Below are 68,046 nucleotides of genomic sequence, written 5' to 3'. Positions count from 1 at the left end.
CAGTGTTGGTGTTTAGATGCAGTGTGTATGTGTGTGCAGTATCGGTGTTTGAATGCAGGGTGTATGTATGTGCAGTGTTGGTGTTTAGATGCAGTGTGTATGTGTGTTCAGTATTGGTGTTTGAATGCAGGGTGTATGTGTGTGCAGTGTTGGTGTTTGAATGCATGGTGTACGTATGTGCAGTGTTGGTGTTTAGATGCAGTGTGTATGTGTGTGCAGTGTTGGTGTTTGAATGCAGGATGTATGTGTGTGCAGTGTTGGTGTTTGAATGCAGGGTGTATGTGTGTGCAGTGTTGGTGTTTGAATGCAAGGTGTATTTGTGTGCAGTGTTGGTGTTTGAATGCAGGATGTATGTGTGGGCAGTGTTGGTATTTGAATGCAGGGTGTATGTATGTGCAGTGTTGGTGTTTAGATGCAGTGTGTATGTGTGTGCAGTATCGGTGTTTGAATGCAGGGTGTATGTATGTGCAGTGTTGGTGTTTAGATGCAGTGTGTATGTGTGTTCAGTATTGGTGTTTGAATGCAGGGTGTATGTGTGTGCAGTGTTGGTGTTTGAATGCATGGTGTACGTATGTGCAGTGTTGGTGTTTAGATGCAGTGTGTATGTGTGTGCAGTGTTGGTGTTTGAATGCAGGATGTATGTGTGTGCAGTGTTGGTGTTTGAATGCAAGGTGTATGTGTGTGCAGTGTTGGTGTTTGAATGCAGGGTGTATGTGTGTGCAGTATCGGTGTTTGAATGCAGGGTGTATGTGTGTGCAGTGTTGGTGTTTGAATGCAGGGTGTATGTATGTGCAGTATCGGTGTTTGAATGCAGGGTGTATGTGTGTGCAGTGTTGGTGTTTGAATGCAGGGTGTATGTGTGTGCAGTGTTGGTGTTTGAATGCAGGGTGTATGTGTGTGCAGTATCGGTGTTTGAATGCAGGGTGTATGTGTGTGCAGTGTTGGTGTTTGAATGCAAGGTGTATGTGTGTGCAGTGTTGGTGTTTGAATGCAGGGTGTATGTGTGTGCAGTGTTGGTGTTTGAATGCAGGGTGTATGTGTGTGCAGTATCGGTGTTTGAATGCAGGGTGTATGTGTGTGCAGTGTTGGTGTTTGAATGCAGGGTGTATGTGTGTGCAGTGTTGGTGTTTGAATGCAGGGTGTATGTGTGTGCAGTGTTGGTGTTTGAATGCAGGGTGTATGTATGTGCAGTATCGGTGTTTGAATGCAGGGTGTATGTGTGTGCAGTGTTGGTGTTTGAATGCAGGGTGTATGTGTGTGCAGTATTGGTGTTTGAATGCAGGGTGTATGTGTGTGCAGTATCGGTGTTTGAATGCAGGGTGTATGTGTGTGCAGTGTTGGTGTTTGAATGCAGGGTGTATGTGTGTGCAGTGTTGGTGTTTGAATGCAGGGTGTATGTGTGTGCAGTGTTGGTGTTTGAATGCAGGGTATATGTGTGTGCAGTGTTGGTGTTTCGATGCAGGGTGTATGTGTGTGCAGTGTTGGTGTTTGAATGCAGGGTGTATGTGTGTGCAGTGTTGGTGTTTGAATGCAGGGTGTATGTATGTGCAGTATTGGTGTTTGAATGCAGGGTGTATGTGTGTGCAGTATCGGTGTTTGAATGCAGGGTGTATGTGTGTGCAGTGTTGGTGTTTGAATGCAAGGTGTATTTGTGTGCAGTATTGGTGTTTGAATGCAGGGTGTATGTGTATGCAGTGTTGGTGTTTGAATGCAGGGTGTATGTGTGTGCAGTGTTGGTGTTTGAATGCAGGGTGTATGTGTGTGCAGTGTTGGTGTTTGAATGCAGGGTGTATTTGTTTGCAGTGTTGGTTAAATGCAGTGTATGAAATAAATGTTGAAAAAAAACATTTTGTAATTCTGATCATGACTAATTATCTTTATTGTAAATTGTAAAACCAAATAGATAAAAAAATATCAAAACCTTTATAAACGGACATGCAGTTCAATAAATGCCATCGAGAGATACAAAGCTTGAGGATTAAATAGAAACAGTTATTATAGAGCAAAGTCCTCCTTGTAAGATTTGAACAAATGATTGCTAGGACTCAACTTACTAAAGCTTTGAAATCATTGTTCAGATATCCATCTGGGGAAACCAGACAGCCAGAGAGGCCATTATGTAATATCAGTGTGATAGAGTCTGGTTGGTGCCTCTCAATTTGTGAAGGCGGAAGGATGTCAAGCAGAGAACAGCCTGGGCCAGGCAGTATGCAGGCAGCACAGCAATGCTCAAAGATATTGGGAAACAGAAAGAGACATATGGGGTGGTGGAGAGACAAATAAGGAGTGTATTGAGAAGGAGCAGGCCCAAGGAGGGCATGAAGAAAGGGCAGATACAGAAGGACATGTAAAGGTGCATGGACAAAGGGGCATAGAGAGTGACACACTTAGGATCATAAACATGTTAGGTGAGTCACAAACTAAAATAATTTATGAAAGTTTTTGTTCTTGGGTAGAACATTGGCTTAAAGATAGAGTACAGAGAGCTGTCAATAATAGTACATTTTAAAGCTGTACAAAAGTGGTGGTGCCTCATGGTTCTGTTAACATATTTGTAAATGATCCTGAAATAGGCATTGAAAGCCATGTTTAAGTGTTTGCAGATAACACAAAAATCTGTAAAGTAATACAATGTGAGCAGGATATTGCTTTGCTGCAGAGGGATTTAGATAGATTAGAGGACTGGGCACTCAAATTGCAGATGAAATTTAATGTAGAAAAATGCAAAGTTATGCACAATCAACTTACAGCCTAGGTCAGTGATGGCGAACCTATGGCACGCGTGCCACAGGTGACACGCCGGGCCCTTTCTGTTGGCACGCGGCCATAGGTCCGCCATTAATGCAGAGTAGGCACCTGCCTGCCCGAAACGGGAGGCAGGGGGAGGGATCTGTGATGCAGCTTCCCTGTCCTCCCGCGCGATGCTGTGTGGAGCGTTGCCGAGCGTTACCATGGCAACGTTCCACACAGCATCGCAAGGGACGACAGGGGAGCTGATTCACAGATCCCTCCCCCTGCAGTGCTTACCACCACCGGACCACCAGGGATGGCTGTGCCGCTCCCCCCCCCCCACTTCATTAAAGGTAAGAAGGAGGGAGGGGGGGATACTGACACACAGCACCCCTACCCCCCAGCAGTATCCCTACCCCCCCCAAGCACCCCTATCCCCCCAGCAGTACTCCTTCCCCCCACAGCAGTACCCCTACACCCCACAACAGTACCCCTATCCCCCCAGCAGTACCCTTACCACCCCCAGCAGTACCCCTTCCCCCCACAGCAGTACCCCTACCCCCTACTCCCCCACAGCAGTATCCCTACCCCCCACAACAGTACCCCTACCCCCCAGCGCCCCTATCCCCCAGCAGTACCCCTACCACCCCCAGCAGTACCCCTACCCCCCCCACAGCAGTACCCCTACCACCCCAGCAGTACCCCTACCCCCCAGCAGTACCCCTACCCCCAACACACAGCACCCCTACCCCTCACACAGTACCCCTACCCCCCACACAGTACCCCTACCCCCCAGCAGTACCCCTACCCCCCAGCAGCACCCCTACCTCCCCACAGCACCCTTACCCCTGCCCAGCACCCCTACCCCCCACACAGCACCCCTACCCCCATACAGCACCCCTCCCACACACACATTACCCCTCATACACACACACATACAGCACCCCTCTCACACACACACAGCACCCCCACACACACAGCACCCCCCACACACTTACAGCACCCCCCCACACACACAGCACCCCCCCACACACACACAGCACCCCCCCCCCACACACACAGCACCCCCCCACACACACAGCACCCCCCCCCACACACACAGCACCCCCCACACACTTACACAGCACCCCTCATACACACACACAGCACCCCTCAAACACACACACACAACACCCCCCCACACACACACAACACCCCCCCCCACACACACAGCACCCCACACACACATGCACCCCCCCCCCACACCCGCACCCCCCCCCACACACACACGCAATTGCCGTGTTGACACTTTAAGGAAAAAAAAGTTGGCATGTATTGCGGTTTGGGCACTCGGGCTCAAAAAGGTTCGCCATCACTGACCTAGGGGGACGGGTGGACACTTACCATAATAACTCAACAAATATCTATAATACCCCATCTTGTGTAGTGTGACTGCAGTATAGATTAAATGTGTAAACTTTTGCCAAACCACAATCCAAACAAAAGTCAAAATGTAACATATAATAGATATACATGTACAGTAGAATGTTATTATAAAACACCTAAAACGGCAATAAAATTATTTATTTTACCAGGAAAGATACATTGAGATTTCTCTCGTTTTCAAGTATGTCCTGGGTCCACACTTACAGAACCCCCCCACACACACAGCACCCCCCCCCCCACACACACAGCACCCCCCACACACACACAGCACCCCCCCACACACACAGCACCCGCCCCCACACACACAGCACCCCCCACACACTTACACAGCACCCCTCATACACACACACAGCACCCCTCAAACACACACACACAACACCCCCCCACACACACACACAACACCCCCCCCCACACACACAACACCCCCCCCCACACACACACAGCACCCCACACACACATGCATCCCCCCCCACACACACGCAATTGCCGTGTTGACACTTTAAGGAAAAAAAAGTTGGCATGTATTGCGGTTTGGGCACTCGGGCTCAAAAAGGTTCGCCATCACTGGCCTAGGTGGTAGTGAATTATCGATAACACATGAGAAGAATTTTGGAATTGTTATAGACAACAAACTAGGCAACAGTGTGTAATTTCAGTCAGCAGTTGCTAAGATCAGTAAGGTATTGCCATGCATAAACAGGGGCATTAATTATCTGGATAAAAATTTTATTTTGCCTCTTTATAAATCACTGGTAAGACCACACCTTAAATATGCAGTGCAATTTTGGGCACCTGTTCTAAAGAAGGATATTATGGCACTAGAAAAAGTGCAGAAGCAGGCTACAAAATTAATAAAACATTTTAGTTATGAAGAAAGGTTTACAAATTTAAATCTCTTTAGTTTGGAAAAATGTCACCTCAGAGGTAATATGATAGCATTATACACATATATCCGGGACCAATACAAACCATTATCAGGAAATCTATTTATAAACAGGACTATACATAGGACACCAGGTCACACATTTAGACTGAAAGAAAGGAGATTTAGTCTAAGGCAAAGGAAAGTTTTTTTTTACAGTACAAACAATAAGCATGTGGAATTCCCAGCCTGAAGAAGTGGTTTTACCAGAGTCTGTACAGATTTTTAAACAGTAATTGGATAAATACTTGCAAAAACACAATATTTAGGAATATAATTTTTAATTAATTAGGTAATTGCTTCTTGATCCAAGGAAAGATCTGACTGCCATTCTTCGGTCAAGGAGGAATTTTGGAAAAAAATCCTTGTTTTTTTTTGCCTTCTTTTGAATCAACAGCAAAAACAAATGTGAGAAACGCTGAACTTGATAGACACGTCTCTTTTCAGTTATGTAACTATGTGGGATAGGGGCATAAATCTTGGCGTGTTGTAGCTTCTGTCAGCTTGCTCAGCAGTTCTGTTCATGTCTTTTAAAGAGACATTCCCTCTGGGCACCAATACAACTTAAATGCATTGGCATAGCGAGTAGGAGCAGATTCATTACGAATACTAAGTAATCTTTACTTAGTATTAGTAAAGTTGGCTGAAAGACGAGTCTTGGTCTTTCAGCCTTTTAGTAGATAGCTCCCTAATACCGTGGGAATTTAGGGAGCTATCTACTAAGCGGCTGCAAGATGCAGTCGTAGCATGGATGATGTCATATTCCGGCTCCCGGCATCACTCTGCGGCGCTGCTGGGCGGGCGGCGCTGGCGAGGGAGTACTGATTAGTGAGCTCTCTGCTCAGCTCCCTCGCCAGCGCTGCCTGCCCGCCCAGCAGCCCCACTGGGCCCCAGGGAAAGGGAGACACCCCCCTTGGCAGATATGGATTGACACCTGTCCTCAGAGACCATGATACACTCTGACACAGAGCAGAATAGAGACTGTTCCCCCTACATAAGGTCACTTGGCAGATATGGATTGACACCTGTCCTAAGGATCCCTGATACACACTGACACAGAGCAGAATAGGGACTGTTCCCCCTACATAGGTTCACTTGGCAGATATGGATTGACACCTATCCTAAGGATCCCTGATACACACTGACACAGAGCAGAAAAGAGACTGTTCCCCCTACATAGGGTCACTTGGCAGATATGGATTGACACCTGTCCTCAGAGACCATGATACACACTGACACAGAGCAGAATAGAGACTGTTCCCCCTACATAGGGTCACTTGGCAGATATTGATTGACTCCTGTCCTCGGAGACCATGATACACACTGACACAGAGCAGAATAGAGACTGTTCCCCCTACATAGGGTCACTTGGCAGATATGGATTGACACCTGTCCTCAGAGACCATGATACACACTGACACAGAGCAGAATAGAGATTGTTCCCCCTACATAGGGTCACTTGGCAGATATGGATTGACACCTGTCCTCAGAGACCATGATACACACTGACACAGAGTAGAATAGAGACTGTTGCCCCTACATAGGGTCACTTGGCAGATATGGATTGACACCTGTCCTCAGAGACCATGATACACTCTGACACAGAGCAGAATAGAGACTGTTCCCCCTACATAAGGTCACTTGGCAGATATGGATTGACACCTGTCCTAAGGATCCCTGATACACACTGACACAGAGCAGAATAGGGACTGTTCCCCCTACATAGGGTCACTTGGCAGATATGGATTGACACCTGTCCTCAGAGACCATGATACACACTGACACAGAGTAGAATAGAGACTGTTGCCCCTACATAGGGTCACTTGGCAGATATGGATTGACACCTGTCCTCAGAGATCATGATACACACTGACACAGAGCAGAATAGAGACTGTTCCCTCTACATAGGGTCACTTGGCAGGTATGGATTGACACCTGTCCTCAGAGACCATGATACACACTGACACAGAGCAGAATAGAGACTGTTCCCCCTACATAGGGTCACTTGGCAGGTATGGATTGACACCTGTCCTCAGAGCCCCTGATACACACTGACACAGAGCAGAATAGGGACTGTTTCCCCTACATAGGGTCACTTGGCAGATATGGATTGACACCTGTCCTCAGAGACCTAATTGTGTAATAATGGTAATACTATTACCTATTATATAATATTGGCAGGGGCAAGGAAATTCCCTCTAAATAGATGGGTATAGGCAAAGAGTATGGAGACCGGAGTGATAAAGTGTCAATAAGGTGATATAAAGTTAAATGTATCACAGACACACAGCCACCCTTTCTCTTAGCTAGTTTCCAGAAATGCTGGATAGGTAGAAGGGCTATAAAGACCCAGAGAGGTCTAAGAAGAATCCTCTAAACTAGCCCTAATCTCCTTAAACACCTTCAAGGGTGTTCTAAGCTAAAGCGCAATCTAAACGTTTAGATGACTGCCTGATTTCCCATCACAGATGCTGGCTAGGAACAACAGTGTGCAAGACAAAGAGTGGGTCTAAGTGCCCATAGTGCAGTAAAGTGTCCCTAGTGAAGTGAAAAAGAGAATAAAGAGCTGGCGCCCTATCAGGGGACGTGTAAATGGCATCGATTTTAGGAACCGGGAGAAGGAAAAAGATGCTTGGTCGGTCCTCCTACTTCAAATTTGGGGCACTGCGCGTGCAATCTAATGTGCCACCAGATAGGAGTGGTGTGTTAAGTAGTACTATTCCTATCAGTTTAATCCCTGTTATGTGCCGTTTTTTGCTTTGGTTTTTGAAGCCACAGTGCAGCACCAGAGGGCCGAAAAATTAGGCATGTACACATGCCTGAAAAATTAGGTATTGTTGCAGCCGCTGCTGTAGCAGCGGCCATAAAAATTGATGTTTGTTTCCCAGGCAGAAAGTGCCCTAAAACATTGGGGCTTGAACCCTAGTTGGTGGCGGATAAGTCACGCAAGTCAACCGGCATTCAGAGCTAAAATACAGCAGCGTGTGGACCATTTTTAGCCCAAGGCAGCTCATCTCATCAGGCCTTTTTTAGTCGAATGTATCGTCCACTGTCAGTCCCTTCGGGATCCATCCCTCATTCATCTTAATAAAGGTGAGGTAATCTAGACTTTTTTGACCTAGGCGACTTCTCTTCTCAGTGACAATACCTCCTGCTGCACTGAAGGTCCTTTCTGACAGGACACTTGAAGCGGGGCAGGCCAGAAGTTCTATCGCAAATTGGGATAGCTCAGGCCACAGGTCAAGCCTGCACACCCAGTAGTCAAGGGGTTAATCGCTCCTCAGAGTGTCGATATCTGCAGTTAAGGCGAGGTAGTCTGCTACCTGTCGGTCGAGTCGTTCTCTGAGGGTGGATCCCGAAGGGCTGTGGCGATGCGTAGGACTTAAAAAGCTCCGCATGTCCTCCATCAACAACACGTCCTTGCCGGCGTGGTCGTGGGAGGAGGAGGATGACTTTCACCTCTTCCCCTGTTAGATTCCCGTTGTGCTGTGACATCAACCTTATACGCTGTGTAAAGCATACTTTTTAATTTATTTTGCAAATGCTGCATCCATTCCCACTTGTTGTAATTCGGTAAAATTTCCGCCACTTTCTGCTTATACCGGGGGTCTAGTAGCGTGGACACCCAGTACAGGTCGTTCTCCTTCAGCCTTTTTATACAAGGGTCCCTCAACATGCACGACAGCATGAAAGACCCCATTTGCACAAGGTTGGATGCCGAGCTACTCATTTCCCGTTCCTCCTCCTCAGTGATCTCAATGAAGGTATGTTCTTCCTCCCAGCCACGTACAACACCACGGGTACCAGATAGGTGACAACGAGCACCCTGGGATGCCTGTTGTGGTTGGTCTTCCACCTCCTCCTCAGAGCCACATTCCTCCTCTGACTCCTCTTCCTCACAATCCTCTTCCAGCATTGCTGCAGGTCCAGCAAGCGATGCAGATAAGGCTGTTTCTGGTGGTGATGGTGACCACAACTCTTCCTCTTCACGCTCATCTACGGCCTGATCCAGCACTCTTCGCAGGGCACGCTCCAGGAAGAAAACAAATGGTATGATGTCGCTGATGGTGCCTTTGGTGCGACTGACTAGGTTGGTCACCTCCTCAAAAGGACACATGAGCCTACAGGCATTGCGCATGAGCGTCCAGTAACGTGGCAAAAAAATTCCCAGCTCCCCAGAGGCTGTCCTAGCACCCCGGTCATACAAATATTCATTAACGGCTTTTTCTTGTTGGAGCAGGCGGTCGAACATTAGGAGTGTTGAATTCCAACGTGTCGGGCTGTCCCAAATCAAGCGCCTCACTGGCATGTTGTTTCACCGCTGGATATCTGCAAAGTGCGCCATGGCCGTGTAGGAATGCCTGAAATGGCCACACACCTTCCTGGCCTGCTTCAGGACGTCCTGTAAGCCTGTGTACTTATGCACAAAGCGTTGTACGATCAGATTACACACATGTGCCATGCACGGCACATGTGTCAACTTGCCCAACTTCAATGCCGCCAACAAATTTGTTCCGTTGTCACAAACCACTTTGCCGATATCCAGTTGCTGCGGAGTCAGCCACTTTTCAGGGCGGACAGGAGTGCTTGTCCGGTGTGACTCTTTCAAGCAAGTCAAACCCAAGACGGCGTGACACTGCCGTATCCGGGATGTGGAATAGTACCTGGGGAGCTGGGGGGTGCCGTTGATGTGGAGCAAGACGCAGCAGCAGAAGAGGACTCAGCCGAGGAGGTTATGGAAGAGGATGGAGTAGGAGGAGTAGAGGAGGTGGCAGCAGGCCTGCCTGCAAGTCGTGGCGGTGTCACCAACTCCTCTGCAGAGCCACGCATTCCATGCTTGGCAGCCGTCAGCAGGTTTACCCAATGCGCAGTGTAGGTGATATACCTTCCCAGAGCATGCTTTGCAGACCAGGTATCAGTGGTCAGATGGACCCTTGCCCCAACACTGTGTGCCAGACATGCCATTACTTCCTTTTGCACAATCGAATACAGGTTGGGGATTGCCTTTTGTGCAAAGAAATTTCGTCCGGGTACCACTGCGGTATCCCAATAGCCACAATTTTTTTGAACGCCTCAGACTGCTATTCAATCTATAACAGTGGAAAAACTTTTTTTCTTTTTAAAGGCATGCTATTGTCACACCTGATATGAGTGGCAAAGTGGACTGGCAGAGGTTGGCAGAGTACATGCTGAAGGCCTGACACTCGCTTGAAGGACACTGACTGCTATTAGCTTACAGTGAAAAACTTTTTTTCTTTTTAAAGGCACGCTATTGTCACACCAGATATGAGTGGCAAAGTGGACTGGCAGAGGTTGGCAGAGTACACGCTGAAGGCCTGACACTCGCTTGAAGGACACTGACTGCTATTAGCTTACAGTGAAAAACGTTTTTCTTTTTAAAGGCACGCTATTGTCACACCAGATATGAGTGGCAAAGTGCACTTGCAGAGGTTGGCAGAGTACACGCTGTAGGCCTGACACCCGCTTGAAGACAACTAACTGCTATTCAATCTATAACAGTGGAAAAATGTTTTTTTCTTTTTAAAGGCACGCTATTGTCACACCAGATATGAGTGGCAAAGTGGACTGGCAGAGGTTGGCAGAGTACACGCTGAAGGCCTGACACCCAGACGCTTGCAGACAACTAACTGCTATTCAATCTATTACAGTGAAATTTTTTTTTTTTTTTAAATGCAAGCTTAAGCTATTGTGACACCAGATATGAATGGTGGCACTGGGCAAGTGGGCACAGTATCCACTGTGAGCCTGACACAGAAGCTGGCAGACAACTAACTGCTATTCAATCTATTACAGTGAAAAACAAATTTTGTTTTTAAATGCAAGCTTAAAGGACCACTCTAGGCACCCAGACCACTTCAGCTTAATGAAGTGGTCTGGGTGCCAGGTCCAGCTAGCTTTTACCCTTTTTTTTTATAAACATAGCAGTTTCAGAGAAACTGCTATGTTTATACTGAGGGTTAAGCCAGCCTCCAGAGCCTCTAGTGGCTGTCTCATTGACAGCCGCTAGAGGCGCTTGCGTGCTTCTCACTGTGAAAATCACAGTGAGAGCACGCAAGCGTCCATAGGAAAGCATTATGAATGCTTCCACGCATGCGCATTCAGCCGATGACGTCGCGAGGAAGAAGAGGAGGAGGAGGAAAGCTCCCCGCCCGGCGCTCGAGAAAGAGGTAAGTTTAACCCCTTCCTCTCCCCAGAGCCCGGCGGGAGTGGGTCCCTGAGGGTGGGGGCACCCTCAGGGCACTCTAGTGCCAGGAAAACGAGTATGTTTTCCTGGCACTAGAGTGGTCCTTTAAGCTATTGTGACACCAGATATGAGTGGTGGCACTGGGCAAGTCGGCACAGTATCCACTGTGAGCCTGACACAGAAGCTGGCAGGCAGGCAACTGCAATTACATTACACAGAAAAAAAAAAAAAGCAGACTGATGTTCTAGCCCTAAAAAGGGCTTTTTGGGGTTCTGTCTTTACAGCAGAGATCAGATGAGTCCTTCAGGACTGTAGTGGACACTGAATATCCTAGCCTAGCTATCAATGTCCCTATCAAATGAGCAGCAGCTACACTTTCCCTCCTCTATCTAAGAATGCAGCTTCAGAATGAATCTAAAATGGGTGCTGTACAGGAGGTGGGAGGGTCTGGAAGGGAGGGTCTGCTGCTAATTTGCTGGAATGTGTCTGCTGACCGTGAGGCACAGGGTCAAAGTTTGCTCAATGATGACGAATAGGGGGCGGATCAAACCGCGCATGTGTTCGCCCGCAGTGGCGAACGCGAACACGCTATGTTCGCCAGGAACTATTCGCCAGCGAACAGTTCAGTACATCACTAATGGTAGAGATTAGCAATAAATATGTCTAATAGTTGCTACTTAAAAAAAAACATGCAAAATGTAGCAAAGGAGATGTACAGTCTGGGATAATGACAGAAACAACAGATTGAATTAGAGTATCAGCAGGAAAAACATATATATATATATATATATATATATATATATATATATTAGTCCATAAGGTATTAACCTGAATGTTATTAACCTGAATGTTAAGACAGGGTAACTCGAGGTGTCACATGGGAATTCTATCGACAGTACTAAACTGTGCCTTCATGGGCACCTAATTTAAAGTCCTGACTGACAAGCCTTAGTATCTGGCTGTCTAAGGGTTAAAGAGATCCTAAGCTGTGCCTTCAAGGGCACCTGTTCGCTGTAATATCCAGTATTATATACTATCTGCTATCTTTAAGTTAGATTTGTCAGCTAAAGATAATTAAGCTCCAGACGTGGATGAGGTAATTCTGATCAGGTAATACTGACTCACAAGCAGGATGGGTGTACTCAAATCTCCTATCAAAGATCATCCACTAAAGCGGTAAAGTGCCGTTGAGGGGGAGATTACTGTTTAGAGCAGTGGTAGTCAACCTTTTTCTACCTACCGCCCACTAATGCATCTTTTTGGTTGAAAAAATTTCCTTACCGCCCACCAGTTTTCGCGCAAATGCAGAATATTTTTAAGAAAGGAGGGTGTTTTAAAAAAAATAAATGTACGTACATTTATCTTTTTATTTTTACTTAATGCAGGTTTATAAGGTTTTTAACTTTATAAAGTTTAATGAGAAAACAATAAAGTAAATTGAAATTACCTTTACTAGTGATTAATGAGATCCTTGAGGTTGATGCTGCGAGACTAAATATTTGATATCTGGTTCGATTTTCGTAAGGAACAAACGAAGGTCTCTTTCAGTGATATTCAGACGACTTCTCTGTTTGCGCATAATATGATTTCTCATTTGTGCGTCAGCTCATCTCCTCTCCCTCCTCAATTCCCCTCCCCACCTTTTTTACCCCTTTTTTCTATTTTTTAACCGTCCTTATAGCAATGCCCAGTAGGAAGGCTGAGCTAGGTAGCCCACTTACTATAGTCCACTATAACAGACAGGCACACATACAGACACACATAAAAGACACACATACAAGACACATACAGACACACACACACACACAAGACACACATACATACACACACATACAGACACACACATACGACACACACACACACACACACAAGACACACACATACAAGACACACACACACAAGACACACGGGACACACATACATACACACACAAAGACACAGACAGGCACACATACATACAAACAGACAGGCACACACACATGCAGACACACACATACGACATACATAGACACACACACATGCAGACACACAAGACACACATACAATGACACATACATACAAAGACAAGACACACATACATACAGACAAAGACAAGACACACATACATACAGACACACACACACACACACATATATACAGACAGACACATACACACACACAAGACATACATACAAAGACACATACAGACACACACACAAGACATACAAAGACACACACACACACAAACACACACACACACATTATATTTAAGTCACCCTCCTGTTTCCTACCTTTAAGGTGCAGGAGGGTGACTTTTCCTGGGGTCCAGTGGTGGCTCAGGTGGATGGGAGTCAGAGTTCCCACTCTGACTCCCTCTGCTTCCTCCCGCGCGGCTCTCAGTTTTAGCTGGGAGGAGTGACCGGGGAATCACTTCCTCCCAGCTCTGATGTCATCACAGGGGGCCCGGTCGCGCTGTTAAAGCGCCCAGCGCTGACCGGGCCCCCTTACAATCCGCATCCATCGGGTGGCCCTGACAGCATGGGCCACCCGATGGACACTTTGGAAGGCGGCCCCGGCGGTTTACCGCGCGGGCCGGAGCCGCAAATGGTCACAGCGGTACTCCGTCGCACGGGTACCGCCGGCTCGCACCCGCCCGCCCGCACTATCAACCTGGAAATCCCTACCGCCCACCTGGACTCCTAAAACGCCCACTAGTGGGCGGTAGGGACCAGGTTGACGACCCATGGTTTAGAGGGAGCCAACGTGGGTGAGCTTCTGACTCTTTTTTTCTCTTTTTCCTTGAGGGTCTATCAATTATATTTAATCTGCAAGATAGAACCTTCTCTTTCTTTTTCACAGTGTGATACTTACAGATATACCTTCTTTTTAAATATAACAATAAAAACATGTTTTATATTTCATTTTTATCTCTCTGGTATATATCTGTAGGCTAAGTTTTGCATTGTAGAACTAAGTGCAAAAGGTACACTGCACTCAGACCACTTCAATTAGCTGAAGTGGTCTGGGTGCCTACAGTGTCCCTTTAATTTCATATCTTAAACTCCTGCTCGCCCTAGATTTATGGGATATTTTCATACGAGTTCTGCCACTGAAATGCCTCCTTAGGCTGGCTAGCTGTACTACTTAAAGGAACACTATAGTCACCTAAATTACTTTAGCTAAATAAAGCAGTTTTAGTGTATAGATCATTCCCCTGCAATTTCACTGCTCAATTCACTGCCATTTAGGAGTTAAATCACTTTGTTTCTGTTTATGCAGCCCTAGCCACACCTCCCCTGGCTATGATTGACAGAGCCTGCATGGAAAAAAAAACTGGTTTCACTTTCAAACAGATGTAATTTACCTTAAATAATTGTATCTCAATCTCTAAATTGAACTTTAATCACATACAGGAGGCTCTTGCCGGGTCTAGCAAGCTATTAACATAGCAGGGGATAAGAAAATCTTAATTAAACAGAACTTGCAATAAAGAAAGCCTAAATAGGGCTCTCTTTACAGGAAGTGTTTATCCCCTTAAGGACAGAGCTTCGGAAGCTTGTCTTTCACTTTGTGACAACGGCATTTTTTGCATTTTTTGCTGTTTGCGTTCAACTGCAATTTGCATTTGACTAATTTATTGCACCGACAAATATTATATACCGTTTTTTAAAGGACAGAAAGGGCTTTCATTTGATGTAACATATATATATATATACATGCTTATTTATTATAAGAAAAATGCAAAAAAAAAGAAAAAATTAGATTTTTTTTTACAGTTTTTGCAATAATAATGTGTGCCTAATTAGTGCAGGTTAAGGAAAGTAATTAAAAATAAATTCATTTAGTTGTTCTGATTTACAGAATATATAATGTGTCTGTGATTTTCAGTTTTTTTTGGTAGTTACAGGTCACAAAGCACAAGGAGTAAAATAAACTTTTAATATGGAGCGATTTTAGAATTTGGTATGTTTGTCTTGTAAGCTTTATAGCCATAAAAGAAAACAAAATTGCCACACAAAAGTATATATTTATATAAAGTAGACACCACAGGCTATTTACCTAAGGTTGTTTTGACACTTTCTACGTAGCCATTTTACTGCCAACCTCTGCTAAATATTGGAGTAAAATTGTGTTTTTTGGGGGTTTTCGCACACAAACTTATAACAAAGAACTTCTCATGTGTATTTTGTAAAGTTGGTGTGTGCTATTCCTGTACAAAGTTTTATTATGTGTTCAGTTACTTCTGCTGAGTACAACGGTACCCCCATTGTATGTCTTTGGCACTATTTCGTGAAGCTACAGTGCCATATAGGAGACCTGTCCTTTTCAGTATTCACAGTAGAATTTTGAGAGACGGATTTAATGAGCCTATGCTTCCATTTGGGGTATTATAACAGTTTGACTGTTCAAAAAAAACCCACAAAGGCCTACCATTTGTAAAAGTAGACACCCCAGGGTATCTCATAAGGTGCATATTGTGCCTTAACATGCCCCCATTTTTTTACCATTACATGCCAAAGAATGTGGTAAAAAATTATTTTGTGCATTTTTTACATACGGATTGCATTTTTGCTGGGCATTTTGTATATTTCATATGTGCCACTAAGTTCAAACCCCCCAAATTATGCTCAGCTAAGTCTTCTGAGTAAAAGGACACCCCCATTGTATGTCTATGGCACTATTTCGTGAAGCTACAGTGCCATACAGGAGACCTGTCCTTTTCAGTATTCACAGTAGAATTTCGAGAGACGGATTTAATGAGCCTATGCTTCCATTTGGGTTATTATAACAGTTTGACTGTTCAAAAAAACCCCACAAAGGCCTACCATTTGTAAAAGTAGACACCCCAGGGTATCTCATAAGGTGCATATTGTGCCTTAACATGCCCCCATTTTTTTACCATTACATGCCAAAGTATGTGGTAAAAAATAATTTTGTGCATTTTTTACATACGGATTGCATTTTTGCTGGGCATTTTGTATATTTCATATGTGCCACTAAGTTCAAACCCCCCAAATTATGCTCAGCTAAGTCTTCTGAGTAAAAGGACACCCCCATTGTATGTCTATGGCACTATTTCGTGAAGCTACAGTGCCATATAGGAGACCAAGCCATATCAGTTTTTACCGAACTTTGAATTTTGACGCCGGGCCTAAGTGCAACTTCCAAGCATCTTCGCAGGTTTTAAATTCAAACTACCCCACAAAGGCCTACCATTTCTTAAAGTAGACACCCCAGGGTATTTCAAAAGGCATATTTTGAACCTTAGCGTGGGATCATTTTTCTGCTAGCTTGTACCAGGTGTAGTGGTAATCGTTTTTTTCTGCCTTTTTGACACACAAAGTGAGTTTGCACAGTATATTTTGCAAACCATATGTGTACTACCACTGTATAATACTTCATATGTTGCTCCGCTATGTCTGCTGAGTACAAAAATACCCCCGTATGTACCTTTGCCAGGTATATGTGGACATCGGAGGGGCACATTTGGGACACAGCCATTCCATTTTTTTTTCCAACTTTCCATTTTTACGCTGTGCCCATGTCCCATTTTAGAGTATTTTACCAGGCTATATAATCCAAATACCCCATAAAGCCATACCATTTCTTAAAGAAGACATCCCAGGGTATTTCAAAAGGCATATTTTGAACCTTAGCGTGGGATCATTTTTCCGCTAGCTTGTACCAGGTGTAGTGGTAATGAGCGTTATTAAATGTATTTTTTTACTTTTTAAAACTTTTTTTACTTTTTAAAACTATTTTTTAAACTTTTGTTTTGCTTATTAATTTTTTTAAAGTTTCCTAAACTTTCGTAAAACTTTTTTTTACAGATTTAACATTTTTCTAAGCTTTTTTTTTACGTTAACCCCTAACTAGCAGTAAGCAGCACTAACAGTAAATTCCCCATTTTTCCCATAACTCCCACCCACCCCAGCTAGCAAAATATTTAATTATACAATATTTAAATTAGTTAATTAAATAAATTTAACCCCTGAGGGTTAAAAAAAAAATAAAAGTTAATCGTCAGGGGTTAAAAAAAATTAGATCACAGTATAAAACTGTGATCTGTATTTTGATCACTGTAGGCAGTGATCGACTGGCAGGGAAGGGGTTAATTTTTATTTGGACTGGGTAAAGGGTTTATTTTTTTACATTTTTTACTTAAACGTTATTAAAACTTTTTTTAACTTAATTTTTTAACTTTTTAAAGCTTATTTTTAAACTTTTTTTTAACGTTAACCCCTAGTTAGCCTAATACTAAATCCCCCAATTCCCCACTAACTTCCACCCTCCCCAGCTAGCTAAATTTATAACTTTAAAAAAATTAAATTAATTAATAAAATAAATTTAACCCCTGAGGGTTAAAAAAATAATAATTAACCCTCAGGGGTTAAAAAAAAAATCAGATCATAGTAAAATGTAATCCCTGCCAATTGATCACTGTAGTCAGTGATCAATTGGCAGGGAAGGGGTTAATTTTATATGAAAATGGGTAAAGGGGGGGTAAAGGGGGGTGGGATTTTAATTTAAACTTTATTTTTTTGTCACCAGGGGGCAGGATCACTGAAGATCCGGCTCCCTGCACTTCACACAGAACCAGGAAGTGCAGGGAGGCGGAGGTGAGTATAGAGAGCACATGTGCCCGCTCTGGCATGCTGTCAGAGCGGGCACATGTACTCTGACAGCCCGATCCGGTGCTCCCGGTCTGCCTCTAATGCAGAGGCAGACCGGAGCACCATTAACCCCACGATCGCCGCGATTGTGGCGATCTGGGGTTAATTTTAACGGGTGACGGACGAGGTCCGTCACTCGTCGTTAAGGCAATCCCCTGAGTGACGGACCTCGTCCGTCACTCGTCGTTAAGGGGTTATGGAAGGCTGTGCAAGTCACATGCAGGGAGGTGTGACTAGGGTTCATAAACAAAGCAATTTAACTCCTAAATGGCAGAGGATTGAGCAGTGAGGCTGCAGGGGCATGTTCTATACACCAAAACTGCTTCATTAAGGTAAAGTTGTTCAGGTGACTATAGTGTCCCTTTAACTATATACTATAACCCCCAATGGTGTAAAGCACTGCACGCGCCAATTCAAACAGACACTGTCTGGGGTGCTGAACAGACCCAACAGATAGAAAATCGAATATAAGGATCTGGGCCTAGGCTTGAGAAAGACTCTACTATTATATAGCCAATACTTAACTGCTGATGATCCTATAAAGTCTGCTTAAGGACCACCCTATGTGTCCCAGGCCCTTATTTGTGTGTCACATATATTTAGGCGTGTGGGAGAGCAGTGCACCCTATTTTTGTTTAGGGGCAATTATGCAAGGCCTCCTAAGTGGAGTCACTGATGTATAGAGAAGGAGCTTACCTACTGTGGTTAAAGCTCTAAAAGACATGAAAGAAACAAAAGTTTTTCCCAGGTGTGGACCTACTGGCAGTGCAGCACCAAGGCCCCAGCAGGTCAGGGCCCCCATCGACACCAGATATAGTCACAGGCACCATGAGGACCTTTTTTGGCCTTGCTGGCAGTTCCTGCCATAAAATACTGGGAAACATGGCTGCAGGGACACTTTTTTGATCTGTGCTTATTGGGGAATTATTTCTGACATTCCCATCGGGGCAACCATGTCGATCGAACCTGGGGCAACAGGATAATCACTCAAAATGAGTCTATCTTATAGAATTTGGGAAAACTGGGACATATATTACAGAATTCCCAGTGTCTCAAAGTAACGTACATTTAAACCTCAATAAATGTGCTTAGAAATCCATCTATGTAAATACAGCAATGTTCATGTTCTAAATGACTAATTTAGTAGCATAAGCTGTCATTAGTAAATCACTTTAATAAGTAAGTCACATTTCTCAGAATAGCCCAGTTCTGGTCCCATCACCAGTCACACCCCAGAATTAAAGGGTCCCTCATTGCCCATTGGGGGGTATCTTGGGAGATGTATCCTTGCAGTTAAGCTGTTTATTTTTTCCCTATTACAAACACTGGAGATGAACAGTTAAATCACAATAAAAGTAGTCCCAACCAGCTGAAATGTCAACGTTTGCAATATCACAGTATAGATATTAGAGTGCAACAACTGTTAGAGGGGCCTACAATGCCAGAGACCAGAATAGCATGGACGTGATTCTACTGCGCGTTCTAAGCGTTTTGGCCATTCCACGCTTCCGTTATTCTGCGCGGCACATGCGCAGTAGGAGTCTCGCTGCGCATGCGCGCTGTGTACTAGCTGGTATACCCGGTGCCCCTCCAGGTCTCGCCGTAGTAGCCCACCAGCCCTCACTCACACCCCGCAGGCTCGGTGCCTGGCAGCGGGTGCTATGGCTGATAACGATGACTTCTACGAGCAGCTGCGGCTGCAACAGCTGTGCCAGGAGCGTGAGGCTGCAGGGGGGCTGGAGCCCTTAACCTACAAGGACCCCAGTGATGGCACTGAGTATGAGTGGGACATGGATAAGAAGGCCTGGTTCCCCAAGGTGAGGGTTCGTGTCTCCTGGGCCACCCACATGTTCACAAGAGCAGTGTTACACCTGGGCGGCCCAGTATAACCAACTCATGGCTTATAAAAGCGGCATTACAAGCCATGGCACCTGGAGCTAGTCACATACTATTGGTATACACCCCCTATAAACCACAGGCACACACCTATGGCTAAGAGTGATCAGAGTTACCGTATGCAGCAATGGCATCCACACATTTTGGGGTTCTCTGTGTGTGTGTGTATATATGTATGTTAGTATACGCCTAGCACTAGTATATTTTTTTCCCAAATTTGGTAGAAATTACATATCTAGGCAGCAGTTGGTATTTGCATTAGCAGTCCTTAAATGGACACTCCAGGCACCCAGACCACGTCTGCCCATTGGAGTGGTCTGGGTGCCAACTCCCACTACTCTTAACCCTGCAAGTGTAATAATTATCTTGCAGGGTTAACTCCATCTCTAGTGGCTGTCTACTAGACAGCCACTAGAGAGCACTTCCTGGATTATAGCACAGAAAACCTGTGCTAGAGCGTCGCTGTGTGAGGACCTCCAGCGTCGCTCAATTCTCCATAGGAAAGCATTGAAAAGCATTTTCAATGCTTTCCTATGGGGAGCTCTAATGCGCATGCGCGGCATTGCCGCGCATGAGCATTAGGTCTCCCCGGCCGGTGGGCAGGATCAGTCTCTCCCACCTGCCAACGTAATGCAGAGGAAGAAGCAGTGACGTGGGACATGTCGCTGACTCTGGTAAGTGACTGAAGGGGTTTTCACCCCTTCAGCAACCAGGGATTGGAAGGTGGGAGGGAGAGGTGACCTACAGTGCCAGGAAAACTGATTGTTTCCCTTTAATTACGCCCTTCTTCCTCAAAGTGGAACTATCGCATCTCTGGAAAGTGCGCCATTAAATACAACATTGAAGTCACCTACCAATTGGCTTTACTTTCTTTTTTTTATTTTCTTTTTTTATGATGCTCTGGTTCAAAGGGACACTCCAGCCACCATAACAACCTAATCGGAGTGAACTTGTTAAGGTACGATGAGGTCCCGGATGCCAGCTTTCCATCATTGCACAAAACAAAGTGAAAAAGATATGTACCTTTTTCAATCCATTTTGTGAATGGGATGCTGACACTCAGTCTTTCAGCGGACTCTGGGGTTAAACTGTTTGTCAGTGGTTTAACTTCTGAAGGTAAGTTGGTGCTGGGGACCTGCTTGCACCACATTGCCCGTGGTGTCCTGCACTAAAAGTTTTGCTTTCCTATAAAATCTTTATGGGGGACCCAACTAGACATTTTATAATTCTTTATTTTTGGTGCACAGCGAATTATACAGAAGCCTGCCTTGTCACGACAACAAGGGCGGGCACAATCGTAATAATACATTGTAACATTCATCATACAGTGGACGAGGCTTGCAAGAGACTGTTACATCATTGAGGACATTACGCACTTTTTTTCAATCTATGTAGTAGGGTTGTAGCCCCGATTTTGGAGTCGTTGCATACTAGCATATTTAGGTTATGTGATGGTAATCCTCTATCAGGTTGATTTGAGGCAGTATGTATGGGCTAGCTAGAGTGGGTGGATGCAGGGTTTTAACATTCTGGATGCTTGTTAGTAACGAGTGAGTGACGTGAGGGTGGTTGTAGAGTGTTGGTTTGTAGCTTCTTAGCTCATGAGGGTTGGGTGTGAGGTAGTCGTTTGGGTAGCCAAAGTGATGGAGTAGGTGGTGTCAGGAGGACTATTTGGTTCCCTAAAGAGGTAAGTGCCCCTAACCAAGAGGGTATCGGGGGGGGGGGGGGGGGGGAGAGGGGGGGTTGGACACCTCTGGTGGGTGTGCCTAATGTGTATGTACATTCGAGACAGGGCTTCAACTGCTCCCAGTAAGGCCTGGCCATGTAAAGAATGAGTACCAAAAGGGTAACGTGTTAGTATTTTGGCAACAGAGAGAACTAAAGTGAAAAGTACAAATACAGGACATAGATGAACTGTTGCAGGTTGCTTCCAAACGTGGAGCGGTGTCTTCTCCCTGATCAGTCAGGTGGCTGGTGTGGGTCTTGGTGTGCTTCGTGGCACAAATGGTATTGCTGCTTCTGGGTCCCAGGCTTGGGTGAGAGGTGTAGTAGATGTGGCCGGTGTGGCGTCTGTAAGACCCAGAGCCTGGAGCAGCGCCTCTGCTTCAGATTCCGCTGAGAGCTTATGAACAGTTCCGTTATGGGATACAAGAAGAGATCTCGGCGTCCCCCATCGGTATGTTACTCCTGCTGAGCGTAGGTGGCTAGTGAGGGTTGCCAATGATTTACGCCACTGTAGCGTGGCCTTGGTAAGGTCCTGGAAGAATGTTAGATGCGAGTCCTCAAACAACAATGGAGTCTTGCCCTTCACTGCCGCCATGATGCAGCTTTTGTCTTGGGGTGACAAGCACCGAACAATTACATCGCCCGTGATTGGGGTCGAGGTCTTGGTGATGGTAGGTAGGCGGTACAGTCCAGCCATGATGAACTTTTTGGCTAGGGCCGCAGGTAATAATAGAGTGGCAATGAGTCTCCTCATATAGTGGGGTAATTCCTCCGTTGTGATCGTGGGGGGTACCCCTCTGATTTTCACATTGTTGCGGCGGTGTCTGTCTTCTTGCGTGGTTATTTGTAGCACCATGTTGTGCTGTGCATTTTAGAGTTGGTGCATTGCGCTTTGCGTATTTTTCCCATGTCCCCTTCAGCAGCAGTCGTCTTCTCACTGATCTGTCTTATGCTTGATTTTAGGGTAGCCATGTCTGCAGTGAGGAGCCTCTGTATTTCTAGCAGTGTATTCTGCATGTTATGGAGGTCCTGCTTTGTGGCAGGGGCTGTCCCCCCAGGGATGTCTGTGCTTCCCCTTGTGTTGCTGGTGGCGGGTTGGGGGTCACGCTTGGCATATTTGGAGTTGTTGGGAGGTTTGGGCCTTCAGGGCTGTCTGTGGTCGCCATTTTGGTCGGTACTTGCCTCATGAAAGTGCCGATGTCCCGCTGCTCTGCGTTGTTGCCAGGCTGTGACTTCTGGGATCTGCGTCCCATTGCTGGCGGTAGGTGTGTGTGCTGGAATGCGGCAGTCAGGCGTGTCAGCAGCACTGTACAGGCTCCGGTTGCAGAGGAGCCCCTCGAGGTACGCGGGTGCCTGTAAGTAGCAGGCCCCAGACCTGCGTTTCGACTTCCCCTGCTTTGGGGGGTATAGGAAAGGCATCAATGGATGCTGCAGATGGTCCCCAGTCCGTTCCCACAGGTTTTGGAGCCGGATGGGTCTTTTAAGCAGAGGGATTATGCTGGATTTTAGTGCCCGGTCGGGAGCTACCAGAAATGACGTCTCTCCTGTTTCGCGGTTAGGCTCCGCCCCCCAACTAGACATTTTAATACCGATTCCATATAAAATGGTGTATCTTACAAAGTTTAGTATTAATCTCATTCAACAACTGGAGCAGAAAGTGCACTTTAAAGTAAAACTTAAAGACTTCATGCATTAGATAAAATAGTATGAATCTCTAACTAGGTGCCAATAATTAGGTGCAATATTTTTCTTTGTACTCGTTTTAATGATACATGAAAGTTTAGTACAGTACTACTTTAGTAACAATTGACAGTGTTGAAAGAACACTTTAAGCAACATAACTCCTACAGCGCACTTGAAGTGTTTTAAAAGTATTCCTTTTTATACTGTAAAGTTTTGCTTTAGTTGTACAAAGCTTTCTATTGTTTCCTATGTATCATTAAAGGTACACTATATCCACCCAAACCACTTCATCTGAACTGGTCTGGGTGCAGTGCCGATGTCTGTTTAACTCTGCAATGTAAAGAGAAACTGCAGTGATTACATTGCAGGGTTAACTCCACCTTTAGCGGCAGTCTTCCAGACAGCCACTATAGGTGCTTCCGGATCCCTAGTAGAGTTTTACTCTGCTATGCGACATTGGATGTCCACAGACTTTGCATGAGGATGTCTAACAACTTGCATGTTCCTCATAGGAAAGCATTGATTCAATACAATTCAATGGGCGCGTGGTGGTCGCTGTGCATGCGCATTAGGCCCCATCACGGGAGGAGGATACCTAGCCAGAGGGTGCCTCGGCACTGGAAAAACCTATAAGGTTAAAAGGGGGTTCGACACACTTTACTTGTCGAATGTTGGGGGGACCTACAAAACTAGGGACAGGGACACTATAGCATTAGGGATACAGGTTTGTATTTCTAACGCTATAGTGTTCCTTTTACATAAGTACAAAGAAAAATATTGTACCTAATTTGGGGCTCCTAGTTAGATTCATGCATGAAAATAAAGTTGGTTAAATTATTTCACATACATTTTAATCCATGTAGTTTTATTTTAATATTATTGTGTGATTCTTTATTTTTTTTTATTTTTTGTAACTAGATAACAGAGGATTTCTTGGCATTGTACCATGCAAATTATGGCATACATACAGAAAATGCAGATGATTCTACTACTGCCAATGTATCTACCAAAACTCAGAAGTCTGGTACCCCCAAGGGACCTAAAGGTGTACAAATACCTACGAAAGAAAAGATTCAGACGGAAGCAGCTGAACAAAAAGGAAAGGGAGAAAAACGCAAGCAAGATCAAGGTGAGAATGTAGTGTGCTAAACATTGTGAAAAGGCGTTTTTTAAAGGTATTTATTTGATCAGATATGTTGCATAGTTACATGACTCAAGGTGGCACTGTCGGGTCTCCATCTTCTATTAATATATATGAACTTTATGAAATAAATCATATATTGCTTTGGAATGTTACTGAAATTCCAGCGCAATCAAAAATATATATATATAAGACAAAGTAGGAGTCTCTTGTACTTGCGCTCTCGGCATGGTACTGTATGTTGGAGGCCAGCTAAATAGGCTGTCAGTCAGCTCGGCATGCTTGATGCTAGGCGGACTTGCCCCTTCAGTTGGCATGCCTTCCATTAAGGGCATCGCCAGTGATGCGAGTCTGGTGATGCCCACCTATCCCGATCTAGGAGGTATGTGAAAATACAAAGGTGACGTGGTATATTTATCAGTAAAGGAAGATGGTGATACTAAGAATGAAAAGCCTTCTCTTTTATCTCTTGGTTGGTGTTTTTTGCATGAGCAGAGACTCTACAAGTGTTGGTGTTATTCCACATGTTTAATAAACATTATAAAATTAATAGATATACCACTGCTTTTATCTTATTAACAGGGACTAATGAAAATGTTAAGAAAATTGGGCAGACTTGATGGACTGAATGGTTCTTATCTACTGTCACATTCTATGTTTCTATCAAGGCTCAAAAGTAAACAGATGTACAGATACCAAACTATTTTGTATCTGATATTAGCTTGCATTTTAGTTTTTCAGTTCATTTACAAGACAAATTGACATTTTGTACAATAGGTGACAGAAACATGCAATTGCATTTTTATTATAATATAAATGTTATTTTTTAAGATGTTATTTATATACTCATTACATCTGCTCTCCATTTTCTCTGCTGAATATGTTGCAGTTTTATGAAAACTTTCTTCTTTAGTGTTCCTTAATCATTCCTCTTGTTTGGCCATTTGTTGACCTGTGGCCCTTCACTTATTTGCCTCTTCTCAAGTCACATCTGAGAATTTAAACAGATGGTTTACATGGTCCAAAACCAAATATTTGTGTAGTGTACACACACTGTACAAGTTCCCATATCCCTTCACAGACTACTTTTATTGATTGAGCCTGAGGTACCATTTTTAAAACTGTTGCCCAAAATTGTACCACATCGTCAAGGTGGGTTCTTACCATCATTATAAAGAGGCAAACTTACACCGATCAGCCACAACATTAAAGTCATCAGCCTAATATCGTGTAGGTACCCCTTGTGTCGCCAGAACAGCTCTGAAAGGTTAAAGCATGAACTACACAATACCTCGGAATGTGTTCCGTGGCATCTGGCACCATTTAATTAGTGTCAGGATGGACCAGTGGCCCAACACGCAGAATTAAGTAAAACACGTAACAAATATTACTTATTATCGGGCCTTAGAATTGCCACAATTAACGTAATAGAATAAACAGTAAGGAATACATACGCAAAGAACAAAGCCAAAGGGTCAGAGATACCAGAAATACGGGAAGTCAAGCCAAGATCAAAAAACAATAATCCGAATCAGGAATGTGCTCTCGGATAACCAACAGGATGGAAACCACAACAGGGCACTGAACAACTGCAGGTTTGGGTTTAAATAACCCAGTAAATCCTGCTATTGGCTAATTTGGGTCCCATGACCCTATGGAGCTGCCAGCAGGGGAACTGTCGGGCAGTCCCCAAGGCTGCTAAAAAGTAAAAATAAAATTTGTGTGTATATATGTATATATATATATATATATATATATATATATATATATATATATATATATGTATGCACACACACAGATACTTTAATAAATGTCAGCATGTATAGTGTGTGTGTGTGTGTATATATATATATATATATATATATAATATATATATATATAGTGTGTATGAAAAGGAGTCCTTGCACTCAAGCCAAATATATCAAAAAGTACTTTGCCAGGTGCCAGCCAAGGTTCACTTATCCAGAGAAAAACAATACATAGGGCTGCACTCACAGTTGGAGATTAAAATCTTCAATGCTTTATTTCTTTCATTTAAAAAAAATAGATCGACGTTTCAGTCCAGCTTGTGGACTTTCCTCAGGATCAAGACACATCAAGATACATCAGGTAACCTGTCCTGATGAAAGCTCCTGATGAGCTTTCATCAGGACAGGTTACCTGATGTATCTTGATGTGTCTTGATCCTGAGGAAAGTCCACAAGCTGGACTGAAACGTCGATCTATTTTTTTTAAATGAAAGAAATAAAGCATTGAAGATTTTAATTATATATATATATATATAATATACACACACCTATACATGGGTGGTATCACTGTGCTCGGGAGATGTTGCTGAACACATATTGGGGTGTTCTTTGGCAGTAAGCCTTAACGTTCTTAGTACATGTATTCTTAAATTGCTATGTGTGTCAAAAAAATCACCAATTTAGTTGTGTTTTTTTTTTTGGCATAGATTGGTGGTAAAATGGTTGCTTGAAAAGAGTCAAAATACCTCAAGTTTAATATATTAAGTTGTGTTCTTTGAAACAAATATATACATGTGAAGGGTTATTCAGGGATTCCTGACAGATATCAGTATTACAATGTTTAATTTGGGGGGGAGGGAGGGGGGGGGGGGGGAAAGGTTTGGAAATAGCAAAGTGCTACTTGTACTTATTGCCCTATAACTTAAAAAACAAACAAAACAAAAACATGTTAACATTGGGTGTTTCTAAACTCAGGACAAGATTTAGAAAGATTTAGTATGGGTGTTTTTTGGCGTTTGTAGATGCATAACAGATTTTGGGGATCAAAGTTTGAAAAAGTGTGTTTTTCTTTTTTACGATTATTTTTTTTATAGTAAAGGATATTATGAAAATAATGGTATCTTTAGAAAGACCATTTAATGGTCAATCACATAGACTGTAACACCCACATCTATATTTCTACTAACTTCTTCATAGAACGCAATTAAGTTAGTTTTGCATGGCCTGTTTTTCATAAAACCATGTTGATTCCAGCTAATGGTATTGTTGCTCAAAATACATTTTTGAATATTATTACTTAACATTCCTTCAAATAATTTCCCATCCACAGATGTTAGGCTCACAAGTCCCATTAACGTCTCATGGACAGAGGGTTAGAGGTTATCCTTACCCCCATTGAATATAGTAGGAGCATTTTTATTTGCTCAGCAACTTCCTGATGGTGAATAAACTGACTTTTTTTTTTTTTTTTTTTAAAGGATCACTATAGTGTCAGAAAAACAAACTTGTTTTCCTGACACTGTCATCCTTAGGACCCCCCACCCTCAGGGTCCCCCTCCCTTGGTGCTGAAGGTTACTGACCTTAATCCAGCGCTGGTGACCTCTCCTCCCCTGCCGACGTCAGCTCCCGAGTGGAGCGGAATGCGCATACATGGCAAGAGCCGCACGCGCATTCAAACAGTCCATAGGAAAGCATTTCTCAATGCTTTCCTATGGACATTCTGCACGCTGGAAGCGATTTTTCGCATCCATCGTCGCAGAAGCGCCTTTAGCAGCTGTCAGGAAGACAGCCATTAGAGGTTGGATTAACCCTGCAATCTAAACATAGTTTCTCTGCTATGTTTACATCTGAAGGGTTAAAACCTGGGTGACTATAGTGTCCCTTTAAATTAATACAAACAGGAATACAAACATATATTTCTGACCTTATAGTGTTAAAATCACTATCCTGCCCCCCTAAATAAAGCAATATCTTACATTTATTGCAGTCTGCTGGCTCAGCCCCTGATCTACCTTCTTGGTTAACATCATCAGAAGTGATGATCACCACCAATGACAATGCTTTCCAATAGGAAAGCACTGGGTTGGCTGAGATTGCCAAACACCGCCCTGGCCATCAGCATCTCCTCACACAGAAGCATTGCATCAATGCATCTCATACAGAAGCATTGCATCAATGCATCTCATACAGAAGCATTGCATCAATGCATCTCATACAGAAGCATTGCATCAATGCATCTCATACAGAAGCATTGCATCAATGCATCTCATACAGAAGCATTGCATCAATGCATCTCATACAGAAGCATTGCACCAATGCATCTCACACAGAAGCATTGCACCAATGCATCTCACACAGAAGCATTGCACCAATGCATCTCACACAGAAGCATTGCACCAATGCATCTCACACAGAAGCATTGCACCAATGCATCTCACACAGAAGCATCGCACCAATGCATCTCACACAGAAGCATCGCACCAATGCATCTCACACAGAAGCATTGCACCAATGCATCTCACACAGAAGCATTGCACCAATGCATCTCACACAGAAGCATTGCACCGATGCATCTCGCACAGAAGCATTGCACCGATGCATCTCGCACAGAAGCATTGCACCGATGCATCTCGCACAGAAGCATTGCACCGATGCATCTCGCACAGAAGCATTGCACCGATGCATCTCGCACAGAAGCATTGCACCGATGCATCTCGCACAGAAGCATTGCACCGATGCATCTCGCACAGAAGCATTGCACCGATGCATCTCGCACAGAAGCATTGCACCGATGCATCTCGCACAGAAGCATTGCACCGATGCATCTCGCACAGAAGCATTGCACCGATGCATCTCGCACAGAAGCATTGCACCGATGCATCTCGCACAGAAGCATTGCACCGATGCATCTCGCACAGAAGCATTGCACCGATGCATCTCGCACAGAAGCATTGCACCAATGCATCTCGCACAGAAGCATTGCACCAATGCATCTCGCACAGAAGCATTGCACCAATGCATCTCGCACAGAAGCATTGCACCAATGCATCTCGCACAGAAGCATTGCACCAATGCATCTCGCACAGAAGCATTGCACCAATGCATCTCGCACAGAAGCATTGCACCAATGCATCTCGCACAGAAGCATTGCACCAATGCATCTCGCACAGAAGCATTGCACCAATGCATCTCGCACAGAAGCATTGCACCAATGCATCTCGCACAGAAGCATTGCACCAATGCATCTCGCACAGAAGCATTGCACCAATGCATCTCATACAGAAGCATTGCATCAATGCAAGTTCATTGTCTCCATGCGGAAGGTGGAGACAGCACTGCCTCAGGAAGCACCTCAAGTAGCTATCTACTTGGCTGTAATTTAAACACTACCTTTTCTCTGAAAAGACAGTGTTTAATGCAAGAAGCCTGCAGGCACCGACTATACTCACCAGAACAACTGCAGTACATGTAGTTGTTCTGGTGACTATAGTGTCCCTTTAATCCTGTTAGTTTATTGTTATCTATAAGTAATAAAGTGTGTGTGTGTGAAGGGTAGGTGGTGGGGGTCAGGAAGCACTGCAAACTGGATTGTCCCTATTATTTCAGTTATGTCTAAATGCTTGAACAAAGTAAAGGCCACTTTGGCATTTTAAATGCCATCTCTTTTCTGGATTACAAATAATGGAACATGTTTAACTATAGAGAAACTCTTTAATTCGGAATGTGTGCATTTTGTGACTTGTAGTGTTTTTCTGAAATTATGGAAATATTAGCTTTTAGTCTGTTACCAATAGATGGCGCTATGCTCAGTGCTATATTACCAATACAAGTAAAGCAAATCAAAATCCATCCTCTCTCAGGCTGGGTTATACACTAAAATCAGAATTACGAGATTCAAAGTGAATTTCAAAATAGCCAAATTAGGAAAATTCTCCAAATCAGCTGTTTTTATTCTGTCAGTTTTGTCTTAAAGGAATATTATACTGTTAGCAATACATAAATCTATTTGTAAAGGTATAGTGCCCTGCTTTCTGTTTTGGTGCTCGTCTAAATGCTTTCCCATAGGAACTTGCAGCTAAACACAGTGCTGCGCCAGTCAAATGTTCTCCTGCAGAATGGCAATGTTTTCAGTTGCATGGTTAAAACGACAGGTATATGGCACCCAGAACATTTCAATGAGATGGAGTGATCTGGGTACCAATAGTGTCACTTTAACATAGAAATTTACTTTGAATTCCTGACAGGTCTCAGTTTGGTAAATAGCCCAGTATACAGGGGTGCCGTGAGCTGACACCTACCCATAGTATCACACAGGTTTCCTTTCTCAATGTGCCTTGTTTAGTCTTGATGCTCTAAAATATGCATTCCTCCAGTTTTGGTGCTCCATGTCACTTGAAACTAATATACTGTACCAATTTAATACACTGCAAGGAAAGACCACCAGTGAACCGGCGTCTGGTTCATGGGCGCCCAATATTCATTAATGCATGTGGGGAGTGAAGACTAGCCCATCTGGTTCAATCATTCACAAGAGCTACTTTGGTTCTGAAATTGCTGAAACACTTGAAAACCTTGGGTCCTGGCATTCATGGGATATTACTTTGACGAAGACCATGTACACCCCTTCATAGCAGTGTTGTTCCCTGATGGCAGTGGCTTTTTTCAGCAGAATAATGCACCCTGCCAAACTGCAAAAATTGTTCAGGAATGGTTTGAGGAGCATGACAAAGAGTTCAAGGTGTTGCCTTGGCCTTCTAATTCCCCACCTCAAAACTTGCAGGATCTGCTGCTATTGTCTTGGTGCCAGATACCACAGGTCTCTGTGTCCATGCCTCAACACATCCGAGCTGTTTTGGCAGCACGAGGGGGACCTACATGATATTAGGCAGGTGGTTTTAATGTTATGGCTGATCAGTGTACATCCTAATGGAGCAATACACTAGTACAGAATGTATAATCAATTTCACATTACAATCTGATTAATATACAGAAGATGTATATCTTTTAATCCGTTAAATAAACGGCAAATGTTTTGGAAGGAAACATGCCAAAGTTGTTTTTAAAGGTGCTATTTCTAAACCAATATGTTCCTTGTCATAGGGCTGTGCTTGGGTCATTCTCTATGATTAATTCGATAAACACGTGACCCTGGAGGATTGTTTTGCTTTAGCAAGTAAATCAGAATTGCAATACTAAATTCCTTGGGAGTGAGTTATATTTACCACGTTACTCACTCTATCGGCTTAATGGCTTGGATTTTTATAGCTGTTAATGCTTTAAGATTTGAATTCCTGCCAATGACATAAGAAGAGTTTATATAATGATAGGTGGATTTGTGTTTGCATAAAAATTCTTGTGTTTAGTTATTCAATTTAAATATTTTGTTCATGCACATTTCGATCGAGGGTTGGGTATAACAGCAACACCTAAACAATTCTGTAGTCTTATTAATAGTTCTAATGTTTTTGCAGAGACACTATAGTCATTAAAACAACTTAAGCTTAATGAAGCAGTCACCAAAATAACTTTATCTTAATGAAGCAGTTTTGGTGTATAGCTCATGTTGAAGCCTCCCACTGTTCAATTTTCTGCCATTTAAGATTTAGTTTCTGTTTATGCAGCCCTAGCCACACATCCCTTGGCTGTGACTGACACAGACTGCATGAAAAAATCTTTCATCATATGTTAACTTGCATTATAAGTGTTTTATCTCCTGCTCTGTAAATTGAAATCTAGGCTCCTTCAATGTCTATCAACTATTAACAGTGCAGATTATAAGAAATGTCAAATGAAACACAATTTGCAGTAAAGGAAGTGTAGACATTAGATGTCTCTTTACAGGAAATATTTAGGAAAGCTGTGTAAGTCACATGCAAGAAGGTATTTCTAGGGCTGTATAAACATAGTGATGTGTTATGGTACTTTTTGAAAGTAAACCAAAATGTTCAAATGTCTATCTGTTCCTGTCCAAATCAGTAAAATTAAATTGCGTATATACGCTGAAGTAATTAAGTCTGACACGCAAGGTTCAGGTTAAAATAACTTCGAGAAAGTTTATTGGCAAGTGAAGTAAAAAGCGGGCGCGCAGGCCCTTTTAAGAGGCATTTTGCGTCATCATTGATTATTAGAATATCAGCAAATAAACATCATCAATTGGATTAATTGTTAAGTGACGGGGTTAGTGTCTTACCTATTGGTTCGTAAAATTAAGAGGTTAGTCCCGTGCCCACCCATCAGAGGTGGGATTATTCTGGACACGGGGGGGATAAGGGGGTCCTAAGCGTCATTTTACACGGTCAATAATATCAGACTTCATGTCCAGGTGCAAGGTCTCTTATGAATAGAACATTTCATTACTACTGTGTTCTGTGGCCTTCAAACTATACTATCTTACAAGTTCTAAGGAGTAGCCAGCAAGTCTTAAGGAGTACCCAGCACCTCCTGGCATTTGTCCTTGTAGGAAAACACAGTCTTTGTCTACTATATTAATTGGGTTGAGAAGTTCAGTCACGTAATGTAGTTTTAAAATGAACAAGTTAAGTCATGAGGACAAAATGGAGGATTTGAAGAAGTCAGGTTAGGAGGACAAAATGGAGGATTGTCACAATATAAGGTTAAAATGGAGTTAGTACAATAATTCAATACAAGTACAATAATAATTTTTAATAATTCCACATCAGTCCCCCCTATGAAATGTTAGATTCTAAGAGATAAAACTTTATTATGTTAGTATCAGAAGACGTGTTAACCCAAAGGCACAGAAACCCCGTGGCCGCTAGCTAGGTGTTAATGCAAAGTGCAAGTCTGTCCCTAGAACTGACCCTAATAGGCTAACTCATCCATCAGTATGGCTCTCGAACACTTCACACCCATGGGTGTCCCATGGCAGCTAACCCACCACTTCTCCGCACGGGGCCTTTACCATTCACTGACAGATGCTGTCCCTGAGCTAGTCCCTTCCTAGAATTCCTGCACTTTATCAACAAAAGGGAATGTTTGCAGCGGCAGACAGGGTGAATTGATGTCTTGGGACTCCTGGTCATCAACTTCGAGATGGGTGAAAGTGGGTGCCGCTTGGTCAACAGTCTTCATGAGGGATTTTCTCAGACATGGGAGGATACAACAAAAGAGAAGAGCAAAAACAAAAAGAAAAATTAGTATAGCCATACCAATCTGCATTAAAGCCTTTTGCCATCCTGTCATCCAACCAAACCATCTTTCCCAGGGGTCTTTTATCCCAGAATTCCTTTTTAACTCTTCAGACAGGTCATTTAATTTTTCTATGGCTAGTGTGACTTTACCATTAGGGCCTGTGTTTTCTGGGATGTAGGTACAACATGTCATGGTGTCGGGCAAAATTTTACAAACCCCTCCTTTTTCGGCTAAGATCATATCTAGGGCCATTCTATTCTGGAAAGTCATTTGGGATGTGGCCTGCAACTGTTCGGCCAACCCCTGGAGGGCGTCTCTGGTGTAATTAACAAAACGCTGTTGGTTATAATAAATGTAATTTATCCAATTTAAATTCTTGTTTGCGGTAACTATGGTAAAAATTGATTCAAATCCTGCGGCAACTTCATCCCTTGCTTTAAACTCATTGGGTACCCCCCTGGGCACTCCAATGGCATCGATATACACATGAGGATCAAAACTTCCTTTCACTGGGGCGTCACGTTTAACCTTAGTGTGGCTGGACTCATGGGTGTTGAGGTGTGTGTCAGAAATAATGTGTATAGGCATAATGGCCTTAGTCAAAGTACACTCCCCCCACCATTCCGTGTCCATTCTGGATCTTAGTTGTAAATCCCCACACAACCAGTAAATGTCTCCTAGTGACCTAGTGTGATGTTGCAGCAAGCGTACAGGGACAGTTCTGTATGTAGCACAATAACCTTTGGAAAAGTTACCTACAAATTTACCAATACCATCGTACATGGCATAGCAAGTGTAATTACCTTTATATACGGTAATACCATCAGGGGGTTTGACATCTTTGGCTAGAAGAGGATACTCCTTTGTCCATGCAATGCATATGGACCTGTTAAAATTATAGTGATAGGCAAAAAGGCTTAAAACACATTCTTCTATATCTACGGGTAGGATTAAAGGTACGGTACCCAGGTGAGGCCGGGCACCGCAACACACATAACATGCGGTTCTATTATGCTTATTGGCATTATATTTCATCCATTCTAACCATAAATTTACATCATTAAAACCTGTTTCAGCGGCCATGGTATCTTCAAAAGTGGGGTTAGCAATGGCCATCATGTCTTGAAAGGTCTGGATATGAGGTTTTAATGGGTTAGGGACCATATGGGTGGCCCCTTGCCACTCAGAAGAGTTGCACATATCTTTAAGGTAGAAATGCCCTAACTTTTTATAGGAACCCTTTTTCCAATACATTCCCATCACATACTGGTCTGCATCTGTTGGGCTTGGATGCTCAATATTAAGAATTAATTTCATTGGTGTACTCCCCCCAGGCTTTCTCAAAGTCATCCTCTGGAGGAGGGATCTACCATGATCATCTACTTTACATACGGCACTTTTTGGTTTGTAACCCCAGGCAGGCCCGGCATTCCATCCCGCCGCCCCCCAATGATCACAATTGTGCCCCCATTGTTTGTCAACTACACAAACATATGGGTCTTTCGAATGAGGGATATCTCTATAGATGCTCTGGATTTGTGGTGTGGGAAATGGGCATTCTACAATATCACAATAGTCAAAGGTATAAGTAGCCACCTGGGTGCACGATGAATTATACCAGAAGGTATACCCACTAATGTCTTTGGTAATGGCTACTTGCTGGGCCTTCATAAGGCTAATTAAGGAGAAGATGTACCAGAGATACATGTTTGTGCGATATTCGCTTCCTCTGGGGCAGGAGATTTCTTGCAGTGGGAAGCGTGGACCCAATTTGGTCTACCGGCCAATTTGACGGAGGTTGCGGTAATCAGGAGAACTTGGAATGGACCGTCAAATCTTGGTTCTAGGGTATTTTTCCGCACAAACTTCTTGACCAGGACCCAATCTCCGGGGAGTAGGTTATGGGAACCTGTATCCAATTCGGGATCTGGAATTGAAGAGAAAACTTGGGCATGTATTTTGTTTAGGACATTTGCAAGTTCAGTTACATAGTCTACTAAAACATCTGATTGGAGTTGCAACTGCTGCGGATAATAACAACCTAGTCTGGGTGCTGTCCCAAATAGAACCTCATATGGGGACAGTGAATGCTTCCCTCTAGGTGTGTGCCTAACACTAAATAGAGCTATTGGTAGGCTTTCTGGCCAGGGCATCTTTGTTTCTTGTGACATTTTTAACATTCTGGTTTTTAGAGTGCCATTCATGCGCTCCACTTTACCACTACTTTGTGGGTGGTAAGGGGTATGGAAGGCTAGAGTCACCCCTAGAGCAGTCCAAATTTCTTTATTCACAGTTGCTGTAAAGGCTGGGCCTTGATCACTCTCAATGACTTCTGGGAGTCCGAATCTACATACAATATCTGTAAGTAGGCGCTTTGCGGTTGTTTTTGCAGTGATATTGGCCACTGGGTAGGCTTCTGGCCAGCCTGAGAACATGTCCACTATTACTAGTGCATATTCATGGGGCCCACTCTTGGGCATTTGGATGTGGTCAATTTGAATTCGCTGGAAGGGGTACATGGGCTTTGCCAGGTGTTTCGCAGGCACCTTAATTGGTCTTCCTGGATTGCATTTTGCACAAATGACACAGGCCTTGCAAAAGCTATTGATCAATGTTGTGATTCCAGGTGCTTCATAATACTTCTGTATGAGGGCGGCCATCAATTCTTTTGACAGGTGTGCAGGCCCATGTGCCCATTGGACAACTGCTGGATACAAATTTCTGGGAAGGCAAAATTTGAGGTTGTTGTAATATATTCCGTCCTTTTGGACAGCTCCTTTCTTTTTCCATTTCTGGATTTCTTCAGGAGTGACTGCAGCTTGTTGTTCTTGTAAAATTCGCAAATCAGTAGGAAGAGTTTGCAGAGCAAAAATAGGGACTTCTTCTTCTTCTTGTCCGGACACTTCTTCATCCACTTCCTGCAGATCCCTGGCCGCTAGCTTAGCAGCCTGATCAGCCAAATGGTTGCCTCTTGCTTCATCTGTATCCAATTTCCCATGGGCCTTAACTTTCAAAACGGCCACTTCTTTGGGAAGTAGGAGGGCATCCATTAGCTCCTTGATTGCAGTGCTGTGTTTGACTGGTGTACCAGCGGTGGTAAGAAATCCTCTTGTCTTCCAAATTAGGCCGAAGTCATGTGCCACACCCAGAGCATATCTTGAATCTGTATAGATGTTGGCACGTTTTCCTTCGGAAATTCTGCATGCTGAAGTCAGAGCCTGTAATTCAGCTTCTTGCGCAGACATTGCTGGCGGTAAGGATGATGATTTGATGACTTCGTCTGTTGTGGTTACGGCATATCCTGTGTGATATGTTCCTCCTTCATCGGCATATCTTGATCCGTCCACAAACAGGGTAAAATCCGGATCCGGTAATGGATTCTCATGCACAGTTGGTAAGTGCACTGTTTCCATTTTCATCTGTTCAAAACAGTCATGAGGTGTTTCTGGGTCATAATCATTCTTTATGACCAGGTCTTGAAATTCCTTTTCCAGGAAATGGCGTGGCCATGCTTCTAGAAGGTCAGTTGTTGGGTATTTGGCAATACCATTTTCCTGTAGCTGTTCTTCATTCATGGTGGCCCATAGTTTTGCCATGGGCCCAAGATCTTTCCATGACCTTGTCTTCAACTTGGTAACAGGAATATGTGGGATAGCGGTATCCCAATGGCGGTAGAGGTAGTTGAGTTGTTGAGGTAGCTGGACCAAGACCATGCTATTACCTTCAGAGTCACAATAGAAGTCTTGTGCAGTGAGCTTTACATCGGTCCAGTGGTAAAGCTCATCTTCATAGCAAGGTTCGGGAGTAATGTTTGGCTTGTACCACATGGTACAGAAGGCGTAATCCGGGCCTTCACAAAGAGGTGTCTCATCTTCATAAAATGTCAAATGTGGATGCATGACTTTCTTGATACATCCACAGAGCAGATAAATGTAGGTTTCATCTGTGATAAATCCATAATAGATACCCCCCTCAGGGAGTGGAAGAAGAGTGGATGGATTAAGCACTTGACATCTTTGGATGGAAATGTTGTCAGGCAAAAGAAGATGACACTGTAGGCGCAGGTGTCTGGCCGGAGACACGTGCTTGAGCTGGACTTGGTTGATAATAGCAGAAATGTCATGAGGGGCTAGAACAACCAGAGGGTGGCCAAGGACCAGGTCCGAGGTTCTTTCTATGAGCTCTCTAGCAGCAAAAACAGCCCTGAGACAGGAAGGGGTCCCTCTGGCCACAATGTCCAGTTGACATGAGAAATATCCAATAGGCCTCTGACGGCCTCTTAAGTCATTAGTTTGGGTGAGAACTCCTGTTGCATGGCCTTGTCTTTCAGAGACAAATAATTTGAAAGGTTTGGAGTAGTCAGGTAGGCCCAAGGCAGGAGCTGAAGCAATGGCACGTTTTAAAGCATCGAAATTGTCCAGGGCTTCATTGGTCAGACAAAACGGGTCAGACTTAAGAGCGTCATAGAGAGGTTGCATAAGCAGAGAGGCTTCTGGGATCCATGCTCTGCAGTAGGAAATGAGGCCTAGGAAGGCATGAAGAGACTTTGAAGTCCTTGGAGGTGGAATGTCCAGAACAGCTCTTACCCGGTCCCGAGTAAGATGTCTGGTACCTTGAGATAGGCAATGTCCAAGGAAGATCACTGAAGATTGACAGAATTGTAGCTTGATGAGTGAAGCTTTGCATCCCTGTTCTGCCAAATAGGAAAGAAGACTGATTGAACACCTTTCAGTGGTGGGAATATCATCTCCACACAGCAGTAGATCATCCACATACTGAAGCAGGACAACTTCTGGGTGCTCAGCTTGCCATGGGTCAAGAATGGTACCCATGGCCTTTGCAAATTGACTTGGAGAATTTTGTGCCCCTTGGGGCATGACAGTCCAGGTATACTGTTGCATCTCATGAGTGAAAGCAAACCGGTATTGACAGGATGGGTCCAGTGGGACACTGAAAAAGGCATTGGCCAGGTCAATAACTGTGAAGAATTTTGCAGATGGTGGGACTCCAGAGAGCAGAGTATGGGGATTTGGTACAAGAGGGGTGTCCAGGACGGTAGCTTCATTAACAGCACGGAGATCCTGAACCATCCTGTACTTCTCTGGCTCACCCTTTGGAGTTTTCTTTTTCACAGGAAATAATGGGGTGTTGCATTCAGATTTACATTTCACCAGGGCACCCTTCTCCAAGAGTGCCTTGATGTGGACAGAAATAGCAGCAGACTGGGCTGGTTTTAACGGATATTGTGGTTTTCTTGGTAACTTAGCTCCTGGAATAAGCTTTACCACCACAGGGGGAACATTTAGGTGACCTATGTCCTCTGGGCCTGAGGACCATAACTTGGCGGGCACCTGTGTTTTTAATTCCTCTGGGAAATTGGACCTTAATTCTGCTGCTTCCTCACGGGGCTTTTCTAAATGCAGCATCAGAGGCAAGGAGCACAGGGCTGAGGTATCTGATACAGATAGAGGTGTGAACATTTCTACTTGCCCGTCTGGGGTGAAGGTGATGGATGCTTGCAGGCGTGAGAGGACATCAGCACCTAATAGGTTAATTGGGCATGTGGAGGATACCACAAAGCGAGCAAGCAGGCTAGAGCCAACTCGTAGTGGAGTTGTTAAAGGGCTATGTCTTGGCTGACCATCCACTCCAACGCAAGAGACATCAATATTGGACAGGAAGGATGGGTCTGGCAGGTCTTGTTCTCGCAGAACACTACGGGCTGCACCTGTGTCAACTAGAAATGTGGTGGGGTGGCCTTCAATGGGTAAAGTCACTGTGGCAAGTGGCCCCCCTTTGTCCCCTGTAGACACTGCCATGACAGGGGTCACAGACACAGGCTTGCCAATTTCCTATTCATCGGGTTCCTCAACTATTGGAACCTGTTTGGTGGCTTTGGGAGCCGGGGCAGGCTTGGGTGGTTTTCTGGGTTCCCTTTGCTCCCTTTTAGGTTCTGGACAGTCATTTCTAAAGTGTCCCTTTGCTCCACAATTAAAGCAATGTCCCCCCTCCTCCGGTCTGGGACCTCTTGGGGCTGGAGCGGAGCGGGATACCATGAGAGGAGCTGAAGTAGGTCTCCTTGGGGTCTGAACAGATTCCAAACCTCTAGCAACTAAAAGCAGGGTATCCAGGGGAACAACCTTATATTCAGGGCGTGCGGCAATGATTCCCTTGCGTATAGAGTCTTTAACGCCTTGGACAAACGCACCTGACAGCATTTGTGAATGAATTTTGTCAGTAAGATCAAATCCCAAGTCTGTGAACATTTGATACAGTCTTGCATGAAACCTTTCCACTGATTCTCCTTTATCTTGAATAACATCAGTAAGGCCAGCAGCCTGATCTGCAAGTTTATCCTTAGCCCATTCTCTTAATTGGGTGCAAAAGGTTACCCCGGAAGGGTAATCAACATCACTGGAAAGCAGATCTGTACTGAGGTGACGGGCCATGCTCGGCCAATATGCATCCCCCGCTTTAATAGCACAAATGCTCAGCAAATCACGCCATGCGGCGGAATAAGTCTTTTGAATTTGAACTATCCCTCGGTAGAAGGGCATAGGCTGTTTTTCTGGGTCAGGGAGTGATTTCATTAGAGCACTAGCTTGAGTGGGGTTGAAAGCAACATATTTAGGAGGGGCCTGTTCTCCCCGACCCTTGTGGCCAAAGGGGTCATCGATAGAACGATGAGTTGGGGCTCCCGCGGCAAGCTCCGATGAGACATGGGACACCCTGTCCATCTCGTCATCATCGAATTCTATGATATTGGCTCTTTTGCGTGGTGCAGGGCCCGCATGAGGTGAAAGGATCGGTGGTTGGGAACGAGCCCCAGATGCAGGGGTGGCTAGCGAGTCATAACCTGGGGATAGGTAGTCACCGGGGATTACCGGCATCAGGGCCGAACTGGGGGCCGCCATATTGGTGGCCGGAGAAGGTACTACATTAGGGTTAAGGGAAGAGGCGGCGGCCATGTTGGATGAGGGCACATCCGGGGCAGACTGTGCCGGACTGGGCATGACCGGAACCTGGGGGGTGGCTTGGGGAATGGGTAGTGGATATCCGGGATAGGGCAGGGCCATGGGATATGGGAAGGGGTAGGGCCAGGCTGGGGAGGGGAAGGAGGTGGGGTATTGAACTGGGGTGGAGATGGGAGGGAACGGAGAGGGATTGGTAGGGGTGGGTGTAGAGGGAGGAGCCGGGGCAAGGGTGGAGGAGGTGGTTAGTTGGGCGGAGGAAGAGGGGAGGGGATCATTAACGGAGAGAGAGTGTAGGGAAGGAATGGCAGGTGAAATTTTAGGGGGAGGTACAGCAGGTAGCGTAGGGATGGATGAGGATGATGGGAATGTTAGAGACGGGGAGGGGGAAAAGAAAGATCCATCAGAATTCAGGACCGGGCAGACAGGGGAGGTGACGGGATGGGTGTTAGGAGGATTGGGAGTGGGGAACATAGTCAGCTGGCTATCACCTACTGCTGACTGAACCTTGGGGATAGACGTCCCCTGGGCGCCACTTTGGGGCGCTGGCTGAGGGTAAACCCCAGCAACACAGTTATTATGATACACAAACAATTTCACACCTTTGTGATTTATCTCTTCCTCAACCCAACCTTCTAGCTGAATAGCCTTCGCTACTCTGTACCATGCTTCAGCAGTCTTTAATAAACCATTATCTGTAAGCTTGCCTTTCATTTCTGCCAGTAACTTGCGCCAACTTTCTGGTTGCAATCTTCCACCCGTTGGTACAGTAATTTTACATACTTTTGCAATCTTTTCAACACCTTTAACCATCTCCTCACCCTCTCTGTTTTCTACCAAATCACATGCTAACCAGCCCTTACTGGGCTTGCTTAAATCCTGTCCCATAATCCCTTTACCCCTATACCAGCGTCCTGGATATAGAGAGAGAGAGAGAAGACTGAACAAGAACGTCTACAATGCTCGACTGCCACCCGAGAACCGTGGGACTTTCTCAGGTGCGTCTTCCCAAAACGTAGACTAGTCACTGAATCCGCCTACCCGGGGTGGTAGACACGGATTGGAGCGAGGTGAGAAGTGTGTGACCAATCACTTCTCTTTTAAGAGGAATGGGAGTGGATAGTATAATAATATAGGAAGTGTAGAAAAGATGAAAGGCAAGGAAAATCCTTAGAGACAGACACAGGAGTTCATGAGACTCCTAATTAGACAAACAAGACAACAATACAATTGAAATACAGTGCATGCATCACAGTTCAAATGAAATCAACAATAATCCCTTTCCTTTACTCGTGTGCTTACTCCAAAGTCACCTCCCTCAACCCCGTAGTGTCTCCGCTCGGAGAACGACTTTCATAAGTCTCACTACCAGCGGCCACGGAAAACAACTGACACCGGTCCGAGTTCCGTCAGCCTCCCTCTACACAGCGGTCCACAAGGATGTGGCCACCTCTATCCTCACTCCCGTAGTGCCACTATAAAACCCACTTATAAGTCTCACTACCACGTGATGCGGAAAACAAGCAATGCCTACTTGAATCCCCCCAGGAAACAGAGTCCCCTACCACAAATAAACAGAAATACCATGTGTACAAAGAAGCTAGCTAGGCTCTCAAAGTGACACAAGAAGGATCACAGGAAATTATGAGTCTACACAAAATCCACAGTTCCAACACCCCTCTTTTTCCTTACAGCCACAGCCACGAGGCTCCTAAAAGAGGTAAACAGGCAAAGAAGACCCCCAGGAACGCATCCGCAGGTCAACCCCCCTTTTTCCTTACAACCACAACACCGTGGTTCCTAAAAGAGGTAAAACAGGCAACAGAAGACCCCCAGGAACGAATCCGCAGGTCCACCCCCCTTTATTCCAAAAGAGGTAAAATACAAACAGATAGACACACACACTGAAGACCCAGGCAAGTCCCCTCAGGTCCACCCCCCTTTATCCCAAAAAGGGGAAAACAAGCAAGACAGAACCCCAGGCAAATCCCCTGCAGGTCCACCCCCCCTTTATCTCAAAATGGGGAAACAGGCAAACAATTCAAACACAATTCAAACACACCCAGGCAACAGATAGACTAAAATGCAGGTAAACAAGTGAGTAACGAGACACCGGGCAAGATATTACCTGTCTTTGATGTCCTCCCGGGAAGCAGTCACAGACACGTGGACGGGTCAATCAAAGGGGCCGGAACGTACCGGTGGCTCTGCAGAAGTCTCTACCGTGTATCTGGAGGTGATCAATCTCCCTTCCTTCCCCCTGGATTCCTCCGTCCACCCTTGTCTTCCTTAGGACGGCTCACCGGCCGGACATAGCCCGATGCCCCACGTTGGGCGCCAAGTTGTTATGGTACTTTTTGAAAGTAAACCAAAATGTTCAAATGTCTATCTGTTCCTGTCCAAATCAGTAAAATTAAATTGCGTATATACGCTGAAGTAATTAAGTCTGACACGCAAGGTTCAGGTTAAAATAACTTCGAGAAAGTTTATTGGCAAGTGAAGTAAAAAGCGGGCGCGCAGGCCCTTTTAAGAGGCATTTTGCGTCATCATTGATTATTAGAATATCAGCAAATAAACATCATCAATTGGATTAATTGTTAAGTGACGGGGTTAGTGTCTTACCTATTGGTTCGTAAAATTAAGAGGTTAGTCCCGTGCCCACCCATCAGAGGTGGGATTATTCTGGACACGGGGGGGATAAGGGGGTCCAAAGCGTCATTTTACACGGTCAATAATATCAGACTTCATGTCCAGGTGCAAGGTCTCTTATGAATAGAACATTTCATTACTACTGTGTTCTGTGGCCTTCAAACTATACTATCTTACAAGTTCTAAGGAGTAGCCAGCAAGTCTTAAGGAGTACCCAGCACCTCCTGGCATTTGTCCTTGTAGGAAAACACAGTCTTTGTCTACTATATTAATTGGGTTGAGAAGTTCAGTCACGTAATGTAGTTTTAAAATGAACAAGTTAAGTCATGAGGACAAAATGGAGGATTTGAAGAAGTCAGGTTAGGAGGACAAAATGGAGGATTGTCACAATATAAGGTTAAAATGGAGTTAGTACAATAATTCAATACAAGTACAATAATAATTTTTAATAATTCCACATCAGATGTAACTCCTAAACGGCAGAGAAGTGAGCAGTGGGACTGCAGGGGCAAAACTGCTTCATTAAGCTAAAGTTGTTTTGGTGACTATAGTGTCCCTTTACTGATACGTCTGTGTATGTACTTTTCAATAGCATTGTATCAGTGGAGTGGAATCAAGTGTATTCCTTAGTTAATGAAATTCACATAACGTTATGTATTTGTCAACATTGGTAATCCAGTTTTGTCCAGACACAGTCAGGGCACATGGTGCAAACGTGGAGGAGAGCAGAAGCACCATAGCCATGACAGCGAGATGTAGTGGCTATAGTGCCAGGAGTGCCCTAGAGCCTCTTTCCCCAGTATAAGTAGTCAAACTGTTTTACATCTTGCCTTTTCCACCAGTGAGAACCAGAAGCTCCTCCATGGAGCTTAAATTAGCCAATTGGCTGAGAACACCAAACGATTGCTCTGTGCCATTGAGCTAAGTCGTGCACTGTCGGGCTTTGCTCTATGCAGAGCGCTTTTATAGATGAAGTGACTGGCGCCCGGTGGACCCCAGTTAAAATTGTAAAACCATTCTAGCGGTTATGGTGCTTGGAGTGTTAATTTAAAGTGAGTAGCAGATTAGAATGTTCCTATTTGTTTTTAAATCTTATTTTTCTGTGCACCATTATGCAGCAAAGATAAACCATATTGCTTGCTTCTTTGGGTATCTTGTTTGTACTAGAGAGTTTCCAAACTTCTATTCATAGATAATTTGTTACAGAATTGCTTAAAGGTAATAATAATAAAAAAAATAACAAATATATGTATATGTGTGTATTATGTATATGCTGGTGTGCAAAGGTTATTGGCTAGGAAAGTTGCCTTCAACATGGATGTGTCTAAGGTGGTAAATTCCTCGTTGATCTTTTCCTACCTGTTCTGCATATTAATGTGTAAGATAGTGTTTTTACAGTTTAACGTCTAAATATGATTTTATGAGCTATATTAATTTATGGTAATCTAAAATGATCAGCAACTTGAAGGACGATCTATTTAAATGTTTTATTTTTCAATGCGGCCTCATTTCTTTTTCAGGGTGGTTTAATGTAGAAGACCAGAGAAACACAAATGTCTATGTAACAGGTGGGTTAGTTTGTTGTGTGCTCAGATTATGTACATATAACTTACTAAATGCATTTTAAAGAAACATTTATTCTGTTCTTTGATTATTTCAGGGCTTCCTCTAGATTTAACCAATGACGAATTTGTACAGATAATGTCCAAATGTGGAATTATAATGCGAGATCCAATGACAGAGGAATATAAAGTAAAGCTGTATAAAGATAAGCAAGGGAATCTTAAAGGGGACGGTTTGTGCTGTTATCTCAAGGTCAGTAAATTAATCGCTCTTCTATTTGGTTATGAGAACTTTTAGCATTTTTGTATTTGTAAGATGTAGTCGATGCTTCACAGATGTAAGATACGGTCATCAACCAAATGTGTGAGTGCCAGTGTTGATATAGGCTGATATACAGGTATTTATGCTTATGGTAATGGGGAACTTGCCAACAAATAGATATATTACTTAAAGCGGCACTGTCATGCCGAACGTACCTTTCCTCAATCTCTTCCTCTTCTCCCCCTCTCTCAGGATCTGTTCTTCTTTTCTTCCTGTCTTCTTTAGTTTTCTTTAAAATCATAAGACAAAGTAGGGACTCTTTGCCTTATGGAGGTTTCCTCCGCTTGACCAGCGGAGGAGCAAAGTGTGCTTCATTTCCGCTGGTCAGAGCAATTTTCCCATAATTCTTACCTTTCCTCTGTGATCTCGTGATGCTTCCTGTCATTTTAGACGAAACTGCCGAATTGCGTTCTAGCTGAATGAGAACATTGTTTGTTTGTTTTAGAACGCAATTCGGCACTTTGTTCGTGTCGGAATTTCATTCGAATGAATTAAACTCCTATTCAATTTGTGCCGCGGCTGCATCTTGCAGCCACTTAGTAGATAACTCCCTAATTCCCACGGTATTAAGAGAGCTATCTACTAAAAGGCTGAAAGACCTAAATTGGCCTTTCAGCCAAATTTACTAATGCTAAGTAAAGATTACTTAGTATTAGTAAATTCAGCCCCTACTCGCTATACAGCCTGTGGCTGCTCACTGTAAAAAAATAAAATAAAAACCTATTGGCCCAACCCCTAAATGATGGGTGGGGGCCCTAAAGTAAAATAAGGGGAGAGACCTATTGTGTGCCCCCGGCCCCCACCCCTGAGCGGTGGGTGGGGGCCATAAAGATAATGAGAGGGGGGGGGACCTACTGTCCTCCCCCCGGCCCCCACCCCTGCACAGTGGGGGGGGGGGGAACTACTGTCCTCATCCCCCGGCCCCCACCCCGGCGGCGGTTGGGGGCATTAATGATAATGGGGGGGGGGGGCTACTGTCCTCCAACCCACCCCTGCGCAGTGGGTTGGGACCATAATGATAATGGGGGGGGGGGAGGTGGACGACCTACTGTCTGGCCCCCACCCCTGGGCGGCGGGTGGGGGCCATAATGATGATGAGGGGGGGGGGCCTTCCAAAGAACTTTCCCACAGAGCACTGTGATTGGATGGATTTCAAGCCCAGAGGTTGGGGTGAGGGGGGGGAAGGACAGTAGGTGTGTCCCCCCCCCCCCCCCTCATTATCACTGTTCAGTAGACATGCCCCTACTCGCGGTATGCTATTGACCCCCATAGAGTGAGGGGGGACATGGGGGGCTTATGAAGTGGCAGTGTCCCTGCCGCTTCTATCTTTACATATTACAAGGAAGGAGCTGCGTGCCGGTAGCTCCCTCCTTGTAATAAACTGAGCGAACAAACGAACACGGATACACAGTGTTAGTTTGTTCGTCTGATTTTTCTATTCATTCATTCATTCATTCGTCTGTCTGATGAATGAATGAATGAATAGATGAAATTCCTGTTCGCATGTCCAGGTGTTTCACTGGGCATGTGCGGGAATCTCACAGTCTGTCTAGAGTGGGCAGATGACGTGTCCCACAGGGACTTCATCTACCCACACAAAGATGGCAGCGCCCTGAATATAGATCGGGGGAGAACATAAAGATTAATAAAATTTAATATGGGGGGGCTTAGGGACATTTGGGGGTGACTAAGGGTTTAATTGGATGTACTGGAGGCAGGAGGGGGGTTTAAAAAAAAAAAAACGTGATTCAGCATGACAGTGCCGCTTTAAAGATCATATTTTGTCTGCCTCATCTAAGATGTTTGCTTTAATTGCAACTGGATCGGTGTGTCTGCCTCTGGTTTAGATTGTCATAGTTTTTCAATCCCTCAATAAATTTAAATCTTTAAAGGGACACTATAGTCACCTGAACAACTTTAGTTTAATGAAGCAGTTTTGTTGTATAGAACATGCCCCTGCAGCCTCACTGCTCAATCCTCTGCCATTTAGGAGTTAAATCCCTTTGTTTATGAACCCTAGTCACACCTGCCTGCATGTGACTTGCACAGCCTTCCATAAACACTTCCTGTAAAGAGAGCCCTATTTAGGCTTTCTTTATTGCAAGTTCTGTTTAATTAAGATTTTCTTATCCCCTGCTATGTTAATAGCTTGCTAGACCCTGCAAGAGCCTCCTGTATGTGATTAAAGTTCAATTTAGAGATTGAGATACCATTATTTAAGGTAAATTACATTTGTTTGAAAGTGAAACCAGTTTTTTTTTCATGCAGGCTCTGTCAATCATAGCCAGGGGAGGTGGGGCTAGGGCTGCATAAGCAGAAACAAAGTGATTTAACTCCTAAATGACAGTGAATTGAGCAGGGGAATGATCTATACACTAAAACTGCTTTATTTAGCTAAAGTAATTTAGGTGACTATAGTGTTCCTTTAATCTAGAATTTTGCACTAATTGAAAAAGTGAATTTTTTTTTATTGCTCCAGGACATCAGTAATTCCAAACGAACTGATGATTTTTCTTTTCCAATTTATTAAATGAAGAATACTGCCTTAATTCAAAATACACTATTATCCCCTCACTTCCTCCAACTCAAACTCTCGTAATTACTTTACCAAAAAGTTTGGTTTTCTTGCAGCATTAACAGTACAAAAGACATTCTAAATGTTAAATTTATATCAATCCCTTAAGGGGATACGCTAGTCATTATAACCACTACAGCACACTGAAGTTGTTATGGTACCAAGAATCTCTGGGTTCTCTCTGCCAGTAAGCTGTAAAAACCGTGTATGAATGGTTTGACAATTTACTTGCTGTGGCGGACGTCTGCAGTCCTTCTGGTATCAGCAGAAATAAAAAAGGACCATTGGGGTTTTACACTGCAAGGTAAGAGTCAAGCCAGTTGTAAATGGTTCGACAGATTATTGGTGCATGGTGCCTGGGGACTCAGGGCACCATAACCACTATAGTGTGCTGTAATGATTATGATGTCTAGAGTGTCCATTTAATGTCCAGTGATATCACATGTATGCCACGATAGAAAGGGATTTCCCTAACCCCTGGTTCTTTAGGGGTTAAGGCATTATTGACACTTTAATGGTGATCTGAGAAAGGGCAGCAGTCGTATAACACAAGAAAGAATGTATCTGAATACCGTAACATCAGAGGTATACATATCTCAGAGTGGATCTTGTATTAGATGTTAAAGGAACACTAAAGGGTCAGGAACACAAACATGTATTCCTCACCCTATAGTGCTAAACCCATCATTGAGATGGCATGCCCCCCTTCTATTCTCTGGCTGCTTAGAGGCTGCTTTTTATTTTCTTTTGTTTGTATGCATTTTATTAGATCTCTAGTCTATATTTTTTATTTATTTAAGTTCTAACATTTTTCTTCATCTTTTGCCCTTACAGAAAGAATCTGTGGGCCTGGCTCTGAAACTACTTGATGACTATGAGATAAGAGGATATAGGCTTCATGTTGAATGTGCAACATTTGAACTCAAGGGGGAGTATGATGCCACCAAGAAGAGAAAGAAATCCAAAGACTACAGGAAGAAGTTAACTATGCAGCAAAAGTGTGTAGTCTCAGCAGCATGCGCTGGTGGATCTAATTGACAGCTGTTTACAGTGCTACTAGTGCCATTCATGTAGTTAATTGGCAGATTTTGCCATTTAGTGTGTTTTTTATTTCTTTCCAAGATATTTATGTATCTATTTTGTGTTGCTGTTAGTTTGTTTACTTTGTTAACGGGTTACTCCAAAAATCATTGACTACAGGTGGCTTAAGTGATCATGATCGAATCGGATGCTAATCCTGCCCTGACTGTTTATTGGTTTAGAGCAGGCTTCCCCAATCTTCCGGCCCTCCAGATGTTGCTGAACTACAACTCCCATGATTCTATGAATGAAATAGGCTGAGCATCATGGGAGTTTTAGTTCAGTAACATCTGGAGGGCCGCAAGATTGGGGAAGCCTGGTTTAGAGCGTCAGCCGGGTGCTTTCAGCCAATGAATCTACGGAATTTGATGGCGCTATATAAATAATAAAATAATAATAATAAAAAATGGTTGCAAGAGGTTGCAAATAATTTTCAAATAATCCTATTAGGATGATTTTGGTAGAGGTATTTTATGGCACACATTTTGTGTAAAATATGGAAACTGTCTCCAACTGTGCATTGCAGTACTTCTATTTTTATATTTATATCATGTGTTCCTATATATATATATATATATATATATATATATATATATATATATATATATATATATTATACTTTTAAAATAGGGTTGTTTTACTCTTCCCCTCCTTGTTTTATTATTTTATTTTTTAGGCAATTGGACTGGAGACCTGAGAAGAAGGCAGAAGTAAGAAAGCGTTTTGAGCGAGTCATTATAATTAAAAACATGTTTCACCCAAGTGACTTTGAGGTGAGCAGATCTAGTGTCTTTATATAGAAAATGACTGTACTGTGCACTGTCAAATACATACTGGAGACAATTAATTAATTTTACTTACAAAATGCTGAGCTAGAGTTTTAGAAGTACCTTTCCATTGTCCTGAACTTGTATTTTGGATTTGTATTAGTGGGGGTTAAGTCCACTGGTTTTTTTTTTTTTAAATGTTTTAACACACGCACACATTTGGTGTGCTAGATCCTGCTGGTCACTATAGAATAAAATCGTTAATATGAAAACTTGACTACAACTTCAAAGTTATGGCCTACTGTCAAAGAAGATTATTTGAACATCATAGTTACACGATTACTTCTTTTGCTGGGCAGAACTCGCTGCAAATTACAGAAACCTTTAACTGTGTGTGTGTGTGTGTGTATTAATTTAAAAATAAAGAATAGGCCAACTACAGCCTGGAGTGCCCCCTATAATAGCCATAACAATGATGGCTAGCCTAAAGGCTGCACAGCGTGAGAAAACACCACAACAGAAATGTCACTTTATTTTCTTTTATGAGATACTTGCTGACTACTATTTTATATTGTGCTCAAGGGCTTTCTAATTTGGGGCCCAAGGACAAACGTGGCCTACTTAGAGTATTCCATAGCCTCCAGCCTGTGAGAGGTCTTTAAAAGGTTACAACCAGTATTTTGACATGGCCTTTAAATGTCATACAGTGTCCTAGAAATGATGGCTTGCTTCCAGAAAACAGAGTTCCCGACAAATCAGTTACAATCACAAACAATAAATATGTCCAACCTTTTATGTATTTAGTTAACATGCATGCCAGAATACGTCTATACATTTTCTCCATTGTTGCAGTTTAATTTTTATTTTTAGTTGTGTTCATGTTCGATATTTTATCTGGCTCATACATTCATGGTCACAGTGTATTATTAGAAATTGCCCCTTTAGTCATCATCATCGAATAGTATAGATCATTAAAAATGCAAATTCACTTGCAAATGCATTTTAGGCTGGTTTAAAATGCATGCAGTGTCATTTTTAGTATTCTAACAGGAAGCAATGTAATTGTTTCTCTTACACAAATGGCATCCTGACAGTTTTATCCCAGTTTTACAAGGAGTATTTATATTAATTGGGGCAACGGATGCCTTTCATTAACAAGACATATTTTGCACGATGACAGTGAAATGGCATTTCTGGATGTGCAAGTACTGGTCAAACCAGATTGCTTTATACTTATGCGAAACAAAGGAATGTGGGTAGGGCAACTTACTTAACCTCCAGTGCTGTTGCAACTGCTGGGGTTTTAGATCAGTGGCTGGATGCAGTAAATAGTGTCTGCCATGAGAGACGTAGAGCAATCACAAGTCCTTTATTAGTTTATATTGGCGCCTTCCTGTGTAATTTTCATATAAACGTACTAAGGATGTCCTGAAATATTTGCTTTTGGTCGTGACTGCTTTTGACATCTGCGAAAAACACAAAACGCTCCTTAAAAAAAGTCACTTCGCGTACAAACGGCTATCGTGGAGTGTATAATAGGTATCCATAACTTTATTTTTTACAACTATAAATGGCTTACAGTAATGGCGAAATCTCATGTGCGTCTTTTGGTTATTTTCAGAAAATGCTGCCATCTGCTTGTGTAAATTAATGCAGTATAGATAGTGAGAATTCATTATCTCTGTGTTTAATAGTAGGTGTTTAGAGGGTTTCTGCAGTAACTTTTTAGTAGATAAAAGAAATCACATTATTTTGTTCAGGTTTACTAGTCCCTCAATCCAATAATTGTATGGGTTATGGGTAATAGCTAAATATTGAGGTATTTTGTGTCCATTGCCAGCTACTTTGTTTTACCACTTTGCGGGCTGGATTTTACTAGATGACTTGAACTTAAAGGAACAATAGTGTCAGGAATACAGACCTGTATTCCTGACACCACAGTGTTTAACTATTTAGGTAATTCCATGGGAAAGGTGAGTTTACTTAAGTTTTTACCCACACCGCGCTGGTCCCGCCACAGCTGGCCACACCTCCTTTGCAGAGATCATCAATCTTGATTATCCCAGCCAATCTAGTGCTTTCCAATAGGAAAGCATTGGGAGCCTGTTGAGCATGCGTGGCAAAACGCTGTGCTTATCAGCATCTCTTCATAGAGATGCATTGAATCAAAGCATCTCTTTGGCAAACGTTCAAAGCGTTGGAAATGCTACAGGGCATGGAGACGCTGAACGCCAGTGCAGCACTGGACAAAGAAGCAACTCCAGTGGCCGAGTGACTGCCACTAGAGTTAGTCCTAGGCAGCAATATAAACAGTGTTTTTTTTTTTTTTTTCTTTCTCTGAAAAGGCAATGTTTACAGTGCTCAACCTGCAGGAACATGATAGACACCATAACCACCTCATTAGGCTGTAATGGTTGTGGTGGCTATAGTATCTCTTTAACTCTGGTAACTGAATAGCCGTCCTCTCATTGGCATCTTTGTTGTTCCATTGCTACCTTTTTCATACAGTTTTCTCAAACCAGTAATGGGCTGTGAGCATCTGTTGACTCCCTTCTCGTTTAAACGGAGTATCTGGTTGGCAGAAAAGCGGCAGAGTGGACAGGCGACATCTACACCACTCTGGGTTAATCTGTTTATAAACCGCCAGGCACCTTAACAACTTAATTTAATATGAAGCTGTTATGGTGCCCAGAGTGATCCTTAAATTATTTTTACTGGTACTACTAAAGGACTGGTGACGGTGCCTCATTTATTTTAATTAAATAATAAATGGCCAAATATTGAAATGTACCTGTTTCCATATTGAATTCCTCCTTTTGTTCTACTGAATTAAATAATAAATGGACAAATATTGAAATGTACGTGTTTCCATATTGAATTCCTCCATTTGTTCTACTGATGTATATTTTCAATCATTCATTGCCCATTTCCTCTTTCAGGAAGATCCCTTGGTGCTAAATGAAATTCGAGAAGATCTTCGGTCTGAATGCGAAAAGTTTGGACAAGTAAAGAAAGTCCTAATATTTGATGTAAGTAATACCAAACATGTGTAAGTTGGATGTTTCTTTACAATGAACCAAGAAAACAAATATATCACTGACTGGCCACGAAGGCAGAGGAATACTATAGTGTTAGTTATACCGTTTTTTTTATTCCTGTTTCTGTTGTGTCTGTGTGTGAAATGCCAAGCGCACTCACAGAATAAAAAACTAATTGACACAGATAAAATAATAAATATCAGTACAAGGCTATCTAGATCACATGCAAAGAAGAAAAAATAATACATGTAAACAAAGACAAGTGGCAAAGGGGAGTATAATCATTAAGATACAAGATGTATAAGGAAAGGATAGCTAAAAGGAAATAAAAAAAGGACAGTGTCCCTTTAAGAGTTAATGGATTAGATTGAAAAGTATACCATGAGCCAAAGTATCCCTTGATTTGTATTTATATAGTTACTCTGTTCTATGCATTTGCAAGCTGTAATTGTGCTTATTTGGGCTGTACTTGCCTGTCACCAGCATGACACATGTCATGGTTTCACATACTTAAATGAAAACTGATACCTAAAGTAAATTAGGTCATGTTTCAGAATTCTGCACTATTTTTTTTTTTTTTCTTTTCCTTGTAGACAAACTTTAATAGATGCATTTGGTTCTACACTAGAATGTTCTAGTGGTTCTGTGATCGTTTGGTCTACACTAGAATGTGTGTAATTAGTTTGCGCTGTTAATTTCAAGCATTGGGAGTGTATTTGTCTGTAAAGGCTACTCTTAGAGGACTACTGCTTTACATATGTAGTCAACACAAACATACTGGTGATTTGATGTCAAAATTATGTGATGCTGTGCTGTCTACATTTACAGTGTATATTTCCCATGATACACTACCAGACTTTGACCTGTCTGAGCATGATGAGAAATATTTTTGTAAAACATATGCTACATATTCTTCTTTGCATGTGATCTAGATATGTTTTACAAAAATATTTCTCATCATGCTCAGACAGGTCAAAGTCTGGTAGTGTATCATGGGAAATATATACGCTGTTAATGTAGACAGCACAGCATCACATCACTTTGACCTCAAATCATCAGTATTTTAGTGTTGACTACATATGTAAAGCAGTAGTCCTGTAGTGACTAAGAAAATAAGTTATTAGAAAAACAAAATCTTGTGTTTTATCAATATAATTACACCAGAGACACCCTGACGGAGTGGCCTCCGTGGCTTTCAGAGAGGTAGAAGAAAGTGATATGTGTATCCAGACTCTGAATGGAAGGTGGTTTGGTGGTCGTCAGCTGGTGGTTGAAGCGTGGGATGGCGTAACAGATTACCAGGTATTCTATATTTAACAGTACATAAAGGAGTCTATTTTGCAATGCATATGTTCTGATTCACTGACTTTGGTGAGGACCAGTTGCATATTTCTAAATCTGGGTGCGCTTTTATGATATTTAAGGTTGCAAAAGTAGTTTGTTTAGGTTTGAAAGTTCTTTAAAATGTGATAAATACTACACTAACAGAGTTTGCAGGATCTGTTAAGCTGATAGTCTGGCTAATTTGAAGAAACCTTCCCCTATCCCCAACTCGACAGAAATAAATAGAACCCAAAGAAATGATGACAGGGCACTGAAAAGATTTGCATTTAATAAAATCCATGAATGACTGTTAATCCATCATATGTCATGAGGAGTCACTCTTTCCCATTGATGGGAGATGTAGTCAAACCCTGTGTGATTCAATAAGCGCTAAAAGGATTCTATAGTGTGTTAGGAATACAAATCTGTATTCCTAACACTAGTGCCCAATGGTCCCCTCTCGTGGCCCCATCTCTGGCAATAAAGAGTTAAAAAACCCTTTGGTCACCAGCGCTGATGTCCCTGGCTGCTAGATTGGTACTCCACGTCCTCCAAAGTCATCATGTGTAGGCGAGCACCTTGGGCCCTCCCCATGGGAAAGCATTGCCTCAAAGCTTTCCTATAGGGATTTCACACAGATGCTGAATGTCGTCATTCAGAGCGTGAGGAGGTCCAGTGTTTAATGGAGTCAAACTACGTTAGAATCCAGGAAGCACCTCTTTGCAGTCTTAGTCCTTCAAAGTAATCATTGCAGATTCTCAAGAACTGCAATGTTTTACATTGCAAGACTAATGGGGACTTAATTGCATATATAAGCTTGTAACTTGTGTCAGTGTATTTTAGCAGTCTGGTATAGCTGCTATAAGTGTACATGTGAATGAACCTTGAATAACTGGTGTTTCGGTTCTTGATAGGAAATCAGATGAAAAGCAAATTACTGTGCATTGAGAATGGAAATATTGTAGCATGAGTTATTCCAAATGACTGCACTCATAATCTAGTTTAGGTACAGTTAAATTAGTTCTCCTATTTGAATCAAAACATACACCGCAAACATGTGTACTGAATGATCAGTGACACTGTCTTATGACATGTACCATTGTATTTTAAATGTTTTAATGTCCGTATATGGTTTCAGTAATTCTTTCTTGCATTACTGAAAGCACTGCCTGATTGTTAATGAGTTTATTTATTGTTTTACAGATTGAAGAAACCTCTCGAGAAAGGGAAGAGAGGCTCAAAGGGTGGGACACATTCCTCCATTTGGGAAAAACTGAGGGAACCAGTGACAAGAACTCAAACCCTACAAACGAAGTAGAGTCAGACAAAAAAACGAATGAAGATACACCGTCTACAAATAACAAGGACAGTAACGGTGATCAGGCTGAAAACGATAAAGCTGATCCAGCAGAGGATGATGCCGAGTCTACGGATAGCAGCATCGGCAGCAGTGACGAAGACGACACAGATAAAGGACACTTGTAATTTCACAAACACCTGTTTCAGCTCGCTTCCTGTATGGGGACTTTGGGAGAACCACTTGTGGTATTTGCCTGAATATGAACTGTCAAGACGTTTAGAAAATTTATGTTGCAGTTACTGAACAGAGTGGAGAAAGAGAAAAAAAATTACAGAATGTTTTTTCTTTCTATCTTTTTATTTTATTTTTAAACTCATGTAAAAGTTGCCGGAAGCCCATGAAACTGGATTAGCTGGTTTTGTAACTGGTATTATTTCAGGAAAATGATATAGCTATATGACAAGATATGCAACCACAATCCAAAATAGCGTCGGTTCATGTGGGACTGTATTAAGAACTCAAAGGACTCTACGTAGCGCAACATGTATCCTCAGAGACCTGCAAATTTAGATAAATCTAATGAAGTATTCTAGATGTTTTTAAACAGCCAGCTTGTTGCTTCCTAGTTGTGGAATGACAACTCCTGTGATGCTCTTACTTGTAATTTGGGATGGTTGCTGAGCATTGTGGGACTTGTGGCTTCACTGCAGTAGTAGTGCAACTTGCTGAATACCGCCGATTCAAATACTATATCATTTACCTAATCTTATTGTGAGCACTGATACACCTTTCAGGCAGTTTCATACTTCTGTAGAGGTCCATAAAGTGAGAGAAGATGCTATTTACAAATATTTAAAACTTACTAAGTCATTCGCTAAATTGAGAATCCAAAGTAATTTTCACATTTTGAGCCAGAGTCGCTGAACTGAAGGCATAGCTGACCTCAAGACATTTTCCAGTTTGGCTATATTGTCGTTAAATTCTCACTTTAGTGACTTAACCCTGTTAGAGGAACGTGTGTCTTTCAGGATACGGTGTGCTGACTGAATTTGCAGGTTGACCAGCATCCTCTTTCTCTCTCTTTAATGGTCCATTCTGACTAAGTGTAGCTTTGAACTCGCCAGCATTCAAGGTCCCGGGGCACATAATCCTATAGAGCTTTATCTGCCTCATCAGACTAACATTATAGTTGAAAATAACTATGAAAAAAAGAGTCACACTCATGAAGAATTATAGAACTAGATCTACTTGACATTAAGGGTATATTCAGTAAGGGACAATGTACACCTGGGAGCAAACTTTGGTTTCTAATTTTTTTCAATTAATAAAAACACCCACCATCCTCACATAGAACGATACAAATTCAATATTTCTTCATTTATGTAGCAGAAGGGAACGGCTGTCTAGGTATATCTCAAGCCAAAAATAATGCCCATGATACTTGTTTGAAATTGAGCTACCCAAATATTCATGGCCTATCATCATGTATAAGTTAGCACATGTATACATCTACTGCACATCATAAACATGTACAGCTGTTGATGTATACTATGAAAAGTTGTCAAAATCAATTCACCATTTGTTGGGAAAAATCATTTGGGGAAAGGTTTTGTCCCTTTATATTCACATTTTTTTTTTTTTTTTAAAGATATGCCTGACTTTCCTACTATTTTGCACTGTTATATGGCTCTAAACCATTAACAAGTGCAGAATGACATTTATATGATCAGGTCTCTTTTTTGGCCATTGAATATCTTTAAATAGTGATCCCAAACCTTTGGAATTGCAGCTCTTTGAGACTGCTTGTGACGTGAAGTTCATCCAGACAGATGTGCGAATCGTATTCTACAGCAGCTACAGTGCCAAAGGTCAGCCATTTCTGGCTTTCTCCCTATTAAATCGTGGACTGGTTTTTCTTGCTGCTTGCATAGATCTGCACTGCTCTCATTCTTGTAACTGTATTCCATTTAATTAAATTAAAATAATTTGCTTTAATTAGATGTTAGAATTGTATTTAGATTTAAAAAAAAAAAAAAAAAAAGCTGTGTGTTTTCTAACTTTTCATATATGTTCCTTTAAGATTTGAGATTTATAAAAAAATATTTAAATGGATTTAGCTTGTATTTCATACTTTTCTGCTAATTGAATGGGTAAAACTTGCTCTTTAATTAGTGTTGGTATTTTAAATAGCTGCCACGTGTGCATGCGTTTTTAACCATAGAATATTTCTTGTTGAAGCATTTCAAAATATACAGGATTATTTACTAAAGTGTCATTTGCCAGGAATTCAAATGAGATTTTAAAATTGCAGCCAAATGTAAAAAATTCTCCAAGTCATCTTTTTCAATTTGGCTCTTTTGGCCTTAAATATGAAATTTCCTTTATATTCAGCACCATTTGCTACATTAAACTCATATTGCTGCTAGATATTTTATCAACACTTTAGATTATGTTAGTGCAGTGGTTCTTGAGTTTTTTTTGTGACGGGGACCAAAATAATATACATTATTATCTTTGCAACCCATTCTTTATTTGCAAACATTTGATCAATAACCTGTTTTCCAAATTGTAATATGATCCTTCGTTAGACAATATGCTCTATTACACAATTTATGTTTATATGCCTCGTATGATGCACCTGTCCCACCCAATTTTGAGTCCAAGGAGTTTAAGGGACATTCCAGGCGGAAATTGATATGTTCTTTGTTGATGCGTTGTATACATAATGTATTTAAAATAAATAAAAAAAACTTAGAGATGAATTAAAAAAAGAGGAACACTATAACCTTAGGAGTACAAATAACATTTCTAATGCTATAGTGTCCCTCTCCCTATAACTAAAGGCCCAGACCCCTTGGTGAGTAAAATATTAATACCCTTTTTTCACTTGACTGTTTCCAGCACCAAGTGCTGAATTGTTCTCTTCCTCCAGTGCCGTCATGATGATGGGGGGACTGCATGCGCAGCCAGCGGGCGCCGCACACTTTGCAGATTTTCCATAGGCAAGCACTCAATCAATTTTGAAGACTGGATGTCCTCAATGCAAAATGTGAGGATGTCCCAATGCCGTTTCATTGAGTTAAACTCTGTGAGAAGCCGGGAAGCGCTTCTAGGGCTGTACGGGTGACAGCCACTAGAGGTTGTCTCAACCCTGCAATGTAAACATTGCAGTTTCTCTGAAACCGCAATGTTTTACATAGCAGGGTTAAGGGGATAGGGACACTGCACCCAGACCTTCAGTGAGATGAAGTAGTCTGGATGCCTATAGTGTCCCTTTAGTTGTTACATCCGCAATAAATTCCCAACCTTTACATATACTGTCGGTTCGTACTTCACCAAACAAGGAAATGATCAACCAATCCTCATGGAGCAGGAGTTTCTGGAAGTTGCTTTGTGAGCGTTCTATTTATGAAATCTGTTGGTGGAACTACAACTCACAAACATTTGATATACTTTCAGATGACATGAGCAGCAGTCTTATTGGAGGCACTGTGCAGGGGGGAAAAGTTAGTTGATTGTGCAAACGTGTATCGGCTATAGTAACCAGCAAGAAGGAAGTACCGTATTTATCGGCGTATAACACGCACTTTTTCTCCCTGATAATAGGGGGGAAATGATGGGTGCATGTTATACGCCGATATCCCATATTTACTTGCCTGTCTTGAAGCGTGGGCCGGTGTTCAGTGCGCACCGCAGTACTGGAACTTCAATTTCAGGTTCCGGTTTCCGGCAGGACTGAAAGGAAGTGTGCACACTATTGTCCCGCCGGAAACCGGAACCTGAAATTGAAGTTCCAGTACCGCGGTGCGCGCTGTGAAGCCGGCCCACGCTTCAAGACAGGTAAGTAATTATGGGACAAGAGGGAAAGTGCACTAGGGGACACTATGGGAGGGAGGGGGGGGGGGGGGGGACACAATGGGATGGGGGGGGGGGAGAATACTATGGAAAGGGGGGAAACACTATGGGGGAGGGGGGAGAAATTTCCTGGAATTTCCTTCTGAAAATGAGGTGCGTGTTATACGCCGATAAATACGGTATTTTAAAATGGAATAGCTGAAATTGGGGCATTGGAGGTAAGGGAAATAAAGAATAGTGAAAATTTCCCACCCCTATCACCCTCCCCCCAAAAAAGCAAACATCCAGAGTACAGCATGTTAAAAATTCAGTTGTTTATGCCAAAATGTTTAACAGGGCGGCTAGTGTCCCTTTAAGAACCACTGTTTTAATGTAAAAGTGATTTTGGTTTTTAAAGCGGTCTCTTACTTTGTATTCAAGGACGTACTAGCTGAGTGTTCGTCTTAAGTAAACCATAATTTTTTGGTCCATATGTGATTAAGCCATTTTAAATGTTACAATAACACATCTCTACTTATTTATCTTGGCATTAAAAAAAAAACAACAAAAAAAAAAACTTTTTTTATGTGTTATCTATGTCTGTACTTCTGTGAACAATCCTGTCATGCCCATATCTTTATATGTTTTTTTTTTTTTTTAAAGAAAAGATATACATTACTAAACATTTTGCTAGTGCAATGTGTAGATGACTTCCACTCTATCACAGAAGTTGCCATTATAGGATCACTATAAGGATCCAATATTGGGTCCCTGTTTTGTTTATAAAAATTACAGGACTAAAACTAAATTGAAATTTGGCCCCCAAATTAACACTGCTACTCATAGGTCACGAGGTCATGCTTTTGAACTGGAAGAAAGGAGATTTAGTCTAAGGTAAAGAAAATTGTTTCTTTTTTTTTTTTTTACCGGAAGAACAATAAGGATGTTGAATTCTCTGCCTTAAGAAGTGGTTTTTATCAGAGTCCATACAGGTGTTTTAACAGCAAATAGATGCATACTTGCAAAAATCTCAAGAATTCCTTGAGAAGAACATGGTTATCAGCAAACATCAGCACGGTTTTATGAAGCACAGGTCATGTCAAACTAACTTGATTGCGTTCTACGAAGAAGTAAGTACCGTAGAAGTATAGATCAGGGTGTTGCAGTGGATGTGATCTATTTGGATTTTGCCAAGGCATTTGATACAGTTCCACACAATAGATTAGTGTTCAAACTCAAGGAAATCGGTCTAGATGAAAATGCTTGTTCTTGGGTAGAACATTGGCTTAAAAACAGTACAAAGAGTTGTCATTAATGTTAAATTTTCAAGCTGGACAGAGGTGGCAAATGGTGTCCCTCAGGGGTCTGTTCTGGGACCCCTTCTATTTAACATGTTTATAAATGATCTTGAAGACAGCATTGGAAGTCATGTTTCAGTGTTTGCAGATGACACAAAACTCTGTAAAATAATACAATGTAAGCAAGATATTACTTTGCTGCAGAGGGATTTAGATAGACTGGGGGACTGGGCACTCAAATGGCAGATGAAATTTAATGTTGAAAAATGCAAAGTTATGCACTTCGGCGTAAAGAATACATAAGCAACATATACCCTTAATGGAAGCGAATTAGGGATAACAACACACGAAAAGGACTTGGGAATTGTTATAGACAACAAACTATGCAACAATGTGCAATGTCAATCAGCAGTGACCAAGGCCAGTATTGTAATGCATGAAAAAGGGCATTCATTCTCGGGACGAGAATATCATTTTGCCTCTTTATAGATCACTGGTAAGACCACATATTGAATATGCTGTGCAATTTTGGACACCTGTTCTAAAGAAGGATATTATGGCACTAGAAAAAGTGCAGAGGCGTGCTACAAATTTAATAAAAGGAATGGAACATATCAGCTATGAAGAAAGATTAACAAATTTAAACCTATTTAGTTTAGAAAAACGTTGCCTGAGAGGGGATATGATAACATTATACAAATATATTCGGGGTCAATACAAACCATTGTGTGGAAATCTATTCACAAACCAGACTTTACATAGGACACGAGGTCATGCATTTAGACTGGAAGAAAGAAGATTTTGTCTAAGGCAAAGGAAAGGTTTTTTTTTTAACTGTAAGAACAATAAGGATGTGGAATTCTCTGCCTGAAGAAGTGGTTTTATCAGAGGTAGCTTTCCTCCTACATTCCTCATCAAGTTTACCAACATTGGTACCTATCCTTCTCCATTTGCAATACTTACAAATGCAGTATTGTTCCAGATATGGTCGTCTATAATGTGATGTTATTTTTAACTACCTTTATGTGGTGCATTAAGGAAGTGTAGCTTTAATGCCACATATATTTTCAAGGCAAATAGTTTCCACAGTGTAAGTATATTTAGAATTATTTTCCCAGTTAGTTTGTTAGATGCTTGAAACCCAGAAAAGTACAATGAATAAAAACTGATTTATTGTACTGTCACTTCTAAAATAGTTTGTTTCTAAGAATTTTTCTTCCTCCTATTTATGTAAAATGTATTTCCAATCACGCAGGACCTGTTTACATGCTTTGATTGGAGTATAGAAAAAAATGTGTGTGTACATCATTCCATATAGAGTATAGGAAAGGGGTTATTTTCCTATTTTCTTTGTACTCCAGCACATTGAATTTGAATTGAATAACTTTAACTTCTCAATGGCAATATCAAGTTGTTTATGAATCCAAAAAGAACAGTATAGATCAGTTCCCAGAACACAGAGTAGTATAGGTAATAGAGACAGACATTACTAAGGCTTAGAATGGCAAGGCACGATTCAAATATCTCCAAAGCCAAGTCAAAACCAGAAACCCATTATTATACACATAAGGAACTTGATATAAAGTACTAAAACAAAGGTCTTCAGAACACCAATGTTTAGAATGTGAAGCTCCATAAACTTCTCAGGAGGCAAGCATCAAAAGACATGTTAATGCAGCATCCTACATCCATTACAGCTAGAGGAGACAGTGACTATGTCTGAGTATTTCTAGGAAGGGCAGAAGCAAGAGGTACCTCGGTTAGCACACCCTCATTTCTCGCCTCCTACAGTGGTTTTCTGTGGACTTGTAAGTTGGTTGCTATTGCGAAGTTCACCAATGAAATCTTGCCACGTGAAAGATTTTGACACACTTTAAAACTTGGTTTTTTATATTTTGTTAGCAATTTTTCCTGGCGTATAATGGCTTGGTTGTCTGGCATTGACACATTTATTTGCTTGTCAATGAGAAACAACAGCAACAAACTCCTTAGGGCAAATGCCACACCTACAATCACATTTCGACCCTTTGTTATCTCTGTTGTGTACAGAATAAATATGTAATGTCCATCCTGTCTCCAAATAAAAAAGAGCAGAGTAACCACATTTTCGTGTTTTTTTTTTTTTTGGTTCACTCTGATAAGGGTAATATTATTATTATTATTATTATTATTAATATAAATTATAAAGTTGGACTTACAGGAACAGAAGGTGCTGAGGGACCAGCTCAAACAAGCTCACATTCTTGAGGGAGTGGAGTAAAATGAAAGGTAAGGTTAAGCTGTTTTTCATATAATGAAAAAGTTAGGTTGCTAGAAGAGTTTACAATAAAGGCTTAAAGAGATCCTATAGTGCCAGGAAAACAAAGCCCCCCTACCTAGTGCCCCTTCCCCGTCCTGTGGGGCTGAAGGGGTTAAAACCCCTTTAGTCACCTGAATCCAGTGCCGATGTCCCTTTGTGCTGGGTCAGGCTCCACCCACACTCACCACATGCTGTCGTCAGCCAGCGGGGGAGACCTAATGCGCATGCGCGTCAAAGGCTGCGCTCGCATTAGGGTTTCCCCATAGGAAATCATTTTTCACTGCTTTCATGTGGGGAAAATCTGGCGCTGTAGGTCCTTATGCAGAGCGTGAGGACGTCTGTTTTGATTCCGGAAGCCCTCTAGTGCAAAAGGTACCCAGCACCCAGACCACTTCAATGAGCTGAAGTGGTCTGGGTGCCTACAGTATCCCATTAACGCCTTAGTGGCCTTGGACGTATCAGGTACGTCCAACAAAAACTGGTCGTTAACGACCTCAGACGTACCTGATACGTCTACGGCAAACGAGAGCACTCGAAGTGATCATGATCGCTTCCAGCCACTCTGATGATATTGCAACAATGCCTCGATGTCAAGGCATCCTGCAATACGCCTCCTCCCTGCCGGGCCCCTCACTTCCGGGTTGCTCCGTGTGGTGCAGGGCAGTGAGGCAGAGCATTGGAGGCTATCAGGCAGGCTTCCGATGCTCTGCCTGAGGCACTCAGTGAAGAATTCAATAATTACGTAGATATATACAGGGAATAGACGCAGGTCTTCGTTGTAGTGCAGGTGTCTGGATGGGACATACTTCTGTATTAGTAAGAATAGGTAGACCAGAGCAGGGTTAAGAAGAGATTTGTAAGTGAGGACCAGAATTTTAAAGTGAGCCCTTCATCCTACAGGAATCTAATATTAGGACTGACCAAAAGGATGAGCCTTGCAGTAGCATTCATTATAGACTGTAACGGAGCAAGCAGTGTGTGGAAAACCAATGAGAAGCAGGTTACAGTAGTCGAGGGGGGAGGTGAAAACAGGGACATGAATGACCACCTTGGCTACATCCAGTGTTAGGTAGGGGCAGATGTAAGCTATGTTTTTGAGATGGGAGCAATGTGATTTGGCAATTAAATGGATGAAGGAGTGGTTGCAAACTCGCAATCGTAGAAAATGCCAAGGCAATGAAAATAGACAAGGGAGTAGTACTGTTTGAAGGAGGAAAGAAGAGAAATTCAGTTTTGGAGAGATTGAGTTTAAGGAAGCGAGCAGACATCCAGTTAGATATAGCTGAGAGACAGTTGGAGACACAATTCAAGAGGGACAGAAAAATATCATGAGAAGACACAGATTTCATATTTTGTGTATCAGATAACTGTGTAATGAAATGAACAGGGTGTATAACAATTGACCCTCAACCTTTAGCCAACTAAAAACGGCTGAACTCTTGACATGGGACATTCGTTATGGATATATTCTCCTAGACAATTTTTCATTATAGATTTACCGTAGAGAGACGCTTTAAGCCATAACCACCATAGTTTAATTAAGTGGTAATGGTGCAAGGAGTTTTTTGGTGGGTTCTCTGTTTTCGTCGAACTGTTTTGAGCAGTTTCACAAAAAGGCAGGACTCAACCTGAGCCCTCAGTTTAGTCCCTCAACTGTTGATATGATAATGCAGAAGTTTAACTACCATTTAATCAATTCAAGTTTGGAGGGCATGAAAACAGTATAGCTGGTAGCTGACTTTTTAATGTACAGTTGCCTGCCCTGTACAACTTGGACTATCATGAAGGCTGTTGAAGCTACTTATAACACAAATGAGCTATGTCATGAAGTCTTGACCAGGAGATGGAGGAGGAAGATCTATGGAACCACAAACTCTTTTATCATGCTGTCAAACTGATATAATGTATTTTGACTATGGAGTTAATTAGAAGCTTCCATTCCTTCTGCCTGCACCATAAAAAAAATCATATTTCTAGCAAGCCCACCATGCAAGTGCATTCTGCAACTCCAATTCGCTTACAATCACTTACAAAATATAATAAATTGTATTGTCAGCTTTATTGAGCTAGGTTTGGTCACAATGTATGATATTTCCCTCTGGGGACAGGACTAAAATAGCTGCATTTTTTTCTGCAGCTGAACATAATTGAGGCACACAAAAAGTGAAAAATGATCCAACACAGTTGCTAGCCATAGGGTTATCATACATTTATATCATGCGGACAAATACTCAATAGCACACGCATGTATTACAAAACCCAATCGCCAGTGATTGCCTATTGACTGAACACTGTTAGGAAGCTGACCAACTAGGCTTCTACAAAGATTTTAACTTTGAATAAATGCTGCATTCAGACAGGTTTATATTCTAAATTGTGAATTGCATATGATTGTGGATCATCAACAAGGGTGAGCCAAGGTTCAGTGACACATTGCTTGCCCCTTTTTACATCTGCTCTTTCTATGTGCATCACCTGTTTAACAAAATTCAGTCACTAGTCATGATAATTAAAAACAGACTACAAATGGTTCCCTGCAACATCTATAGCCCACAACCACTTGTGTGTAAATGGGTATGTGTGTTGCACGATACGCACTTGGAATTTGTGAGCCTGGGGGAAATATGTGCCCATGTGACAGTGGGTGGGTAGTTAGTTTAGTGTTACTAAGTGGGAGTGAAATAATGGGTGTAAAATGCCTGGGGTGTAATTAGTGATTAGATGAGTAAATGTGGCTAGCAAGATTACTGGGAATTGCAAACAGTATGCCTAAAGAGCCAAGCTAAGAATTTGTACTAATTGGCTATTTTGACCCAATATTTTAAATTGCACATTCATCTCCCAGCTTAGTGAATGGCTCAGTGCATGTTTGTCTGTTTGTATGTCTGTGTCAGTGAGTGTGTGAATGGGTCAGTGTCTGTATATCAGTGTGTGTGTATAGGTCAGTGTCTGTACTGTGAGTATGTGTATGGGGCCCTTCCACTGAAACTTTGCATGTAGTCCTCAGAATGCTTTCATACCCAGTTAATACCTGATGATTACAGTACCTTCTTCAGCATGCATTATATGAATACTATGTGGTTAATGTACTAGGCCTTATCTGTGCAGCAGAATATGTACTGATGGTATAGGTAGCGGTTGCACACCTTCAGCACTCCAGATGCTGTGGACTACATCTCCCATATTCTGGTTACATCTTTTCTCCCTTGTCCATACATTGCAGGTACAGAGAGGTCCAAGAACTGTGCCAATACTACAAGATAATTGTACCAGGTGTTGACCCATGTGTATGATGCTAGGAATTTTTTACAATTCTTATTTACAATATTACAAGAAAATGTTTACTGTGAAAGCCAATATCTATGTAATGTCAAGGGATTATTTTTAAAGCCCAGTCTGTAGTATGTACAACTTTTTGTGCAGTGGGAATTGTTTCCTAAAGAAAACCCCTTGCCTTTAAAGTTTCTGAGTCAAGGTGCATTGTAAGCGATCGACTCTCAGATTAACCAAACATCAATGAGCTTCACATGTCAATAGATACCACTGGATATTTCTTGCAACACGCTGTTACCACATCTAGTGACCATTGACTTAAACTGACAGCCCTGTGCTACATACAAAATTCTCCACAGGCTACAAAACCTGCAATGAAGAGAATGTCTTAATCATAGCAGAGTGATATATCTTATACATGAGAGTCATTGTTAGATTAGGTTTGCGTAGGTCCTGCCAAAAATAGGATTCCATGTAGTGATGTCCCGAATGGTTCGCTGGCGAATAGTTCCTGGCGAACATAGCTTGTTCGGTCCGCCCCCTATTCGTCATCATTGAGTAAACTTTGACCCTGTACCTCACAGTCAGCAGACACATTCCAGTCAATCAGCAGCAGACCCTCCCTCCCAGACAGCATACAACAGACACCTCCTAGACAGCATACAATTTAGATTAATTCCGGTCCGCCCCCTATTCGTCATCATTGAGTAAACTTTGACCCTGTACCTCACAGTCAGCAGACACATTATAGTCAATCAGCAGCAGACCCTCCCTCCCAGACAGCATACAACCCCACCTCCTAGACAGCATACAATTTAGATTAATTCTGAAGCTGCATTCTTTTTTTCTTTTTTTTTTTTTTTTTTAGACAGAAGTGTGTTATATTTGAGCATGCTAGTCTGAACGTGCGTATATCATGGCTAGTTGCACTGAGGGTATGAGTATATAGCAGTACATTGTTGTGAAAGATGGCTGTCATGTTTTGGGTGTAGCTTGCACGTCAGAGGCGACTCTCTAATTAGGCGGTTTAGGCGGCTGCCTAAGGCCTCGCGCTGGCTGGGGCCTCGCGGTCGCCTAAACCGCCTGTGGGCAGACTGTATCAGGTCCTCGGTCAGTGACCGAGGACCTGACACCAGGAGGGGGCCCGGCGGCTTGCCGGAATGCCGCCGGGTGCGAGGCCCCTCCTGGCTGCCTGGCCAGCCACCGCAGACACCGGTCTGCAGCTCCTCAGTGAGCAGAGCTGCAGACCATGTGTCTCGCGAAAACCGGCCAATCAGAGCGTTGCCGCGGGTTACCACGGCAACGCTCTGATGGTCTCGCGAGATTACATGGTCTGCAGCTCTGCGGAGCTGCAGACAGGGAACAGTGGCCACCGGACCACCAGGGAGCCCACTGGACCACCAGGGACTAAAGGTAGGCTCTCTCACCCTCCCCACCACCCTCAGCCTCATAACCCTCCCTACCACCCTCAGCCAGCCTCACCACCCTCCCCACCACCCTCAGCCTCCCCACCCTCCCCACCACCCTCAGCCTCATCACCCTCCCTACCACCCGCAGCCTCCTCACCCTCCCTACCACCCTCAGCCTCACCACCTACCCCACCACCCTCAGCCTCCCTACCACCCCCAGCCTCACCACCCTCCCCACCACCCTCAGCCTCCCCACCCTCAGCCTCCCTACCACATTCAGCCTCACCACCCTCCCCACCACCTTCAGCCTCACCACCCTCCCCACCACCCTCAGCCTCACCACCCTCCCCACCACCCTCAGCACCCCACAACCCTCAGCCTCACCACCCCCCACCACCCTCAGCCTCGCCTCCCCACCCTCCCCAATACCCTCATCCTCACCACCCTCCCCACCACCCTCAGCCTCACCACCCTCAGCCTCCCCACCCCACCAGCCTCAGCACCCCCCACCACCCTCAGCCTCAGCACCCCCCACCACCCTAAGCCTCAGCACCCTCAGCCTCACCACCACCCTCAGCCTCACCACCCCCCACCACCCTCAGCCTCACCACCCCACCACCCTCGGCATCAACCTCCCTCACCACCCTCAGCATCACCCTCCCTTACCACCCTCAGCATCACCACCCTCAGCGTAACCCCCCTCACCATCCTCACCACCCTCAGCATCACCCCCCCACCCCAACCACCCTCAGCCTCACCCCCACCCCCCTCAGCCTCACCCCCCTCAGCCTCACCCCCTCACCACCCTCAGCCTTACCCCTTCACCACCCTCACCATCAACCCCCCTCCTTCTCACATCACCCCCTCCTTCTCACATCACATCACCCCCCTCACTCTCACATCACCCCCTCACTCTCACATCACCCCCCTCACTCTCACATCAACCCCCCTCACTCTCACATCAACCCCCCTCCTTCTCACATCACCCCCCCTCCTTCTCACATCACCCCCGCTCACTCTCACCATTACCCCGCTCTCCCTCTCACCATCACCCCCCTTTCCCTC

The 68,046-nt window shown here is 43.1% G+C and overlaps 1 protein-coding gene across 1 annotated transcript; it reads left to right on the top strand.

The window, feature by feature from the left end:
- The first annotated feature begins 19,462 nt into the window (after window positions 1-19,462).
- HTATSF1 (HIV-1 Tat specific factor 1) lies at window positions 19,463-56,863 on the top strand. Its single transcript, XM_063432028.1, has 9 exons — window positions 19,463-19,752; window positions 24,158-24,368; window positions 44,422-44,469; window positions 44,562-44,716; window positions 48,195-48,358; window positions 49,117-49,213; window positions 52,147-52,236; window positions 53,410-53,547; window positions 54,772-56,863. Exons 1-9 carry the CDS (start codon window positions 19,597-19,599, stop codon window positions 55,051-55,053), a joined length of 1,341 nt encoding a protein of 446 aa, XP_063288098.1. The 5' UTR covers window positions 19,463-19,596; the 3' UTR covers window positions 55,054-56,863.
- The last annotated feature ends 11,183 nt before the right edge of the window (window positions 56,864-68,046 follow it).

This window comes from Pelobates fuscus, chromosome 9, assembly GCF_036172605.1.
Source record: "Pelobates fuscus isolate aPelFus1 chromosome 9, aPelFus1.pri, whole genome shotgun sequence".
Classification (NCBI taxonomy): Eukaryota; Metazoa; Chordata; class Amphibia; order Anura; family Pelobatidae; genus Pelobates; species Pelobates fuscus.
The sequence above is the reverse complement of the archived record's forward strand: the minus strand, read 5'-3'. Positions and strand labels throughout refer to the sequence as shown.

Coding starts and splice junctions, on each gene's coding strand:
- HTATSF1 (XM_063432028.1), top strand. CDS start 19,597: ATGGCTGATAACGATGACTTCTACGAGCAGCTGCGGCTGCAACAGCTG. Junction 48,359..49,116: donor AAGTTAACTATGCAGCAAAA/GTGTGTAGTCTC, acceptor TTTATTTTTTAG/GCAATTGGACTGGAGACCTG. Junction 53,548..54,771: donor ATGGCGTAACAGATTACCAG/GTATTCTATATT, acceptor ATTGTTTTACAG/ATTGAAGAAACCTCTCGAGA.